Below are 72,089 nucleotides of genomic sequence, written 5' to 3'. Positions count from 1 at the left end.
TAAGGAATCTTCATGACCCTCCTGTCCTTCGCTGAGCCAGTGCTTCCAAAGCCGTAGTAAGTAAAGCAATCAAATACATCGTTTTCCTAATCTTGTTTAAATATCAAATCCCCCTTTTTAAAAAGTGTTGAGCTACTTTTTCTGAAAATGTTTCTTTAAAAAAACATGCTCCTAATTTTGAATCAGACAAGTTCTGTGATATGTAATGTGTCCAATTCCCTGGCACCTCATAGAATTAAGTCAAAAAACCACGTTCCCGAAGCTTCTGGCGTAGTGAAGTTCAAAGAATATACTCCCCATCATTCAGTAAGTAGAATTTTTTTTTTCTCTAAATTCTGCCTTTTTTACCTGAAAAGTTGCCTTGAAATCATGGCTGTTTCAGAATATTTGGACTGTGTCTGATCAATGGATGCTGCCAAGGGCAAATTCTAATTCTTTACAATAATGGTAAAGATTATCTTCATTTTATACTTGAAGAAATGGATTATCAGAAAGGCTCTTTAGCCAGTTTTTAGTTAAATGAAATCTACAAACAAGAGTAGTCCCTGCTCTCTGGGTGATACTGTTGTTATTTACATGCAAATCTCTAACCATTCTTCTAATGCTTCTTCCTGATTTTCCATTGGGGAGTATTAATCAATTTGCTTTTTATACTCTAGGAGACAAAGATCTAGTTCTATTTCAACTCCTGCTACCCACCACATCCAACCTCTGCTAAATTTCCAATATTGTAATACCATATTTTTAATTAGATTAATTAGTGTTTTCGTTAGTGCTATCACAATTGAGCCCATGTGTTTGGATAATTTTTCTCACCCTTCATACCATATTCCCCCATAGGTTTAATTATTGTCTTGTTTTTTTCTTTGTGCATGTGTGTGTGTGTGTGTGTGTGTGTGTGTATACATATATATATATATATATATATATATATATATATATATATATAATTCAGCCACAGAGTCTTTTCCAGTTACAAATACTTTCCCATTAATTCCTGAAACACATTGCTATTTGAACAATTTTACCTTCTTAAGGAAATCTCTCCTGAAGCATTCTGACCTGCTCAATTAGGTAAATTTCTTTAAGTCTCCTGTACAGCTTTTGTTTTTGGATCTCCTTTATCAGCATCCAGCAGGATTCTTTTTGCCACATTCCCTGTTTCATGGAACACATGCTTTCATCTTTCTTGGTTGACTCTTTTGTTTGTTTTAATGTAACACATTTTCTAGGAGTTTCTGAGAAAGAAAATGTGGCAGTAAACTTTTTGATATCTTGATATCTTGCAATAAATTAATATTTTCCTCATAATTAATAGTGATAGTTTGGCCTAATGTAGAGATTACTTTCCTTCTGAATTTCAGTGATGTTTGCTTTTTTTTTCCTAGTTCACAATGTTGCTATTAAGATGTCTGATGCCATTCTGACTTTCAATCTCTTGCTTGAGACAAAGGATTAAAGGTTTTAGAATATTCTCGTCTTCCACAGTATTCTAAAATTCCAAGATTATCTGCCTAAGCATGAGCCCATTTTAGTCCATTTTGCAGTGCCCTTTCGATCTGGAAATTCATATTTTATGGAAATTTTCTTAACTTCTATCTTTATTTATTCCTCTCCATTTTCCTCTGTCTTTCTAGCATTTTCCTTATTGGGATGCTAGAATTCTTGGGATGATTTTTTGATAGTCTCATATTCCCTCCTTTGTTATCTCTTTGCATTTTTTCTCTACTCTCTTGTACATTTTCTTATCATCTATGACTTTCATTTGTGTCCATTTATTAGATTTCACTTATCTTACAAGATTTTAAATTATTATATAATAATTTTAATTTTCAAGATTTTAAAAGTTTTTTGGGGGGCGCCTGGGTGGCGCAGTCGGTTAAAGCGTCCGACTTCAGCCAGGTCACGATCTCGCGGTCCGTGAGTTCAAGCCCCGCATCGGGCTCTGGGCTGATGGCTCAGAGCCTGGAGCCTGTTTCCGATTCTGTGTCTCCCTCTCTCTCTGACCCTCCCCCGTTCATGCTCTGTCTCTCTCTGTCCCAAAAATAAATAAACATTGAAAAAATAAATAAATAAAAATTTTTTGGTTCTCTACATTTTTTTAGGTTTTTTTTCTTTGTATCCTGGATAAAGGATCTTAGGTCTTTCAAATTATTAATGATAGTGTATTTTAAATGTTTCTTCTTTCTCCATTCCTGTTGTAGTATTTTCTAATATATGTGTTTTTTGGTCTGTTTTCTAGTGGGCCAATTACAAAGATGACTGAGGCTCCGTGCAAATATATAGAGTAAGTCTAACTGAGGCTCTGTGCAAATATATGGAGTAAGTCCAACCATGGTCTTCACTGTTCAGTGATACGGTTTAATATTTACCTGAAGTCAAGGGGTCCCTGGGTGGTTCCATCCATTGTCCAACTGTTGATTTCTGCTTGGGTCATGATCTCACAGTTCGTGGATCGAGCCTTGCCTGGAGTTCTACACTGACAGCCTGGAACCTGCTGGGGAGTTTCTCTCCCCCTTCTCTCTGCCCCTCCCCTGCTTACGCGCCTGGCTCTCTCTCTCTCTCTCTCTCTCTCTCTCAAGAATAAATGAACATTTTTAAAAAGTTGATTTTAATGGAGGAAAGCGTGCCTTTTCCTGACATCTTTGCACTGCTATGCTTTTAAAATCCCTCTGAAATCCTTCTTTTTTATTTATTTATATTTATTTTTTAGAAAGAGACAGAGCACCAGCAGAGGAGAGGAGCAGAGGGAGAGAGACAGAGAGAGTGAAAGAGAAAATCTTAAGCAGCCTCCGTGCTCAGCACAGACCCTGGTGCAGGGCTCGATGCCATGACCCCCTGGGATCATGACCTGAGCTAGAATCAAGAGTCGAGGCTCAACCGACTGAGTCACATAGGCACTCCTAAAATCCTTCTGTTTCCGTGTTTCAGGAAGCATCAGAGATTAATGCTTATATTTGATCTGCCCCTTTGAGAAAAAACCCTAGTTAACTGTATTAGTTTTTTGTCACTGTTATAATAAATTACCACAAATTTAGCAACATAAATAATACAAATTTATTACTTTACAGACTGTAGCCAGAAGTCAGACATGGGTCTCACTGGGCTAAGATTAGTATGTCCCTAGGGCGGTGTTTGCTTTTAATAGCTCTAGAAGAGAATTCATTTCCTTCATCTGTTCAGTTTCCAGAGGCCACCCACAATCTTGGGGGGTTCCCCCTCCTTCCATCATTACAATCAGAAAAGCTGAATCTCTTTGTGCCTTTCTTTTATAGACACATCTTGTTCTGACTTATCTGCCTTGCTCTTCTAATTTTAAATACCATTGTGATGACATTGGGCCCACCTACATAATGCAAAATAAGCTTCTCATCTCGTGGCCCTTAATTTAATCTTATGTGTCCATCCCTTTTGCCAAATAAGTTAACATATTCATGCGTTACAGAGATTAGGATGTGGACTTGAGGGGCCATTATTCTGACCAGTTCACAAACCTTTCTTATTTATCCCCTTTTATATAAAGAGAATATAATTTGAACAAAAGTATTTTCCTCCTGAAATCTAAATATATTTTCATGTAGATTTAAAAATAAGGGCAGGCATTTATTTTCATTAATGATATCCTTCCATGCGAGGAAACATATTTAAGCAGACATTATTTAATTATTCCCTTAGGAATCTATTTTTGTCATAGTCTGTAAGCAAATGTCTGACCAGGTTTTATTTTACAACTCTTCATAGAGGAGAAAATAAAACAAACATAACAAAATAAAACAAAGCAAAACAATGCTTAATGAAACTAATTGAAAGTAACATCCATAACTTCAGTGTCCTGAATCTAAACTTGTATGTCAGGTCTACTTTTTCTTGGCTGGCCAACCCCACCCTTTGGTCTTCAAACAATGTCAAGGGTGGATTTAAGTTTCAGTAGATCAACCTAAAAGCTGGTGTTGGTATTTGTTGACAGATAAATACTATTGTGCCATGTAGACCCTTAAAATGTATGTAAGCTTGTAACCTAGAAAATAATGCTAGAGATAAATCTCATTGTCTTTTAACCAAATCATCAATGAACTACAGGCAGAGACTTGGGGAGCCCATGGGAGTTGGCACTTTGATCAAGGTTTAAGTTTCAGTGGCTAACTGAATGAGAAGGGCAGAATGGAAAATGTCACTTAGATGCAGGTTTAGTTTTGTAAATGAAAGCCAGTAGTGTGCCCTCTACCCAGTATTCCATTGTGAAGTCTAATGAGATTTATGGCTTCCTTTCTCATTGAGTTCATTAATAGATGATTGGTTTTTTTTTTATTACCCCTTCATCTCCTCACCGTCTTCACTGCCAAAGTGACATCTCAATTTTATAAAACAAGCTATATTGAAGAGAAATTGTGCACAGAATGAGACAATTAATTAGATTATGGACTCATATGTTGGTAACCCTGTATAAGTGTGATTTCACTGGCTGTCAATTTCCCTATGCATAAAATTTGTATTATGATATTATGTTACATTTTATATTCATATTTCACATTATTCACATCTTTACTTTTATTAAAATATCTAGATTTGGATATGTGAATGAACTCTGTCATCCAACCATAGTTTTTTAACTACTATACAATTCATGTTTCACACCAGACATTTTCCATTCTGCATGACTTACAGAGTTGATATTCAGCTATAAAGAAGACATTAAGTGTCAAAAATTTGGTAAATTGAGATCTGTACCATGATAGGAATATATAAAAAGTAAAGATTAATTATAAACCCTAGGCTTGTTACTATCTGGATAAAGTAATTATGGATGACCAAGTTGGAGGGAAAAAATTACTTCAGGAAATATGCATTGTATTTGGTCTTGAAGAGGGCAGTTTCCCCATACATGAGAATCAAAATGTTGGTTACAGTTGAAATGGAGCACAAATTGTGAATGACCAGTATTCATATCAATAATCTGTTCTAAACCAGTAAGTTATTTTTTAGTAACTGGTTATTTGATTTATTTGGTTTCTTTCCCCAAAATTCTACTAAATCCTTCCAAGCTGTCCAACAGGTTTTTTATAATGGGGGAGCTCTTACTTTAGAATTATAGACTCCTAATTAAAATATAGTGTCCTAAATGTTTTGAAACATAACTGCACAGAATACTGGGGGATTCAAGAAGGAAGGTGACCAATTCATATCTGTGTGGGGTTGGTCAAGGTTAAAGAAGGTGAGAAGATCTTCCAAAGTATTTTGCTGTAAGGGATACTAAGAATTGTGTTTGCAGAAATTTGAAAAGATAACATAGATAATTAAAAGGAAGAGAAGCAAAAGAATCAATGTGTACAGATTCATGGGGTTTGGAAGCCATATTTTGTTTTGCAAATATAAGTACTTCAGAAAGGCTAGAATATGGGATGTGGGAAGTGAACTAATATGGAAGATGATTATAAAGGTAAGTAATGGCCCATTCCAAAAGAATATTATAATCCACAGAATATAGTTGTTTTTTTTTTTATGTTGAAGACAACCTGTAAAGTTTCTAAAAGGATAATGGGATCAGATATGTATTTTAGAAAGTTTGCTCTTCCAACATGTAATTGGGAAAAAATGAACCCCACAATTTCCGTTTCATTGGAACCAACATATTTTTCACTAAACTCTATTTATAGCTTATAGCCCTCAGAAAAAAAGAATGTATCAGGCTTACAAAATGTTATAGGAAAATATACATAAAATGAATACACAAGAGAGATGAGAAAAAAAACAAAAAAATATATTCAAACTTCAAAAATTAATATAGATGCTGTAACTGAATATATTTCACTCCTCGCAGGTAAGGGGGGAAAAAAAGGAAATCATGTTATGTGGTTTTCCTTATCTGAAAGGAGAAAACAGAATAATTCCCCAAAGAAATGATAATTTCAGATCTTTTCAGATCTCATTAGACTTTCACACAATGTCTCTTTCCTTAGCCATTGTCATCAAGCATTCCATATCACCTTAACCAGTCCCCAAAGGAAAGTATTATTTGGAGGTTTATTTCCTTTCTTTCCTTCTTTTCTTACATTTAAGAGCATTAAGTTGATTTAAATAAAGATGGAAAAATGCAAATTTTAAAGAAGCAAAGATTGAAAAACAGAACAATTTTGATATTGGACCGCTTGCTAATCAGGAGGTGATTTGTATCAGGTACATGTTTCAGGGAAATAACTCCTGTTCCTCTCTAGTATAAGATGGAATAAAAAAAATGCAATACCCAGTCTGGGCAAATAAATTGGAGTTATCTGACATAATATCATAGGTTTTCCATTATTTAAAGTTTAATAATTAATGATTCACTGGTTAAAATTCTAGAATTTAAAATGTATTCAACAAAATATCTTTTTCCAATAATTTATTGAATGGAAATAAAAACTTGATTGTTATCAGACATCTCAGTAAGAAATAAATGTTTACACATTGACCCTTTCCCTCAAACTAGGGGTTCAGCATAGTGACCGATCAATGTAGACCACTTGTGGACTAATATTCATATTTAAACCATATGTATTTTCATCCCTGAACTGTGCCAACTGTGATAAGATACAAATTCGACTTGCCCCTTTACAAGTTTAACTTATAGCTAATCTCACATCTATGGAAAGAAAAGTGAAGGCACAGCCAATCAGTGGTGTGTATCTTGGTGTCCCCCAAATCATATAGATCACTTGGAATGTCAATAGAAATGGAATTGAATTGACCACCCTAATAATATCTGTAATAATGGGCACAGTTACAGTGTATTCTCTGAATTAATTGGTTAGCTCAGACATGTACCAACCTCTTTTCAGCCTCTCCATATAACTCAAGTTTACTGTGTATCTAGTAAAAAATTAAACATGCAGACACTTTCTGGTCTTATTAACAGGTTTGCTTTCAGTTTTCTCTCAGAAAAATCCTCAGTGTAGAGGCTTTCATGGAAGAAATTTGTTTCTGGACTTACCCAAGTACGCAAAATGCTTACTGGCAGGTGACTTGGCAAAACCCAAAAAGGACACAGTACCGAAGAGGCAAGTAAGCCATAACTCCATCTCCAAACAATTTTAGAAATAGCCAAGCTGACAAATCACTAAGCCATGTGTCTGTTTTAATTAGTGTCAAAATTCATGTCTATTCAATACATAAAGAATAACTAGAGTAAAGTTTCAAAATAATAAATGACCCACTGTGTTTCGGTGTCCATATATTTATACACATTTCCAGAAAGTTGAAAATGTGAAAATTATGCCCTTTGGGAGAGAAGAAAGAGACAATTATTATTTTAGATGTGTGCACTCACATATATGTGATTTCAAAATAAATATGCAAGTGGAAAGAGGATATGAAAAATAGATAAAATTCTCTGATACTTTTCTTTAACACATTTAAGAGGACTACTTTCGAACTTATCTACAAATGAGATGCTCAGGTCATAGAATAATTTCAGTTCAGTCTAGAGGAGGAAACTAATATTGTAATGGAGGAAAGTCAGCAACTCCCAGTCTGCATCAGGCCTCTGTGTAAACACTCTGGATGGTTCAAATCATTTGCTTCATGCTGTGACTTGATTGTTAATAATTCTTTTCAGTAAACAGATGACATTTGCCAAACTGTAGAGCCATTTTCTTTTCCATAATCCTCTTCCAAATAGAAGTTAGCATCATGCCAATGAGGATATATCAGATTCTCTTCCAGAACTGTGGTACAAGGAAACATTCCTCAGGTAATAATGGGTGTGCAGTTACGATTCCAACCATCCTGTAGAAGGTTTTCAATAGGAGCCCACTGAACTCTTCCTTAATCTGCTTTCCTTTCCTTATCAATAATATGGTCGCTTCTGACATAAAATATGCAGTAATAGTCACTGAGTGCTTTTTTTCTTATAAAATCTAATTAAAATGAGAGATCTTTTGATCTCCCATTCTTGGGTGAGACATGTGGACCTGCTTGTCTTTGAATAATAATTAAGTTATGTCTTATAAAACCTTTCCTACTTAGAAGTAATATGGTCAAGACAGGTAAGAAATATTACTTCACTTGGGGCTGTAGGATTCATGGCAGCTTGCTTCTTCAAAGCCAAGAACGGAAAGAGACATAGGTGCTACACTTTTTATGTATTTGTTTATTTTTAAGGTTTTTAAATTTATTTTGAGAAAAAGAGGGCATGCACACAAGCAGGGAAGGAGCAGAGAGAGAGAGAGAGAGAGAGAGAGAGAGAGAGCATCCCAAGCAGGCTCAGCGCTGCCAGTGCAGAGACTGACTGGGACTCCAACACATGGACCATGAGATCATGACCTGAGCAGACACCAAGAACACTTAACCAACTGGGCGACCCAGGCACCCCTTATGTGTCATGTATGTATATTTCTAAATCCCATCACCTTTGCCACACTCATTCTGTTTAAGCCAGCCACAGGTCTTGCTGATACTCACATGTGGGGTTTACATGGAAGAGAGAGGGGTCATCTGAGGAATTGTTTTTCTGTCTGCCTTGGAGACTATGACAATTCTGAAAAGAATTTCACAGTCTGAAAAGATAAATTCCCCAAATTGCCAGAATATGTTTTCTGCTGTTGTCTCTATCTTTAAAAAATACCCAGGAAATCACCAGAATATGTCCTCTGCTGTTCTCTCCATCGTTAAAAAATATCAAAGGTCAAATGGGTAGCACTCCACACAAACCTTCAGGTAGCTCAACAATTACATTTTTATTTAGTCCTACAAATGTTTAGAGACTTATAAAATGACTTGAAGAAAAGATGTGTATCTCTCAGTCAGACCTCACAATGTTCAGTGAGAATTTTACTGGAATACATACATCTATTACATATACATATATGTATAACACACACACGCACACATACAATAAAACCTTGGTTTGTGAGCATAATTCGTTCCAGAAACATGCTTGTAATCCAAAGCACTTGTATATCAAAGCGAATTTCAAAGAACCACTGGCTCAGTTGTGATAATGTGACATTTGGCAACATGTACTACTCATATTGCAAGACATCACTCATTGATCAAGTTAAAAATTATTAGAAATGTTTGTTTGGCTGCAGAACACTCACAGAACAAGTTATTTTCAATGCAAGGTATTACTCTGTGTGTGTGTGTGTGTGTGTGTGTGTGTGTGTGTGTAGACACATATATATTCTCCTAATCACTGCTATATACATATACATATATGTTATATATACATATATATAATTTTCTCTTTATTCTTAAATTAAAATGTTCTGTTCCTAATAGCCATTATAAATATGTGCCTCTTCTGTTTACTTGTGTATTTATTTTTTTTAAATTTTATCCTTTTTCCTGCTTTTTAGATTCTCAACCACAAAACCACTGAAGTAGCCTTTTAAATACAATTAAGTTGCAAATTTAAATAAAAGGATTTAAAAAAATCAAACATAAGCGTGACCAAACTAAAAAGACAGAAAAATTAAACAGAAATATGTGACTTAAAAGGTCTTACATTGTGTTTTAACTGGACTGAGAATTTGGGCTGAATTTACAGGCAAAATGACAGAAGGAACAATTATTTCATTTTTTTTTTTGTACAGAAAAACTCATAGGAAAATGAGGTCTTATGTATTAAGATTAAAGCTATCTCCATCTATGGTAAGTGTTTTCACTCCATATATACATTAGAGACACTCAGGCACATTCATGCCAGGATACATGAAAAAATATTCACAATAGCATTGCCTATACTGTTGAAAAAACAAACAAACAAACAAAAACTACATGGCCTGCAACAGTAGAAAGGAAAAATAAATTGTAAGTCTATGATATTGAATTGTATAAAGCAATGAAAATAAAGGAACTAGACCACGGATAATAATGTGGATTAATTTTGCAAGCATAACATTGTATAAAAAAGAAAAAAAATGAAAATTAACTTCCCACATGCATTTTTGCAAAGGACAACTTGACAGATACTATAGACTGTGTCGTCAATCATATTCTGTCTGCAACCGGTTATCAGAATAACCGGGCTCCTGTAGTTTTATCCTACAGCCTGCCTCTGTAAGTCATAAAACATAAAACCTCACCAAAAAACCGCACAAGGTGAAATGTGAACATTTTAACACACTTATTTGGATAACAAGGTATAAAAGCTCAGCAAGAAATGTGACACTGTTTTTCCCATAAAAATACTCAATAAGAAGAGGACAATTTTTGCACACATTCACAGACTAAACATTATCCGGTTTCCAAAAGCAAAATGACATTTATATTCTATGTTTTGAATTTGTTTTTTTGTATCTTCTATGTAAGTTCATAGATTAACCAGATGTTTTGTATTAAAAGAGAATAATTTTTCAATAATTTCAAAAGAGAATAATTGTCTTTGATAACTTAAGCTTTTCATTTCCCTTTAAAATCATCTCTTATAGAAGTAACTCTAGCATCAGTACAAGCCTGTGCATACAAGTCCATTCTGTCACTGAATTCAAGAATTACTTTCAAACAGCAAGCGCTTTTATTTTATTTATTTATTTATTTATTTATTTATTTATTTATGTATTTATGTATTTATGTATTTATTTATGTATTTATTTATTTTAAACAGCAAGCGCTTTTAAAACTTATTTACAAACATATCTCTTTGTAGTAAGATCAAAGCACAATTAAAGTTTGAAAATGCAAATAAGAGCAATGCTTAGTTCACTAGTTTTGTAATGTTATGTATTTTACTTTTAATATTTTGAAGAAAAATTGATACGCAATATTATATTAGTTTCAGGTTACTGGATAGTGACTTGACAATTACATACACTACAAAATGCTTACCATGAAAAGTGTACTTACCGTCTGTCATCCTATAAAGTTATTGTAACATTATTGACTGTGTTTCCTATACGTGCTTTTTATCCCTGGGACTTACTTTATAACTAGAAGTTTGTATCTTCTTAAAAATTGGTTCTTAAGATATTTCTTTTGAGGAGAGAGAGAGAACACAAGTGGGGAAGGGGCAGAGAGAAGGAGACAAAGGGTCTGAAGTAGGCTCTGATAACACAGAGCCTGACGTGGGGCTCAAACTCGCGTGAGATCATGACCTGAGCTGAAGTCCGGCGCTTAAATGACTGAGCGACCCAGGTGCCCCTGTGCCTTTTTTTTTTTAAAGATTATTTTTAATGTTTTTTTTAATTTATTTTGAGAGAGAGAGAGAGAGAGAGAATGAGAACGTGAGTGGGGGAGGGGCAGAGATAGGGAAAGAGAATCCCAAGCAAGCTTCACACTGAGCTCAGAGCCAGACACAAGGCTCAATCTCACAAAACAGTGAGATCATGACCTGAGTGGAATCAAGGAGTCCGACACTTAACCAACTGAGCCACCCAGGTGCCTCTTAATCCCCTTCACCTATTTGACCCATCCCCCAAGCCCCATCCTCCTCTGGCAACCATTAGTTTATTGTGTATGTTTATGAATCTATTTCTGTTTTTGTTCTTTTCTTTGAGTTTTTTTTTAAGCAAAACAATCTATGATTGTGGCCTTAAAAGTCTTCATTTTTCTGGGTAAAAACAAGGTAACTTTTTTTTGGTATTTATATTCAAAGTGTGTTGCATAAAACTGTTGAAAAAATAAGCCATATACATATTTCAGCTGAGATCAGTTTTCGAATCTATGTGGAAAATTTAATTTGTAAAATTCAATCAAAAATTTGTGTAGAATATACTTAAGACAATATCTTCTAGAGTATATTTCAAAGTCAGTGTGATGTTTAGATAAAAGCTGGTTGCAGAATCATAGTGCATAATAATTTTGAAATTTGGGTTCTTAAATGTTTTGATGAATTTAGTATCACTAAATTGCTGGTAAAATAGTATCTAGTTCTCTAGAGAATGGCACTTTAGGCAGTGTGGCAAAACAGTAAAAGCACACAGTTAAAGATAACAGGAAAAAGAGGTACATATAAGTAACATTCTAATAATGCGGAAGGGAGAGGGGTTATTTAGGAGAAATGGAAAACATTGATATAGTAGTTACATTAAAAAGTGAAATGATTTGAAAAAAAAAGTGAAATGATTTGGGATGAATGAATTGGAGGCTGTAATTCCCTCAGAATTAAAGCCCTGAGGAGATGAAATGTTTGCCCGTATGTTTTGGACTGCATAGCTGGAATGACAAAACCAGTGAAAAGAGAATCCTTTGTTTCAAAAGATGACTTTTGGTTGGACAGTCTATATAGGGAGAAAAATTATAATAAAGTGAATAGGCAAGAAAGAAAAGGAAATGAAATTATAGATTTGATGTGTAGTGTCCTGGCAAAGGTAGAATAATACTAATAATAATACTACTAATACTAATAATAATACTAATGAACTTCTGAGAACATGAGTCTTCTCTGGCCAACCAGCCTTTGGTTGGCCAAGTTCTTTAAGGAATAGGCAGTAGGGTTTTTTTTTTTTTTTTTTTTTATGTCTTAAGAAACCAAATCCAACCAAGTATTCCCTGAATATTAGCAAATCATTATCATTCACCATAATTATTAACAGTTAGTATTAATGGAGCCTTACTATGTGGCATAGTAATAACTCTTTTACATACATTTTCTTCTTTTTAACCTTCACACAAATCCAATGGGATAAATGTAATTATTACTCTTATATTGACAATGAAGATGTTGGGGCCCCTGTCTGGCTCAGTTGGTAGAGCGTGTGACTCTTGATGTCCTGAGTTCAAGTTCCACATTGGGTGTAGAGCTTACTTTAAAAAAAAATGTATAAAATGAAGATATTGACACACAGAGGCAAGTACATGCTCAGGGAATGAAATGAATGTATTTTCTAAACAAACATATGTCACAGAAGACAAAACGCTCAAAACAAAAAAACATTTTCTCATGGATCCTATGTTGTAGGGTTGCAAATATAAACAATAAAGAAAACAAATAGGTAAAATATGTGATATGCAGAGAGTGATATATACTATCCAGAAAAATGTTCAGAAGGATTAGAAGTGCCAGAGTGGGGATACAGGGAGGCCTGAAGTAGTGGGATTTGAATAAAGATCCGAAGGAGGTTCCAGGCACTCTCTTGGTGGGTCTGTTTTCAAGGATGAACATGTGAGGTGATTTGATTTCAAGCAACAGCAAGGATAATTTAGCTAGGGAGAACGGAGAAGGGTGAGATGAAGTAAGTGATGTAATGGGAGGCGGTGGTGAGTGGAAATGTGTAAAGATGTGTAGAAGATGTTAATGTTTTTTACTCACATGGAATGAGAAGTTGTTGGGAGGATTTTGAGCAAAAGACTGACATTGATCTCATTTATGTTTTACCACAGTCACACCAGCTTGCTCTCTTGAAAAGAGATTGATAAAGGGCACGGATGACCCAGTGAGATAATTTAGGGGGTTCTGCAATAATCCACATGGGAGATGCTGACAAAAGAACCAGGGAGACAGCTGTGGATGTAGTGAGAAGTAGTTGCAGTCTGAATATTTTTGAAGATAGCTGACAGGATCTGCGGGCATGGTAGAATACAATGGCCTTTATAATTTTAACACAACATGACAAATCAAACTGTCCATACATACTTTGTAACCCTGTCTCTCCCACCAAAGCACCATCTAAATGATAACGGTCAAATAAGACACAGATAGAAAAAAAAAAGAGAAAAGAAAAAAAGTTTTCTTGCAAAGAAGTGTGTAAAAGAGGTGTTGGCTCATCAAATTAAAATATCTCAGGTATTTAAAGGAAAAAAATGCAGGTGCCTAGGTGGCTCAGTTGGTTGAGCATCCGACTCAATTTCAGCTCAGGTCATGATTCCAGGGTCGCAGAATCTATCCCCCATAGGGATCTGCATTGAACATGGGAGCCTGCTTAGGATTTTCTCTCTCCCTCTGCCCCTCCCCCCAACTCACTCTCTCTCTCTTTAAAATTAAAAAAGAAATCCACAAATATAGCAAGATTATTGACAGAAACCACTTGTTGATGAAAAGCTATTTTTCCGTGTGATTAACATATTTGCAAGGCTTGTCATAGAATTTCAGACATTAGTCCTCTAAAATCAGGAAAATTGGTGTCTCCTGGGGGAAGGTTCAGGAAAAGTTCAAGGGATCATTTATTTAGAAAACTGGAACTAAGTGGAGATGGGGTGGCTCTGTTTGGAGAAGTGGGTTTGTCTGTTATTTTGCTTTATCTGAGAGAACAATGTTTTTTTTTTTTCTCTGCCTTGAATCCTAGCGCACAGCTCTCTCTAAGTGGAGGCAGGGAAGGATATCAGTTTTCTTTGTCATAACTTATGAGTTGTATTAAGTAGACAAATAGTTCCGAACTGCACCTAGCATTTGTCTCCATCCTCAGGCTTGGCAAGACAGCTCTGCCCATGGTGTTGGGTGGTTTGTGCTTTGGCTGGGGGTTATCATCCAGCCTCTGCACAGTCAACTAAGCTGCACACTGTGTTTTTTTTTTTTTTTTTTTACCAGATGGGCATCCTTTTTGTCTAATTGCTCAGTCTGGAGGGGAAAATTTTCTCTAATGCGTCTTTACAGAAAGAGCTCCTTTACCTAATTTTCATAAAAGTGCTGTAATACTGAGATTTTGAAAGCAGTGTCATATACTGCAGTGTGACTGATCTAGGTAAAAGTATTCTTGTCTTCAAGTTCGTGCCAACATTTGATGAAAGAAAACAAGACTTTTACCTGTGATACTCTATAAAATAATTAAGAGAAACAGAAATACTAGCTTTCCTAATACATATTTTGTATTTCAGAGTTATATATAGTTAATGAATTTAACCCAAGACAGGTATGTAACGAGTGAATGTTCAGAGGACTCCTGAAGGGCAAACTCAGATAACTAAAAGACATAAGACTGGAGAAAATTTTTAGTTAATGGAGGCTACATTTTTCTTATGAAGTAGACACAAATCGGATTTTTTTAAACATTGTTTTTCAGTGTTTACTAATTTTTGAGAGAGACAGAGACAGAATGCAAGTGGGTTGGGGCAGAGAGAGAGGGAGGCACAGAATCTGAAGCAGGCTGCAGGCTCCAAGCTGTCAGCACAGAGCCTGACGCCGGGCTCCAACCCACAAGCTGTGAGATCATGACCTGAGCTGAAGTCAGAGGCTCAACCTACTGAGCCACCCAGGTGCCCTGACACAAATTGGATTTTTTAATAAAGTAATGACCATCTTTATTACTCAATTTCTGTTTAGAAGAGAAAAACTTATGGACAGAATTTTTAAAAAATGGTAAAGGATGTCATAGTTGTTAGCAGAGACCATTATTTTTAATTTATAATTATTACAATGAACTCTAGAATGGTTCAAAGAAATTCCAGAAATCTGAGCACTCAAACATTTCATATTTGATTTGAAGGAAAACTAATTGTTCTCTCCAGCTGATGACCTGAAGGTAATCATGATGGGCACACTGGATACAACTTTGAGTCTCAATATTTTTGGCTAATATTATTTTCCAAGTAGTAAATGCGATTTCACAGTATAAAATTCAGAATTCACAATCAGCTATACAGTGAATAGTGGGTCTTCTATACTTTTCTCCCTGAACTGTTTTTGTTCCCATTCCCAGAGACAAAGACTATGGCCAGTTCACTTTTTATGTATCCAGAAATATTCTGTGTATGTATACACATATTAATCACTGAATATTCTGGAGACATTTTATACATTTCTAAACCTAGAGTTTGTAGAAAATTATATGTACATATACTTTCACACATATTTGTGTTTCCATGAATATTTATGACTATATAGTATATAGTTGTATTTTTTAGTTGTATTTTTAAAGTTCATTTCCTCCCACACATGGTAGCATACTACAAACATACATTCAGTCACCCAAACCTTTCTTCTTTACATGTAACATGTCTCGGAATACACCTGTGAAATAAAGGTTGACAGTGAGTTTGCTGGGTCAAGCGTAGCATGTAAATATTATATTTTGATAAATGTCACCCTTTTGAGCTGTGTACAGTCGGCACCCACTTTATTCTCACCTTCTATGTGATCAAGTGGCCCATTGCCCATCCATCCTCACTTGTACCGTTTGTTATCAACTTTACATTTTTCAAACCGGTAGATAAAACCTAAGTGCTGTGTGGTTGTAGGTTGAATTTCTTTCATTCTGAGAGGGATTAGGCATGTGTTCACATTCTAAAGTCCTGCACGTGTCCCGTTTATAACCTTTGCCCATTCTCTTGGTGAGTTGGCTTTTTCTTATGTCTCAACTTCTACATCCTCGTGTGGCAATAAGTCTGATTGTGTGGGTGGTAAATTCCCCTACTTTTCCCAGGGTTCTTCTGTAGAGCTTCAATTTGAGCTTTTTTCTATTTTGGACAAACACACTTACATTTATTCTCCGGTATCACAGATTAGATTCTTTGGAAATCGTTTAGTGTGAGATGCCGATTAAGGAGAGCCTTGATTACCAAAATCTGTGGAAGCAGCAGAAGGAAAAGTTCAGCTGGGATGCAGGTCCCATGACAGTTCTGCTGACTCACAGAGAGCTCGGGGAATACAATTCCCCTGTGATGCCAGGCCCGGAGGTATCTTCACTGATCAAACACTGGATGTTAGTCGCCTTCCAAAGAAAATGTCATTGATACTTTGGAACAGAGGCGACCTTTGATTAGGCTGATGACTGAAGGCATGTGCCCACAACGTCCCCAAAGCAAGGGTTAACTAGTCCTTCACTAAAGGGGCAGTGGATGAGTGCATATCATAGCATCCCTAACCGATGAGGACAGAGACCTGACGAAACCTTAATACAGATTGTCTCTGTCACTAATTCTCTTGAGGTGCGTATACTTGGTTCTTGGCACCGAATGACATTTGAATCACATGCACACATTGTTTTTAGGCATTTCATGGGCTTACTTCTTTTTTCTAAATATATTAGCAATATTGTTAAGAAGGTGGAAATCTGGGGCGCCTGGGTGGCTCAGTCGGTTAAGCGTCCGACTTCGGCTCAGGTCATGATCTCACGGTGCGTAAGTTCGAGCCCCGTGTCCGGCTCTGTGCTGACAGCTCAGAGCCTGGAGCCTGTTTCAGATTCTGTGCCTCCCTCTCTCTCTGGCCCTCCCCCATTCATGCTCTGTCTCTCTCTGTCTCAAAAATAAATAAACGTTAAAAAATTAAAAAAAAAAAAAAGAAGGTGGAAATCTTCATAGTTTTTATGAGATTAAGTTGTTCCATTTCTTTGTACATAATGCAGATATAAACTACCTTGAGGACAGGCTTCATTCAGAAGATTTTGACCAGCAGTTATCTCACACCTATGGAGAGGTGTTTTTTTGTTTTGTTTTCACCTAAAAACATTTGAGTGTGCCAAAATATTAAAAGTATTTAACTACTTTGAAGAATAATGTGTAAAATTTAAAACAAATTAAAAATATAAGGCCATATTAGAAACATTTGAAAGGGAAACCAATGACACAATATTAGAGACAGATATGAACGAGAATCAGATTAAAATATATGATTATATACCCAAAATTATGAATCTGCTTATAATATTTTAGAATTATGAACTAATCAAAATAAAGACATCTGGGTTTTTTTGCTTTAATGTATTTGGGAATGTATAATTTTGTATTTTATTTTTCAGTAGTTTACCATTTTTTTAAGTTTGCCAAAATAATATATCCTATTTAGTGTATACTATATGAATATTTTTAAATGATGTAATTTTAATGATTTCAATGATGACCTTTACTAGTAAAAAGTCCAAGACTGGTTAATAACGTTAGTGTCTACAAGAATCTGAATTCAGATGCCACTTGAACCTGTGTCATATCCCAGCTAAAGGTAAGAACTTCCTAATCTTGTGAGGGCTATTCAGGCTTTCAGTTTGTTAACAATATTGTGAACATATTCAGGAAAAGAAAAACTAGACAATCCACTTTTGCACAAAATGATTCAATATCTGACTATATTTTAAAGAATTTATTTGTGTATATGTTGCAATACGGTATATTGGAATGGAGCTTAGCAAAAAATTGTCTGTAAATTGGATGAGCATAAACTAACTAAATGGAAGGAAAGACTAGCAATTTCCAAAAATGTGATTAGGATACAGAACTAGAACAAGAGTAGTACAGAAAAAGATACATGATTTGTTAGAAAATGGGGAAAATGAAACAATTTCAAGACTTTCTACACATTCTTCTTTTTCCCCCTTAGTTGATTAAATCAAAATCTATTTTCCTTGTCCATCAATATTTCACAGAGTGCAAATAAAAATGCAAGGGACTATCACACCTAAAGGGAAATAAGGTTGTAAAATTGATCAATTAAATTCTGAAAATAGGCCTTAAAAATGTGTTGCATTTGTAATTACACTGTATTACATTTTGTTACTAAGGGCAATTTAAGAACATTTTGGCATAATTAATACTTCCGTAGCTCAGAAATTTCTTGGCAGGTATCCTAATTCCACTGTGATTAAAACTGAAAACTCTAATAGAAATGGAACTCATCAACCAATTCTATTTTATGACTGAGTAGTAAACAAAATTAAACTCTGAATTTTTTCTGAGCCTTAAGTCAAGAATGCAAATAGACATAGAATGAGAAAAAGGTGTCCAAAATAAACCTGGGGTAGGTATATTAATAATAGTCAAAACACTTCACCAAAGATGATGAAAGGCATAAATCACAAGAAAATATAACACATTACAGTCAAAACAATCTAAAAACATAAACACAAGATATATAAAAAAAAATTAGTAAACTAAAAGAAAATATCAACAAATTCACAATGGGATATTTTCACACACTTCTTTCAGTAATGGATTAAAAATCAGACAAAAATTATTAAGGATATGGGAAAAAATAAAAAATCATAAAAAATTTAATAACTTCATAATATTACACTGAAAAAATAAAGCATAATATTCATGCTGCTAAGCACACCTGGGCCATTCACAATAACAGATCATAGTGAGTCATGAAGCAAGTGTCAACAAATTTCAAATTACTGGGGTACCTGAGTAGCTCAGTCAGTTAAGCATCTGACTCCAGCTCAGTTCATGATCTGGTGGTTTGTGAGTTCAAGCTCCGCATGGGTCTCTACACTGGTAGTGGAAAGCCTGCTTGGGATTCTCTCTCTCCCTCTCCATCTCTCTGTTTCTTCCCCACTCGTGCTTTCTCTCTGTCAAAATAAATAAATACACTTAAAAAATTTCAAATTACTAAAATTTAAAAATTGCTATCTGATCATAGCACGATTTGACTATTAATCAATACTACAAAGATCACTAGAAAAATCCATATATTTAAAAAGAAAACATTTTACATTTTCCATGGCTCAAAGAAATTATAATGAGGATAATATATGAATGGCATGGTAACAGAAATACTACTTATAAAAATTTGTAGATGCAGTTAAGCAAAGGGAATTTTATACCTTAAATTCATGCAAATATTAGAAAAGAAAAATAATTAAAATTAATCAGTAAAGAATATTTCTCAAGAAGTTAAAGAGCAAAATAAATTTAAAAAAAGAAGATGAATGAAATAATAGAGATGATAGCAAGAATAATGAATCATAAAGGAAATTAAAAAGAGCAATGATTAACAGATGTGAAGGTTTGACAATCCTCTGACTAGATAGATCATGAAGAAAAAGAAGTTACCAAAACATCAGGAATAAAAAAGTGAGTATCACTAATATGCTGTGGTCAATACAATGATTTAAAAAAAAAGATATTATGAACCATTCTGTGTTGATGTGTTTGAAAATGGAATTTTTGGGGCGCCTGGGTGGCGCAGTCGGTTAAGCGTCCGACTTCAGCCAGGTCACGATCTCGCGGTCCGTGAGTTCGAGCCCCGCGTCGGGCTCTGGGCTGATGGCTCAGAGCCTGGAGCCTGTTTCTGATTCTGTTGTCTCCCTCTCTCTCTGCCCCTCCCCCGTTCATGCTCTGTCTCTCTCTGTCCCAAAAATAAATAAACGTTGAAAAAAAAATTTTAAAAAAATGGAATTTTTTCCTAGAAAATATTTCAGTTACCAAACAGGCAAAGGAATGCATAGAAATTGTAATAGTTCTATAATCTTTATAGAAAATGAATCAGCAAATAAATATCTCATGACAGAAAACTCTATGGGAATGGTTTTTCTACTAAATTCTATAATCGGTCATAAAGTAAATTATTTAAACATTAAGCAGTTTCAGAGAATTGAGAATGAGTGCACTCCCCAAACTGTTCTGTGAGACTAACATAATCCTAGTATGATATTTAAAAGAACATTTTGGGAGCACCTGTGTGGCTCAGTCGGTTAAGTTTCGGACTTCAGTCCAGGTCCTGATCTCGCGGTTCCTGAGCTTGAGCCCCACCTTGGGCTCTGTGTTGACAGCTCAGAGCCTTGAGCCTGCTTCTGATTCTGTGTCTCCGTCTCTCTCTACCCCTCCCCCACTCACACTCTGTCTCTGTCTCTCTCAAAAATAAGAATAAACATTTAAAAAATTAAAAGAATATTTTCAACTTTGCCACTATTTTAATAAAATAAAATTTCCCTCTTCCCTTAGAAATGAAGGCAAAAATCTTATGTTTGTTTTTTAACTGACCTACTTTCCATTGACCCAAACTACAACCTTTACAATCTTTGTTGTAACTTACATTACACTCATAAATGTATTTCAATTCCAGACACCTCATAAAGAATTGGGAGGGGGGTCTACCAAAACCATGGTCAGTCTGAGCTGTGTTATTCTTTAAGTTTACTGCCTCTCTGTATCTTTGACTATGAGGACCCCTGATAAATAAATATATTACCTAGTGGTAAACGGTGGTTAGTCGCCTAAGACCAAATGCTTTATTTAACATATTTCACTTTTTGCCGAATATTTTTGTCAACACCAAGCTCTTAATCCAAAGCAATGACAATAATAAAGTAAACACAAGTATACGTGGGTAGACCACTTGGTGGTACTCCAAAAAGCACAGTACACACACACACACACACACACACACACACACATACACATACAAATATATATGCATATATGTATACATCTAGAGTTATGACATATATGGCAGTGAGACAAACTTAAAAGAATTCCTTTTAAGTTCTCAGAGAATATACAAAATATCCAGGCACAAGAATACCATGTATAAGAGATTCATTTCTTTTTTAAAACCCCTTAAACAAAAGGTAGTCTTTCCTAGTGGCCAAATGAGCTAAGGAGTGGATTTATACCACTGCCAGAAAATGCATTGGTAGCTAAAACCTTCCATCTCAACAAGCAACTTCACCAGGGCTCAAATATTTTAGGACTTTGGTAATTCAAAAATGAATAAAATATGATTCCTGTCTCTGAGGGGTATAAAAGCTAACTACCAGGTATATGTAATAGACTAAATTGGAAAGCTATTACCTGGAAGAATAGACATCCAAGACCCCTCTCCTCCCTACCCCCCAAAACCCCCAGAAAATTAAAATACAATGCTACCATAATGGGCCATTCTCTGTATTTTTTCGTAACTCTTTATTTCCAGTGTATTTCATTAGATCTTTATCTGATTATTTGAGGCCAAAGTCTAAATCACCATAGGTAGCAATAAATTTATTGAGAAAGTGCATTATTCTAAATGTACTAAAGGGTGAGGGGCACCTAGGTGGCTCAGTTGGTTAATTGTCTGACTCTCAGTTTTGGCTCAGGTCCTGATCTCACACTACACAAGTTCGAGCCCCGTAACCGGCTCTGCACCGACCGTGCAGAGCCTGCTTGGGATTCTCTCTCCCTCCCTTTCTCTGCCCCTCTCCCACACACATGTGAGCACACTCACTCTTTCTCTCAAAATAAATAAACTTCATAAATAAATAAATAAATAAATGTACTAAAGGCCGCTAGGATAAGCGCTACCCAATGCGTTCCAGAAATACAAATAGATTTTTTGTGGTATTTCCAAAATATACAAGCAGATCTTTCTTGGCAACTTCCAGGAATTATAATTTCCTTTCTACATCCTTTTAGGTTATTACTTTAGAGATAGATTTAGGGAAAAAGATACATAAAACTGGTATCCAATGAAAGGGTAGTTCTGGGAATTAAAATTCTTGATAGACAAATTAATAGATTCATTTGAATTCCTTCCTGTGCTAACACTGTCCTCAGTGAATCGACTCTGCCCTATCTCACCATTTTCAACTTCTCCTATTTTTTCATCCCATGTAGCAGGCAAAATATATTTCTTGAAAGGAAAAAGAAAAGTCTCAAGATAGTATCAGTAAACATAGGTTTAATAGACATGGATTTTCAAAGAGTTTAGGTACGAAATTCTAAAAAGTACAAAGCTATTGTGTATAATTCATTTATTTAAATCGTGCCCAATCTTGATTATGCATCAGTCACAAACTCATGACACCACACAAACCCTTTGTGTTTCCATGCTGAATTCAATGATAATGCTTGCACAAGGAATTTGGTTTTTAACCATTTGCTGAAGTAAAACTTACACACATAAAATTTATTCATTTTAAACATTAAATTCAATGAGGTTTAGTAAACACACAAAGTTCTGCAACAGTCACTTAATCCAATTTTAGAACATTTCCATTAATCCCCAAATTTTCCTACTTTGCAATCAATCACTACTTTTTCCTACCCTTACCTGTAGGCAATCACTAGTCTCCTTTGTGTGTCTACATTTGCCATTTTTCTGAACATTTCATATGTATAGAATCATAAAATATGTGATCTTTTGTGTCTGAATTAATTCACTTACCAAAATAATTTTGTGGGTCATCCATGTTGCAACATGATGCATTGTTAGTTTTTTCTTTTCTATTGCTGATTTATATTCCATTGCATGGATATATCACATTGTTTTGGGGTGTTTTCAGTTTTTGTCTATTATGAATAATGCTGTTATAAACATTATCACACAAATCTTTTTGTGGTCCTGTGTTTTTATTTCTTTTGGGCAGAATCCCAAAAGTGAATTTTGTATGCAAACTGTGTGTAAATTTATGGTTAACATCTTGAGAATTACCAATTTTTCAAACTGGTTTCACCATTTCCCACCAGCATGGTGGGAGGGTTCCCATTTCTCCTTATTCTTACCACAGTTACTACTGTCTGTGTCATTTTGAAGTGATATCTTATTGTGGTTTAATGTACATTTCCCTAAAATATAAACATTTTTATCATATCTGAACTGTATATGGCTTGCTTTTCATCTTCTTCATGTCCCTCAGTATATGACTTGTTTTTCATTTTCTTAATGATCTCCTTAAAAACAAATGTTTTAAATTCTTATGAAATTTAACTTACCATTTGTGTTTTTTATGGATCATGCCTTTAGTGTCATGTCTTTGAAATCTTTGACTAATCAAAGTCATGAAAATGTTCTCATATTTTTTTCTATCATTTTTATAGTTTTAGCTCTTGCATTTAAGTCTGTTATTTATTTTAAGCTAATTTTTGTGTTTGCTGTGAGATAAGGATAAAGATCTCCATACATATCTGATTGTCTCCGGACTCTCTGTTGAAAAGTCCATCTTTTCCCTATCAAACTGCTTTGGTGCCTTTGTGAAAAATCAATGTACCACAAATGTAAGGGTTTATTTTTGGATTGTCAAGTCTGTTCTATCGATTGACTTGTCTATCCTTATATGACCAGACTGTCTAGATTATTGTTGATTTAAAGTTAGCAAGTCCTCAAAGTGGATAAATAATTTAACACAAAGCAAACAGATCATAAGTCATCACAAGAACACAGATAATCTTTTTACCATTAAAAGGAATTTGAGTTTGAGACTCAAACATAAACTTAGGCTTTGTAATTTCGTGTTTGAGTCTACACTCTGGGAATATATTTGAAGAAAAAAAGTATTTTTTTTTAGCAAGGAACACAATATAGTATACTGCACAAGAGTTAAAAAGAAATACTCTCCCAAAGGAGAGGATAAATTTTAATGAATATCACAATGTTAATACAATGTGTACTCTGTTCTAAATGGAAATACAGTAATAGAACTGTATTAAATTGTGTAAACAGAAGTGAAAAAACAGCAATAGTGATTAGAGCTTTTTACCATATTACTTTGGATAGATAACAAAGATCAGATATGAATTCGGTATGATGTAATAGCTTTATTAACCTCATGTATATCTTTATAATTTTGTCCAATTTTTATGGATGTATTTGCTCTGCAAAATTATCTAAGGTCGTAATCATCACACAGCATAAATATTTTAAAATAGTAATATAGGGGCACATGGGTGGCTCAGTTGGTTAAGTGTCCGACTCTTGATTTCAGTGCAGGTCACAATTTCACGATTTGTAAGTTTAAGCCGGCGTTGGGCTCTGGGCTGACAGAACAGAGCCTACTTGAGATTCTCTCTCTGTCTCTCTCTCTCTCTCAAAATAAATAAATAAACTTTTGAAAAATAAAGAAATAATAAATATATTATTAAAAATAAAAATAAAATAGGAATATAACTTTTTGAAAATTTCTCCTCGTGTGTGTGTTTTGTGGGGAGGGGGAAACAACAATATATGCGTGATGGAAACTACAAAGAGAATACTTGGTAATCTTATTGGGTAATTGACTTACAGACCTCAGGATTTCTGGGGACAGGAGTACAGATTTCCAGTGACCGCTCAGATTTATTGAGTCAAGAAAACAAACCAACAGTCTCAAGATCCTGGAGAACCTTTCCTTAACACCAGCCCTTACATTTTTAACTGTTTCATTACTTTTTAATCTTCCATTTCCTGCACTTTGTGTGACTCCATTTCTTACCTCTCAATTTACTCTCACTTATACCTCATTTCCACTATACCTATTCTCCTTCCCTCATCTTTCTGGTAGTCTCCAGAATATTATTGTTCGAGTCTGGTTGTTTTTGAAGTAAAAGATGTTATCATAGATCGGAGTCTCAGCACCACAGAGCATCTATTGGTAAGAAGCACAAGAAATAAATAACAAATAAAGGGTGTGTTCTATCTGTTCTGTGAAGCAAAGATAGCATTGTTAGCATTTTTTCCTGCGGTGAAAAGAAAGACTAAGGGCCAGGCTGGGACCCAGAACAAGAGATTCTAGATAAAAAGACCTCTGTAGCAAAGCAGTTTACTCTCCAGCATGCCAACACACAGCACGTTCTGACATGCCCTGTGCGAAAATCCAGCAATCTGATATAAAGAGTTTCCAGAAATAGGCGGTAAGATATGAAAACAGATAGTCTTTTACTGACCAGGGTGAATATCTGTGTTGCTCTCTTAATAATGAACTACTGCTGCAAAGAGCAAGCAGAAACATTTATTTACTGCTCACAAGATGGCCATTATTTAAACAGTCGTACACAAATAGGTGTGTTAATTGTTGTTTGATTCTGGAGATTATGATGTGTTCTCCATTTTTTTTTTCCCTCTTGTAATTACCCTATGGCCTGACATTTTAGCATGGTCTTCTGCTTTGTTCTAACATTTAAATGTTACCTATGTTCCTTTTTCATTTAGGTCATGCAGGTTAATTGGTATTTTCCCTACTGAGCTATGAATGCTAGCTAGCATGCAGAAGACTCTTTGTATGAAACCATACCACATTCACTTATGAGGTTCATTAGGAGTTTGTAATGAAGTTATCAATGTAGGAAAAAGTACTTAAGATCTTTGTTTGGCAAAATTTATAAAAAAATACTGCCTAACGTCCTTATGTCAATAAAAAAGTGTAATGAGTCTTCCAAATGCAGGCTTCACAATATACCAGAAACAATTGTATCTTTAAATCAATGACTCTGTCCAAGAGGAAACATAATTGCCTTCTACTAGTAAATTTAACAATAACCAACAAAACTTTTATTTTTGGTTGTTACAATGCAAAGTATGGTGAGATCCCTCAGGGCACAATTTTGTAGTTGTCTAGGTGATTTGGATGTTTGCTTTTATAAAATAACAAAGTTTATTAAAAGTATGGTTTTATTCATTCCTCTTGCTGATTACTTGGGGATAAACCGTTGCTCTAGAAGAAAGGTTATTGACAGACATACTTTTCTACTCATCTGTAAATTTTAATAAGTCAAACAGAGTCATTAGAAGATTTAACTATAGCTACATGAGTTTACATAGAGGCACTCCCTGCCTGTATGTTTTTGTTTGTTTATTTATTTTGAGAGAGAGAGAGATAGTGAGCAAGCGAGGGGCAGAGAGAGGGCAAGCAGGCAGAGCACAGAGAATAGCGCGGGGCTAGAGCTTACAAACCACAAGATCATGACCTGAGCCGAAATCTAGACTCATTTGCTAAAGGGACTGAGCCACCCAGGTGCCCCTCCCTGGATGCATTTTTGAGTGAGAAAATGAACATTCTCCCTTCTGCATAGGTACACATGCACATGCATCTGTGTGCCTATATGTATGATAGACATATGGCTGTATTTATGTTTCTATTAGTACAATGAATACGGGAAGACATTTACTTATTTTTTTAACAAGTACGATGGGAATAAGGGCTCAAATATAGAGTGGAGAAGGAGAAGAATAGGGAGGAACCAGACAAAAAGAAAAAAATACTGTCCTAAACTGAAAATATTTTGAGATATGCTTACATTTATTCATTCACATAAATTTAAATATACATGAGAATATATGTGAAAATAAAATAAGTGTGTATTTTTATTTAAATTGCTAAGATCAATTAAAGAAAACACAAATTAATTAAACTGTGATTTTAAAACTTGGTGAGACAATTTGTATGTAAATAATTGTGAGAGCCTGTGAAATTTTTTGCAAACCTTAATGATACACATAGGATTTTACTACCCATTCTTTGAGAATCAATAAAGAATACACATTTGTAGGTGGTAGAATGAAAAAGTTGTCTTAATTTCTACCACCAGGGACTCTGTAAAGAAGGGATTTTAAAAAATTACCTTATTATTTCTAGTTTAGGGAGGCTACTTTGAAAGACCTGGGAGAAGAGGTCTGGGCCTTTGATGTCTTGTTCTATGCAAAACAAAGGACAACTGGCCTTTGAACAATGTGGGGGTTAGAGGTGCTGACCCCTATGCAATCAATATCCACATATAACTTCTGACTCTCCCAAAACTTAACTGCTAATAGCCTAGCGTTGACCAGAAGCCTTGCCAGTAATATAGTCTATTAGCACATATTTTGTATGTTATATGTATTTTATGCTGTTCTTACAATAAAGTAAGCCAGAGAAGAGAAAAGTTTATTAAGGAATCATTTACAACATTTACAGTGCTATACCGTATTTATCAACAAAAATCCATGTGTAAGTGGACCCATGCAGTTCAAACTAAAGTTGTTCAAGGGTCAACTGTACCAGCCATACTGTTATTCATAAATAATAATAAGGAATTGGGAATTTGCTACAAGCAGGGAGAATCAGAGTGTGAGAAGGTAAGTCGTCATGTAATAGGACGCATGATGCTGGGTTTTGTGGGGAAAGTTGGCAAGAGAAAAATGCCCAGAGGAGAGGAGGCCAAAGAACTTTCACAAAAAAATGGTAGATGGATGCTTTTCAGATATATGAAAACCCTTCACCGCCCAAAAGCATCACTGAAATTTGATGTGCATTAAAAAAATTTGAATGCAATGTTTTGGAAGGAAAATTTGAAAAAGTGATTCAAGTGTCCATCTGGGTCAGATTGTAAGTGGAAAACGAATGTCCACGGAAGGAGGGGCTCAAGAGAGTTTGCTTATGTGTTAAGAAGGACTTCCCACTGCTGCTAAATAACACAGGGAATCTCGATCACCTCAAAGCTTCAATCAGATAATTTTGTGTTTGCATGTTGCCTCACCTATTCTCTTGCAAATAGTCTTCCCGCAGTTTGGTGGTAGTGGTGGTGGTGGTGGTGGTGGTTGTTTGTATAGTTTCCTTGTTGGGGGCCACAGCCCACAAAACTGCCAAAGAGAACTCCATCATTATTGCAGCTAGGAGGTCCAATGTTCATGCTTCTTGACCAGGGTTTTAAAAGGACAGACCTTAAAAGGAAAGTTCCTCAATCTTCCTTGGAGCCTTCCCCTTCTGAGTGCAATCTCTCACCCAGCTGCATTAACATTGCCTGGAGCTTGTTAGAAATAAAGAATCTCAGGCCCACCCTAGACCTACTGAATCAGAATGCATGTTAACAACCCCACAGGGGGTTCCTATGTACATTAAAGTTTTAGAAACACTGCCCTAAAGTGCTGAGAGGGCAGATCCATGCTGTGCACTATGCTGAAGTGAGATAAATGTTAATCTCCACAGAGTTGTCATCTGGAGTTCTGAGATCTGTTTGTGCCTTGTGCCTCTTGTGAAAACAGCTTCTTATTTCTGGTTTAGAGTTCTCCTTAAGCCTAAAGCACAAATTCATTGCCCTTGCTGGGGAACAATTTCCCAAACAGGTACCTTGCAATTTTCTGTAGTCTTTTCCAATTCCCCCTGGCACCCGCACAGAAATCTTTTCCCTAACTTTTATTTCCTCTCAGGTTAAAAATAACCCCTTTTGCAAATAACTCAGGGTGTACTTACCAACTATACATCAGACAAGTCTAGAAATAGACCGACTCAAAAGTTTTTGACACTATAGTCAATTATAAGGTTATATACTGCAATGGTTGGGAACACAGACCACTAAAGCTACACTGCCTGTGTTTAAATCGCTGCTCCTTCACCTACTTTTTGTAAGATGTTGGGTAAGCTACAAAACATGTCTCTCTCAATTCTCTCATCTATAAAATCAAAATAATTATAGCACCTTTATGGTAATTGAGTTAACCCATGTACAATCCTTAGATATTTCTAAGGATACAGAGCATTAGATAATATTAAATATTGGGAATATTATGTATTAGAGAATATTAAGTGATAAACACTAGATAATACTCATGTTTCTCTAGCATAGGAATATGATTTAGTTACTAACAGTGACCATATTCCCCTTTTCCACTTTAACTCTCTGTGGGTACTTCATACTAATAGAATAGGAACTGGGTGGTATCTACTTACAGGAAAACCAGGTGATATGTTATTTAGCTTTTCCCCCCAGATCCATGAATGTTGAAAACAATCACATGGGTTGATCAAGCAATGAACTAGTCATTGATACACTCAATTAGGATGTGAGCGGTAGCCCAGGGCCTTCTTGCACTCAGACTCAACAAATATTTATTGAGTTCCTAATATGTGCCATGATTATGTTGCTGCCCAGGAACACAGTGATGACAATAATTGTTCTCCATCCTCAAAAAGTGTGTGGTTTAGTAGGAAGATGATAATGCCAATGAAAAATTATAAAAACACTAATAATGAATATCATTTATAAGATGAAGTGGAAAAATAGCTGAAGATTTTAGACTGATTTGTAAAACCATGTAGAGTATCACAAAACAGGCAACATTAATCTAAGACTTGAAAGAAGGGTAGGATTTTTCTGGTACCAAGTCAGATTGAGTATTTCAGAGAGAAGAACAGCAAATGCAGAGCTGGTGCTCTGATTGTGCATTGTGCTCTGGAGACTGCAAACAATTCAACATTTCTGTAGCATAGACTTTAGGGATAGAGGTGGGAAGGTGGACCAAACAACAAAGACCCTGCATGTTGTGTAATAAACATGAACATGTATCCTTCAGGTGATGAGAACCATTGAAGAATTTTGAACAAGGTCATGACATGATGGGATTTGCATGATGAGTCTCCTTGGCAGAAATGATGACTGGAAGGACTCAGGTACTAGGATCCAGCGAGATAGCTATTGGGTGTGCAGGCAAGGGATGATGAGTTCCTTAGATAAAAGGAAGCTAGTGGGGTAGAGGAAGTGGGAAGGCGATGTGTAAAAAAGAAGACTGTCTCAACTCCGTGATTGCCTGGGCGCTGTGCCCATGGATACATGAGGAAAGAACCACTTCTCACCTTCTCGATAGCTGATGTTGACCCGATGGTGGAACTGACAGAAAGGTAACTTCACTTCTCTTCTAGCCTGAATCATTCAGCAGAGTGGATGGAGTTTCCTCTAAAAGGTCACTTCAAAAATGCACAGAAATGACCTATACGGAGGTGATCGTTACCTGCCCTTTATCTATGGGAACACATTATTATGGCTTATCACGTTAACCATCACACTGAAATGTACCGTGACAGCAGGATGTTGCAAGTGGAAATCATACGGGTACATCTGGGTTTGGAAAGCAGAGTGTGAGAACCCTGCTTCAGGAAAAGCAGCCAGCTCTACTGGAGGTTGTGGCGGGAGTGGAGGGGGGCAGATAGACAAGTAACTGCGGGAAGAGACACACACACTGTGAAAAGTTAGGAATAAAATAATAGCAGAAGTGATGAGTAAATTAAAATTCATAAGAAGGAAAACTAAGGTCAAAAAGATCTAAAAATATCCATACTTTGTGGGTCCATGCTCAGTATTCAGGGAAGAGAATAATAGGCAATGTATAATAGTAATCAGAAATAACATATACTTGATAAACATTATATAAGACATTTTAGTATTACCTGATATGATTACAAAAATATATGTTTATGATATAATATATACTATATGTAATGTGATATACTATAAATAATAGTAAGCAATGAGACTCCTAGAATGTAGATATGTTAATAAGAGGTAGGTACAGTTGGCATCAGAAGCTCATTAAGCAATAGTATTTGCATGTGTACTAGTTCATCACCAAAGAGAAACACGAGGAGTTCAAGGCTGACTTCTCTCCGGTGAGTCTCCATATTTACCTATTTTTCTCTATTCTCTTGGAGCATATGAAGTTTTAAATATTCTCTTTTTATTTTTAATATGCAGTTTGTCTTTTTCCTGATTCATGACAAACTACTTCAGAAAATTACTGAAAGTTTTGAATAAATTTGACTGTACCTATAGAGTTCATTTCAGAAACATTTGGCTATATGTATAGAAAACATTTCAGGTTTTACCAACCCTGGCTTGTGAAGCTTCAGGATATTAATAACTACCTAATAAGGAATAAACTATAAGTTTTTAGATACACTGATTAGCTTTAAAAAGATTATACTGAGTAGTTGTCTAAATTGCATAAAATCCATGTGGGTAACTTTAATTAGTCACATAAACATTCTATTCATATCCTTAAAATCAATTATGGTAATCCCTGTATCTGGCATGAAATGGTTTCAGGAACTTGAGGCATTTTTCAGTTGATCCCAGCAAACATTTATGTAGCAACAACCATGTGTTAGGTAATAGGGCACAGAGATAAGACATAATCCCTATGCTCAGAGAACTCACAGTTTAGTTGGCCAATATAGATATGCAGTATGTAAGTATAATTCACTGTGTTTGGTGAAATCTCCTGTGAGGCACCAGCTTTATGATAGTCACCATAAATAATAGTTATTGATTAGCTTTTCTGTGTCAGGCACTATATGTATGAGGCATTATCTCTAGTTATCACAAAAACCTTATCGGGCAGGTTTTCTTTTGCCCTTTACAGATAAAGAAAAAGGAAGATTAAGGAGGTAATAGCTTATTAGTGTCATATGCTGGGAAAGGATGGGTCGAGTCAGGATTGCATCGCAGGGCTGGCTGACTGTGTTTACAACTTCATAATCTACACGAAACTCTATTTCATGCATCTATTTTTATAAGCACAATGATGTAAAGACAACTTATGAATTTTGAATTTATTTTTTAGGATTATCTAAATGTTTTCTGTATAATCAATTCATTAAAATAGTTCTATCCATACAAATTAAAGAATCAACTCTAGATAGTTTACCCATAAATTGTCTACCACCTTTGAGGGATCAAAAGCTGTGTTTTGATGACACTTTTATGACATTTTTTGAAGCTGGAGAGCTCATTTTGGTGTCTTTCTGTCCTTCACTGGGAGTTGATGATCTACAGTTAAGTCTGTCCCTTTTAAAATATCTTGGCTTTAAGAAAATGCCATCTCTGCAATTTGGAGCAAAGCAGGACATAAACCCTACAACCGTGTGTAGACAGCTTTAGGAGGAATAGAGAGGGACCATGGCCAGTGTCAATGGGCATCTGAATCATTTGGCACCAAAATTATATTAATCAGAATATGTTCCTGAAATCCTGGGGTGAAAATGCACAATTCCTAATTTGAAACAGTAATACACAGATCGTTTTTTTTTTTTTGTTGTTGTTGTTGTTATAATGATCATTTGTTGTCATCAGAAAGCAACTGTATCATGAAAAAATGTTGATTTTAACTCATTTTGGCTTGAATTCTCTCTTAGGTGTTTGAACAATGTAAATTTTCTCTTTCCATCTTTTTGCCTCATTCTGTGTTACTCAACCTTGGACAGAAGATTTCACTACTTGAATACCCCCTTGCCTCTATCATAACAATAGCTAGTAATTTTGCTCTGGGATTGTCAAAGTGAGAGTTTCCTGGCTAGTATCCATTCCTTGAGGTCAACTAATATTGGATAAATGGAACATTTACACACCTTTGATGGAAAGGTTTTAAGGCACAGCCTTTCTGGAGGGTAGTTTTGCATTATACTTCAAAAATCAAAGCATATTTATCTCCTGAGAAATTTTCTTTGTGGAAATACAGCTAACAAAAATTCTGGAAGAAAGCATGAGTAAATATGGAGAGATATTCATCAAATAAATATTGATATTTGCAATAGTAGTTGGAGAAAAATAATGTTTTCTAAAAATTGAATGGTTTTCATTAATATAAATGACACTATTAATAAAATTAACGATGTCATATAGAAACTAGCAGTATAAACATGATATATCTTCTAGGCCTTACAACAATATCATAAAGGATCCATGAGGCAAATATTTTTGCAGTGTAATAAAAGTTATAGTTGTTTAATTTATACTTGAAATACATGTATTTTTCAATAAACAAATGTTACCAGTACATTTCCAAGAGCATAAGTTAGATTTCATTCAGACATTTCTATTGAGATGCAGAGCATGTCTGTCACCTTAGGGATCCCTCATGTTGTCCATTCAGAGCCACGTCCACAGCCCTTTTTGCCTGCCCTGTCCCTGATCCCTGGTAATTACTAATCTGTTCTCCATTTCCATAATTTTGCCATCACAAAAATGTTACATAAATGAAAATATAGAGAATGTAAACTTTGAGGATTAGCTATTTTTACCCAGGCTTTTCTGGAAATTTAATTGCTGTTTGTCAGCAACTTGTCCATTTTAATTACTAAGTGGTATTCCATGTATGAATGTAACACAGTTTAATGTTTTTTTCCTTGAAACACTTCTGACTTGTTTCTGCTTTTGAGCTATTGTAGATCAAATTGCTATGAACATTTGTGTGAAGATTTTGTTTTAAGTGTTATTTATTTTGAGAGAGAGGGGATGGGCACAGAGAAAGAGAGAGAGAGAGAGAGAGAGAGAGAGAGAGAGAGAATCCCAAGCAGCCTCCATGCTGTCAGCACGGAGCCCAATGAGGGGCTCAAACTCGTGAACAGTGAGATCATGACCTGAGCTGAAATCAAGAGTTAGATGCTTAACCGACTGAGCCATTCGGGTGCCCCTGTGTGAACATAAGCTTTTTTTTTTTTTTTAATCTCTAGTGTAGTTCCCCAGGAGTACATTTTTCAGGTCATACGGTAGTTTCATGTTTATTTTCTTTAAGAAACTGTTAAACTGTGTTCCAGAGTCATATTATTTTACGTTCCCATCAGCAATGTGTAAGTTACCTAGGATTTCCTCCCAGAATTTGTTTTTGTCACTATTTATCCTTGCCAAAAAATTATTTTTGGTTGCTATATTTTATTTGTGTGATCCTGATATGTATCGTATCTCACTGAAGTTTTAAATTGCATTCTCCCAAAGGCTAATGATGTCAAATGTCTTTGTATGTACTTATGTGCCTTCTGCTTCCTCAGTGAAATGTCTGTTCAAGTCTCCGTCTACTACTTTCATATTGAATAATGTTTTTTTTTAATGTTTCAAGTTTTTATTTAAATTCTAGTTTGTTAACATATAGTATAATATTAACTTCAGGAGTAGACTTTGGTGATTTATCACTTATACATAGTACCCAGTGCTCATCACAAACACCCACCGTAATGGCCATCACCCGTTTAGCCCATCCCCCCACCTGCCCTCCACCAACCCTCAGTTGTTCTCTATAGCTAAGAGTCTCTGTTATGGTTTCTTTGACAATACTTTGAAAATACTTTATATGTACTAGATAGTAATCCTTTGTCAAAATATAAATTTTGCAAATATTTTCTCTCAGTTTGTATGTTGTCCTTTCATTCTCTTTACATGGACCTTGGCAGAACAAAAAAATCTTAAATTCAATAATGTCCAATTTATTGATATTTCTTTTATGGTTCCTATTTTCAGTATCAGGTCTAACAGCACTTTGCCTTGCATTAAGATCCTAAAGATTTTGTGTTAGGCTTTTATCTAGAAGTTTTATACATTTATTTACAACCCATTTTGAGTCAGTTTGGTATAGGTTTGTACAAGAAATGAGATGTAGGTTGAGATTTTTTTTTTTTGCATATGGATATTCCTTGCCCTAACTTTACTTACTAACAATGCTATAATTTTGTTTACTGTAACTATATACTTGTTGAAATGAGGTGGACTAAGTTTTACTTTTTGGGAATTCATCAAGCTTCCAGAATCTGGAGAATTCTCTCTTTTGTCACTTTGGAATATTTTTAGCCATTATTTCTTTCAGTACTTTTCTATTTTTATTGTGCTTTATTTCTTTAGTTATCATATTTTTAAGTTCTAAAATATCCACTTGTCTTTTTACTGACATCTTCTATTTCTTTGTTGAGACTTTTTATTTATTTGCTAAGATTCTACTTTTTATTTTGTTCAAAAAAGTTCGTAAGTTGTTACTGAACGTTTTTATGATGGCTGTCTTAAAATCTTTATCAGGTAATTCAAACATCTCTGTCATTTGGGTATCAGCATTGAATGTCTTTTATCATTCAGTTTGGGGTCTTCTTGCTTCTTGGAAGCCTGATTGGTTTTCGATTGAAACTTGACACTTTGGGTATTGTAGTAGGAGACTCGGGATCTTGTTTAAAACTTGCATTTTAGCTGGATTTCTCAGACATTGCTTTAGCTGGGAAATGGGGATTGCCTACTAGGAATAGAAGTCCAGATCCCAAGCTGATCTCAATTGATACCAGGTAGAAGTGATAGTTCTGGCTCACCAATAGGTCTCCACTGATCCATCTCTGGCTAAGTAAAAAGTAGAGAAATGGCTCATTACTACTCCTCATGTGCCCTCCCTACCAAACAGTGGGAGGTGCCCTCATTACCATTACGTTGAGGTGAAAGTCCTGACTTTCCTAGGATTCCTCTAACACCACTGTCAGAAGTGTGGTGTCTCATTACTGCCCGCTGGGGCTTGAAGCTCAGGTTCCCCATGTGGTTTCCACTGATGCTGAAGGTCATCATTCCCACCCAGTATGGTTGAGAGTCCCACCTCTGTACAATTCTCCTCTGACATCATCCTCCCCCAATCCCCTCTTTCTACCAGCTGGAGGATTGTGTTGCTTCCTAACAGCCTTCTCAGGACAGAAGTCTAGGTTCCCCACTCAGCTTCTATAGTCATGAATGGGGATGGGCCACATTTTTTCTTTGTTGTTTGGTTGAAGTAGAGCGGTTATTCAGTATTATCTAACACTGGTTTACAAAGATACTCTTTTTCTGGTCCTTTGGCTAGAGGAAGCAGGCTATTTGTCGGTCTTTGATTTTTTTTCCTTACTTTTTGACATTTCTTGTTGCTAGCTTTTTCATTTCCATGTCTGATACACATGAGCTAAAAAAGTAAATCCACATTGTGTCATTTTTTAGATCCCCAGGTCCCTTTCTCATACACTTTTTTCTGTCTACCTTTGAGAGTCTCCTGAAGTCTACATCACATATAACATCCATATTTTTAAATTATACTTAGTGGGAGGAATAGGCAAAATTCAGCCCATCTTCCTTGAGGCTGAAGTCCTATGAAGGTATTTTATTATAGGTTCCAAATGGAATTAGTGAGTTAAAATATTAACATCCCCTTTCATCATTAAGTATTGTTCTTTGGCTTTTATTACGGAGATTTCCCAACATCTGCAGAAGTAGAGGGAAATCTATAACATTCCCCATCACCAAGTATTTGCTTACAATGATGTTTAGTTAACACAAGAAAGCTAGAATAAGTACTTGAATTCTTCCTCATATTTATAAAGTTTTAATGTGATGCACTGGTCATCTAGTATCTTCCAGAAAGAAAAATAAGAGTTTAAGGGGTGTTTTTGTTTTTGTTTTGTTTTTTGGTATTGTTATCATATGGATTTAAATATATTTGCAGTGATTTGACCTATGCAGTTATATTTTTCTTATTGCAGTTCGAATTATCCTATCTGTGGATAATGGAAGCCAAGTTCAATTGATTCATTATTCCTTTTGACCTATTATATTGCCTATTACTACATTGCTAACTGCTTTAATCATGTGCTTTAATCACAAATTCAGGAACAGCTCTCATGGGTAGTTCTGGATTGACATCTCTTATGAAATTTCAGTCAAGATATTTGTCTGAAATGCAATCATATGAAGACTTGAATGACAATGGGGGATCCATTTTTGAGATGACCCACTCACATAATTGGCAAGTTTGTGTTGCTTGTTGGCAGAAGGCCTCAATTCCTTGCCACATGGATCTCTCCACAGGGCCATTGTAGTGCGTTTATGATATGGTATGGTGGCTTTCCCCAGAGCAAGTCATGTCAGAAAGAGCAAGACACAAGTACCTGTGTCTTTTCTGACTTAGCCTCAGGATACACACATGGTTATTTCTCAATATCCTATTGATTACATTGGTCGGCTCTCCTCACTATTGAGGGAGCTATTTAAGCACATGACTAACAAGATATGCAGGTCACTGGCAGCCTTTTTGGAGGCACGTTACCGTATATATCTTTACTAGTTTTGAAGGTATCCTTGCTTCCTACTATGCTAAGAACTTTCAGGGTCACTTTGTTTCTTTCCCCAGGCACAGAATCATTGATTTTTCCATGGTATCTTGATTTATTTTAATAGAAAAAAATATATATGGTGTAAGTTGGGTTCTAGGGATGTTCATTATATGGGATTGGTCTATGTTTTTAAAATAAAAATTTTTTATTGCTTTTAGCAAATATTGACATGAATTGTTAATGAAAGACAAATTAAAAATTTTTATGGATTAAATTTTTGGAGAATTTTGGTGAGATATCCCTTCATAATTTTATCCTTCTATTTCTTCTATGACAGTTACATTTACAATTTAGATTCTCCTTTCCTCAACTGAAACAAAATATAAATACAAACATCATCATATTTAGTTTTGAGAATAGTTTATATCATTTTCCCATTTAATTTAAAATAATCTGAAATCATAAAAATGGCAGAGGGTAATATGGGGAGAAAATAATATTTTAAAGCCCCCAGACCTAGAAAATTTAAGACAGTTAAATGTTTGCATTTACATGGACCAAAAATTTACATGTTGAAGGACCAAATCTGTAATTATTGTTACTAATATATGGTAAGATATTTCTATATAACTCACCTCCTCTTTTATGATGGTTTTTATCATTGTTGAATGATGGTTTGTTCAATTTAACTTTAATTCACACCTAAATTGATCAGAATTTTATTTCAAAGTACTGATACTTTGTTGCATAAATTATACACTATTTTTATTTTCCAGGTGCTTCTTTATAAATTTCTTAATATGGAAGCTATTTCTTCAAAAACATATTATCCATTAAAAAGCCAGAATACAAATATGATATTACTTATACAGGAAAATTATTTGAATTACTTGGCAGTAACCTAATATTTGAATGAGGGGTAATGTGGGACTTTTTTGTTTGTTTGTTTAATAACCCACTACTGCTGACCTTTTTTTTTACCTCTTGCTACAGAAGAATAACTAAGACCAGCCTGTAAACCTGGAAGATACATAATATCTTCCATATTTAGTTCATTATAGGATTTATGAAAGATTATAGCTGCTATTATAAGCTTGCCTTTTATTCAGCTTTAATAAATAAATTCTTGGGGTGCCTGGGTGGCTCAGTCGGTTGAGCATCTGACTTTGCCTCGGGTCATGATCTTGCGGTTCACGAGTTTAAACCCCACTTCAGGCTCCGTGCTGCTGACAGCTTGGGACTGCTTCAGATTCTGTGTCTCCTTTTCTCTCTGCCCCTTCCTCTGCTCGCAATCTGTCTCTCTCTCTCTCAAAAATAAACATGTTAAATAAATAAATAAATAAATAAATAAATAAATAAATAAATTCTTTATGATCTTAACTAAAATGCCTCATATTGTGCATTAACCTCCATCCCCCACCTACTCAGAGACATCATACTTGAACAGAAAGACGACTTTTGTTTGAAGATTACATTGAGACATTGGGAATTGAAATTTAACAATATCTTTTATAATAATGTCAAAAAGATAAAATATTTAAGAATTTCTGCACTAAAAACTGTAAAATATTGTGGAGATAAGTTAAGGAAGACCTAAGTGAAAGGAAACATGTATGAAGTTTGGGAATTGGAAGAAAAGATATGTTCAGATATCAAATTATTTCAAAAATGACTTATGAAACCAATGCAATCTCAATAAAAATTCCTGATTTTTTTATATTGCTGCTCAATTATAAAATTTATATGTAGAAGCACCAGAGCAGCCAAAATAATTTTTCAAGTGAAGGCATAAATTGGGAGGCACAGACTATTGGATTTTAAGACTTATTATAAATGAACATATTCAGAAAATCAATAGCTGAGAAAATTCAAGACTGTCATTTTGGAAAACAAAGAGATAAGCACCAATGAAACAAAATACAGAGTGCAGAAATAAGCTCACATATAGAAATTTATTGATTTTTAACAATAAGGCCAAAATAATTCAAAGGGAAAAAGAGTAGCCTTTTGAATAAAGGGTGCGATAATAATTAGACTTTCATATGGAAAAATAAAATTAACCTTTATCCTTATTTTACACTATATACAAAATTAACAAAGAAATAGATGTAAATGTAAGACATAAAACTATAACAATTTCAGTTGAAAGATAAGAAAAAGCGTTGTACCTTGAGTTAGGCAAAGATTTCTTAGAACAAAAAGAACATGAACTGTAAAGAAAAAAAAATGATAATTTAAACATCAAAATTAAAGATGTCTGCTCTTCAGAAGACACCATATAAAGAATAAAAATATAAGCCATGGATTGGCATAAAATACTTACAAAACACATATCTGATAAAGTAATTGTATTTAAACTATGTGAAAGCTACTCCAATCAACAATAAGAATAAAAAACAGTGAATTATATGGCTAAAGATGTGAGCAAAAGCACATATAGACAGCGAATACATTCATGAAAAGATGCCCAGTATTGTTAGTCATGAAGGAAATGCAAATTACACTCATCACGAGCTACTTCTACTTACCCGCTATAATCTTTAAATGTATAAATACTGGCAATTCCAAATCGTGGTGAGGATGCAGTGCCAATGGAACTGTCCTACTCTATTGTGGGAAGGCAGTACGGTACAACACTTTGGAAAACGGTCTGGCGGTTATCTCATAAAGTTAACTATGCACAGAACATCTGACCCCAGTTCCACTTCTATGTATTTCCCCAAGAACAATGAAAACATATGTCTACATAAAGACGTGTACATAAATAGCTATGGTAGTTTTACTCATAATTGCCCACAAAGTGGCAAGAATCCAAATGACCATGAACATGCGAATGGGTGAAGACATGTGGTGTATCTACAGAGTGGAATACTTCTCAGTAATCAAGAGGAATGAGCTACTGCTGTGTGCAACATTATAAATGAATCACTAAAGCATTATGTTAGGTGAAAGAAACCAGACTGATAAGGTTATATATTTTATAATGGTGTTTATATGACATTACGGAAAAGACAAAACTGTAAAACCAGAAATTAGATCAGTGATTTCCAGGGGCTCTGGATGGATGGAAGGGATTGATTACAAAGAGCTAGGAAATTTTGAAATGAAATATATTTTGACTACAGTATGGTTTCATTACTGTATTCATTTGTCAAAATTTGTTGAGCTTTTAACAAGGTGATTTTTTATCAAATATGAATTATATTTCACAAAATATGACTAAAATGAATTAAAATAATCATAGTTCTTATAAAATTGGGAATGGTGTTTCTAAACAGTGGATTTGATATAGCCTTGTGGCTTATTTATGATGATTGGACAATCGCCAAGGGTACTTCAGACAGCAGAGAAATTCTAAAAGTAAATAGTATATTTTCTATCCTTTAGAAATGCACCATATAACACATATCATTGTAAATGAAGACACTTGATTATTGTCAGGCTTAATATAATGTCATGAACAATCAGTGGCATAATAAATGCTTTGGAGGTGGTAGTGTTATATATATTTTTGATATTTAGATTCCTAAGTCAGTATTTGCATTTCATTATTAGGATACTTAAAATTAATTGTATAATGGTTTCTAATTTTAGACTCCCTTTTCATCTGTGCAATACAAGACATAGCTTTACAACATGTCTTAGTCTAAAATTTAAATAAAGAACAAAATGCTTATTTAAGAAATGGATAAGCATTGGTTCTGAAACTAAATTTAATTTAAAGTTACTTTTCCATTTGCGTTAATCTACAAGATACAGGCTTACTATATATTAAAACTCAGGTCATGTTGGGTAAATAAATAAGAATGACCTGTTTTTATTAGAAGGGGAAAGTAAAATGAGACTCTCCTTTGAACTGTCACTTATTAACTCTACTATGTATACTAAAATTTAAAACAAAATAAAAATATGTCTCTCTGTAAATACCTCTAGAAAGTGCTAAGGTGATGTTGAAGTGAAGAAAACATCCAAGTGTGTAATCAAAAGAAATATCAATATTTTTTTGAAATCTGCAATGCATTTTATCAAAATTAAACACATAAGGGCCATTAGGAGTTAGAAATATTTCTAAACCTTTAAACATTAAGGAGGCAATCTGTTCACTTAGGAATAACCAGGTACATGTATAAGATCACCTTTCCATTGACTCTTCTGTATGTAACAATTTACAATCAGACACTGCAGATTCTATTGATTCTCTGTAGTTTGAATAGGTTTACCATAGACATTTCCCCCTTTCTGTTTTTTTATGTTGGAAAAATTTCCCTTTTTTGGGTTTTCTAATATGAACTTGAATGATTAAGTAGTCTCAATGCTTTGTTGTTCATGACTATAATAACAAAATACTTTCTATAAAATTACTGCTTTTTGTGTCATTAACTACAGTGAGATATCAAAGTAAAATATCAAGCTATACATATAGTTTTTTTAATGTTTATTTTTGAGTGAGAGAGAGAGAGAGAGAGAGAGAGTGGGGGAGGGGTAGAGAGTGAGGGAGACACAGAATCTGAAGCAGGTTCCAGGCTCTGAGCTGTCAGCACAGAGCCTGACATGGGGCTCAAACTCATGAACTGTGAGATCATGACCTGAGTCAAAGTTGGATGCTTAACCAATGGAGCCAGGTGCCTCTTTACTTATAGTTTTAAATAAGAATAATGAACTTATCAACTAGTTTAAATGGTGAGAGAATGACTCACCAATTGTTCAGGATTGGACTTATTTTTTGAGGTAGCTGGACTGCTCTTTGATTTTTACCCGTTTTTAGCCCAGCTTGGAGTTTTCATTGGCAAAGATTGAGAGAGAGAGCATGTATATTCCTGGAACATTTATTTTCACTACTATTTCTTTAGATGAATAAGCTATATGAAGGATTAAAGGCTATCGACTCAATTCTTCCAAATGTTAAGGAGAAGGAATTTGGTGATTTAACTCAGTATAGGAAGGCAACTATCTTCCTTTAGCTTATTAGACCAAGTACATAATTTAGAATGTTTGTTTCAAGTGACAAGAAGCACAACTCAAACTAGAAAAATATGAAACATGTAATCAGACATGGTCTCAGTTTTGACTGTGGCATACTAAAATAACTACCAGTAACTTTCATTTGGAATTTTCACAACTCCTATCAGTAAAAAGAAAAGAACACCTGCCTCATTTCTAGCACCTGTCCCTGCCCTTCCCCTACCCCTACCCGGAAATTTCCTTCCCTCGCATTGCCCTTAATTGAACCATATTCCCGTCCCCCCACTGTTCAAATGGCTAGAGGAATGTGTTGCTCTAATCCAGCAGTCTTCAGTCCAGGGCCCACTTGTAGATAAAGGAGTGGGAATCTACCCCTCTAGAAACACAGAAACTACTGGCGCTCCCTCAAGGATGTCAGTGGGAGGTTACCAGGAAAAATGCAAAATAAATATCAGATAGTAAAACAGCAAACAATGAACGATTCTGATTCCTAGTCTGTGCCGGGCACTGTTGCAGTGCTTAACAGGTATTGATTTACTTAATATTCAGAAAAATCGTATTCAGCGATACATCTTTACTATATTGAGGAAATAGAGAATCTAAGAAAGTAAAAACTTGCCTGAGGTTATATGGATATTAACAGAACTCATATTCCAACCCAGGCAGTCTCGTTTCAGAGAAAACGTATAACTTTTTTTGGAAGATACAGAGTCAAAGTTATAGGAAAAGAAAAAAAATATTTATAATGTAAACCAGAGAGAAGAAGGTGGGTAGTGAGGGAATTAGGGGAGATAGTGGGAGAACTTCTGAAGGCCTAGAGAGTGTCCAAATCAGATATAAACTCAGAAAGACCCAGGAAAAAGGAAAAATCCAGAAATCAAGCACGCTGCGGCTTCACTTTTCCGAGTCAATCAGACGCTACTGTTTTGGAATAATCTCCAGGTCCTTTCATCAGGAAATTACTAAACCTTCCACTGAGATATAGACTATCTCTTATGGGGAGATGTTTGGGAAGTAGAAAGTTAGGCAAGCTTTATATCTTTAAAGGGTAGAAGCATCATTTGCAAATTTGCAGCATCCCCAGTTTATATCTGGGGATGAAGCAGCTGAAGGCCAGTAAGTTAATACCAGGATTAATCCTCCGTAGGAGATAACTAGACATACTCATTGTTGAACCAACCAAATACACTCTAATTACAAAGATTGAATTTGTTCATGTAGGGAATATGTACATATCAACTGCTAATGTCTCTGACATTTCAAGCAGTTTCAAGGCCCATCGTAATGTAATACCATCTTCTAAATCCCTAACTATACTATCACTTCGCCCCAGAATGTAAAATCTGCTCCATTTAGATTAGGTTCTTGGGGTGCCTGGATGGCTCAGTCGGTTGAGCGTCGGACTTCAGCTCAGGTCATGATCTCACGGTTTGTGGGTTCAAGCCCCTCATCAGGCTCTGTGCTGACAGCTCACAGCCTGGAGCCTGCTTTGGATTCTGTCTCCTTCTCTCTCTGCCCCTCCCCCACTTGTGCTCTATCTCTCTCTGTCTCTCAAAAATGAATAAATGTTAAAAAAAAAAAAAAGATTAGGTTTCTTATTCACCCTTCAACATACCCTCATAATAGCCACTGTGCTGACTTGTTTCTTTTTCTTGTACTGCACTGGCTTGCTCTTTCCAAATCCTATGATTTTTGAGGCCCATTTGAGATTACGCATTCTTTTACATTTACATTGTCTTCCTATGTGTCTATACCTTTTGTCCTATTATATTTATATTTCATGCTCTGACATCTATATATGTCATGGTATTGCTTGAAAGAGGTAATTTTTATATGTAATTTCTACTCCTTTCAAATAAATTTTCACAGAATAGATGCATTTCATATAGTTGTTGATGGAAACTATAAAATTTATAGGTAAAGGGACATTCCGCATGAAATGCAGTGTGTCTTTCAAAGTAATTTTATTTTGATACTTTGGAAATTAATAATAGCAATAGTAATAAAATACAGAATAAAATATAAGTGAATCTGTATATGCCTCACTAAGATTTATCAAAGTTAACTTATAATTTCGCTTCAAAGTTTTCATGAAGGTAGAACGTTATGCATGCATTTAAAATCTATTCTTTTTCTCTCCTCATTTCTGTTGCCCTTTTATTGTGTATTTAGTAAGTATCTTTGTAGGTCATGAGTGTTACAAAATTCAGATTACTTAATTCATATAATATTCTGCTTTATGGCTTTTCAAGAAATATACATAAATGAATATACATGTATATGTGTGTATGCACATATGTGTATGCATACATATATGTGTGTGTTTATCCTATATGTGCTTCAACCAAGAGAATACACACACATATATACATATATGTATACATATGAGAGCAAGGAAGATATCGAGCATATGGTCTAGGAAGCTGAGAAGTATAAAGATGAAGATGAAAAGTAGTGAGGGAAGGTGTTTTCCAAGAATTTGCTTGAATACTATGCATTTAAGATGAAAGCTGCTGCTGAAGTTAAGATCAATAATGAGGACAAACAGAAGATCCTTGACAAAAGTAATGAAATCATCAACTGGCTTGCTAAGAATCAGACTTCAGATAAGGAAGAATCTGAACATCAACAGCAAGAGCTGGGAAGGCCGCAGTCACACCCTTAGCAAGCTCCAGAGTGCAAGAGGCATGCTGGGAGGAATGCCTGGGGGGCTTCCCTGGTGGTGGAGCTCCTCCTTCTGGTGGTGCTTTTTCTGGGCCCACCATTAAAAAGCTTGATTAAGTCAGCCTTAGCCTAGACTTAGCCTTGTTCTACACCAAAAGACATTGAAGGACCCAAATTTGCAGCAAATTCCATGGCAGTTTTAAAGTTGACATGCCATAGTAAATATCTAGCCATTCTTGATTCTTGAAACTGAATATGTGCACAGGGAAAAGAAATAACACTGCACTTATTGGAAGGGAAAATACAATGTCTTAATATAAAATGTTTGCATATATTGTACACATGTAAACATACTTATAGTAGATACATACATATATATATATATATATATATATATATATACTATATATGTAAGGATACTTACGTATATGTGCGTATAACTCCAAATTTCACTTTTTTCATTCTTTCAAACAATACTTCACCTGTTTCTTTGTAGCTATCCATGTGCACATGTTGTGTTTCCAGAAGAAGAATGATCACCAAAATTGAATTGGTTATACGCATTGCAAATCCTTTCCTCAGACTGTGGATTTCCTTTTAACCTTAGAGAGAGTGCTGTTTGCCTTGTTTTTGTGGTTATTGGTGGTGTTGCTGTTTTCACTCTCTCCGCAGTGATGTCATAAAGATGCATTCACATATTTTCTTACAAACGTTGCAGGTTTTTTTTTACACAGAGGTATTTAATTTATCTGGAATTTATTTCTGAGTGTCTATGAGGTAGGCATTTAGTTTCTCATTCTCCATGCAGAGAGCCAGTTGTCTTCGCATAATCTGTAAGAACAGTGCATCCTTTATTGCCGATTCATAACACTGCTGCTAAGACCGCCTTCTAATCTATTCAGAGGTCTGTTTACGCTACATTCCCATGATTTTTGTGTCTTTTACTAGTCTCTATTTTGTGTCATAAATATATTTGGCTAGTACTACTTTGAAACCACCTAGTTTTAATTAGTCACTAAATTTGGAAATCTGATGGACAGGTACCTATTACTTGTTACTTTTCAAAATATCATGACGACTCTTGTTTTCCTTTATATGCCTTTTAGATATCTTGATAAATTTCATGAAAAATTATGTTACTATTCTTTCTGGAGATATGCTAACATGTATTAGTCAGTTTGGGGAGAATTATTACCTCTAAAATGTTGAATTTTTCATTCAACACGGTATTTCTCATTCTTTTTTTTTAATTTTATTTATTATTTTTTAAAATTTACATCCAAATTAGTTAGCATATGGTGCGACAGTGATGTCAGGAGTAGATTCCTTAGTGCCCCTTACTCATTTAGCCCATCCCCCCCTCCCACATCCCCTCCAGTACCCCTCAGTTTGTTCTCCTTATTTATGAGTCTCTTCTGTTTTGTCCCCCTCCCTGTTTTTATATTATTTTTGTTTCCCTTTCCTTATGTTCATCTGTTTTGTCTCTTAAAGTCCTCATATGAGTGAAGTCATATGATTTTTGTCTTTCTCTGACTAATTTCACTTAGCATAATACCCTGCAGTTCCATCCACGTAGTTGCAAGTGGCAAGATTTCATTCTTTTTGATTGCCAAGTAATACTCCATTGTGTGTGTGTGTGTGTGTGTGTGTGTGTGTGTGTATCTCCTCTTCTTTATCCATTCATCCATCAATGGACATTTGGGCTCTTTCTATACTTTGACTATTGTTGATAGTGCTGCGATAAACATGGGGGTGCATGTGTCCCTTTGAACCAGCACACCTGTATCCCGTGGATAAATGCCTAGTAGTGCAATTGCTGGGTCATACGGCAGTTCTGTTTTTAGTTTTTTGAGGAACCTCCATACTGTTTTCCAGAGTGGCTGCACCAGCTTGCATTCCCAGGTATTTCTCATTATTTATCAAATCTTCTTTCATGCCCTTTAATAATGTTTCTTAATTTATCTTTAAGATGTTGGAAAATATTTGATATCCTTACTTCTTGGTTTGTTTTAGCAATTTATATATTTAGCATAGAATTTTATTTTTGTCTTATTTTATTTTAGGATAGAGTTTTATAAAAATATAGTTTTAAAAGTTATATTATCTAATTTGTTCCTGGTATATGAAATTGTATAAATTTTCGCATGTAGATTTTAGAGTTGACAATATTGCTGAAACATCTAATAAATTTTCAAGATATTTTATACTTGTTTTTGGATTTTCTATGCTTAAAACTGTATCATTTATGGGACACCTGGGTGGCTTAGTTGGTTAAGTGTCCAACTCTTGACTTTGGCTCAGGTCATGATCTCACACAGTTCGTGGGTTTGAACCCCACATTGGCCTCTGTGCTGAGAGCACAGAGTCTGTCTGGTCTGCTTGGGATTCTCTGTCTCCTTCTATTTCTGCCTGTCCTGCTCTCTTTCTCTTTCTCTCTCTCTCTGTGTCTCAAAAATAAAATAAAAAACTAAAAATGTATCATTTATGAATAATCTGTGTTTTACCAATCGTTAAATCTCATTTCTTTCACTAATTACTTGAATTGACAAAAATATCTTGATTCAGTCTTTAAAAAGTATAATTCTTTGGATTAATTAAAGAGATTTTTTTTCAAATTTATTTTCATAATGTAGTTCGTAGTGCTTCTTATAACTACTGTCTACTGTTATGTTATGTTTTTCCTTTTTCTACATTACTTTTTAACCTTTTATTGAAGAAATACATATACACTAATCATAAATGTATGACTTGATAAATTTTTACATATACATATACCCAATTTTCCAAACAGTTGAATCAACTTAAACTCCTGCTGGAACTGCATGAGAGTTCTAGAAGTCCATATCCTTGATACATACTCAATATCACTAATCATTTTAATTATAACCATTTTGACGAGGTGTAATTGTCTACTGGTTTTTCCTGATGTCTAATGATGTTGCACATGTTTTCCTATGCATACTAGAGAATTTATGGGTATATTTTATTCAAGTATATTTATTGCATGCCTGTGACTTTCCTTTTCACTCTTTTATTTTTGTCATTTGATGAACAGAGGTTATTTTTTACTTTTATTTTATGGATAGTACTTTATGCATCTTCTTTAAAAAAATACATTACTGTCCCAAGGTTGTGAATTATTGCTCTGGATTTTCTTCTCTAGCAGCCTCTTGTTTTATCTCTGACATTTAGGCCTTGGATCCATCTCAAATTAATTTTTATGCATGCTTTGAGATAATGGTTAAAGTTTTATCTGTTTTTTATATGAACATTTAATTGACTGAGTACCATTTTTGGTTGAAGACTATTTTGTCTTCAATGAATTGTAATGTTTTTTTTTTGGTTATAAATCAAGTCATTGTGTATATGTAAGTCTATTTATAGACTCCATTCTATTCCAATGATTTGTTTTTCTAAACTTATGCCCAAATTACCATGTCTTAAATATCACAGTGTGGAATAAATCTAGATATTCGTAGTGTAAGTCTTTAGCATTGTTATTCTTATCTTTCTAAAATCGTCTAGGTTTCTTATTTTTCTTGTTGTAATGCTGTAATGTTTTTCTCTTTCATGAGTGCTTTCAAAGAGCCTCATTTTCCTATTTTTTGTCATTTTTATTTTTTTAGTCCTTCTCTATTGTAATTATTATTGAAGTTATCATTATTTCTCTTCTTCTTGCTTTATATATTGCATTTGTTTGCTATTGCTGCTTTAAAACTCACCACAAACCTGGTGGCTTGACCCTTCTCACATAGTCTTACATTCATATAGTCAGAAACCCAGATGAGCTTTACTGATTCTTCTGTTCTTGGTCCCACAAGGCCACAATCCAGGTGTTGGCCTCCCCGCGTCCTTATCTGAGGGAAAACCTGCTTCTAAGCTAATTCATGGCATTGATATGTCTCTTGTGGCCATAGGGCTGCGGTCTTCATTGCTTTGCTGTGTGACAACAAGACTCCTCATTCAGCTCTTTAAAACATTTTTAAAATATTTTTAACATTTATTTATTTTTGAGAGACAGAGAGAGAGCATGAGCTGGGGAGGGGTAGAGAGAGAGGGAGACACAGAATCCGAAGCAGACTCTAGGCTCTGAGCTGTCATCCCAGAGCCTGACGTGAGTCAAACTCATAGACTGAGAGACAGATCATGACCAGAGCCCAAGTTGGACGCTTAACCGACTGAGACACCCAGGCGCCCCACCTCACTCAGCTCTTTAATGCCACGTGCATTGCTGTCGTGGTGCCCCTCCATCCTCAAACCTGCAGCAACAAACCATGTCCTTCTGGTGCTTCTCTTTTTGTCTCATCTCTTCTTCCTCCAGAAAATTCTCTACTTTTAGAAATTCAGATGCAAAAGAGCACATGTTGTACAATGTCATACACAAGATGTTAGAAAACCCAAATCTATAGCTCTAAACATCAGGGAAGTGGTTTCCTGATCACAGGTGGAAGTTAGGACTGATTGGACAGGGTGAGGGGGGAGCATTTTAGGATGATAGAAATATTCTACATATTGATAATGTTAGTGGTTAAAAGGTGTATACATTTGATAAAGCTACTCAACAGTTCACTCAAAATGGCTCAATTTATATAAGGAACTTATATACTTACAATGAATAATCAACTTATACCTCAGTAAGTTTGATCTCACAAAAATATGGTTCACTGTTGTTCAGATGAGCAAAGTAGGGTCCAATCATTTGTTTCAGGATATGTTGTCATAATATACTAGAAAGAAAAGGTAGCTATTATATTTCAACTTTGTGTCATCCAGATACAAGTTAGAAAACTTTGGGCAGAAATACTGTCAACAGAAGAGATTTATTTTTTTTTTTTCAGAAAAGATTTAATGTCTTTGAAAGCCTCAGGCTGAATCCCAGCAGAGAGAAAAGACACAAGAGAATCAATCCAGAAATTTGAAGTTCTGAGAGTTACAAATGTCTATATTAGATTATATATTTGTTATGCCTTTCTATCTAAAATTAATTTTTGGACTATGCATTTGAAATATCTCTTTGTCAGTTTTAATGACTTCTATGCCAAGAAATGCATAACATTTTATTATTTTTTTTAACGTTTATTCATTTTTGAGAGACAGAGAGAGACATAGTGTGGGTGGGGGAAGGCAGAGAGAGGGAGGCACACAATCCGAAGCAGGCTCCAGGCTCTGAGCTGTCAGCAAAGAGACCAACATTGGGCTTGAACCCACAAACCATGAGATCATGACCTGAGCCAAATTCGGACACTCAACCGACTGAGCCACTCATGCCCCCTCCCCTTTTTAATTTTTTTAAATGAAGAAATGCATAACATTTTAAAACAAGAATAGTCTCTCAGAGAGTCAATTTCAAATCTGTTTGGTATATTCTGCAACACATTTTCCACTTTGTGCTGATGACAATATTAATGATTGTCATGACTAATAGCAACCCTGCCCATAATTCAAATGTTATGATTTTAAACATAATTGTTTTAGAGAAGATCCTTTGATTTGTTGCTTATAATGTTTACAGGGCCCTGAAACAGATTTTTTTTTCAATTTTTAATTTTAATTTAAAAAGTTATGATAAATTATACATACATACAGTTTACTGTTTTAACAATTTTTAAGTGTATAATTCAGTGACATTAAGTACATTCATCATTATCCATCTCCAGAACTTTTTCATATTCCCAACTGAAACTTCGTACCCATTAAACAATAACTCATGCTTCTTCCCAGCCCCTGGCCTCCACCATTCTCCTTGAATCATCTCTGAATTTAGCTGATCTGGGCGTCTTATCAAGGGGAATCATAGAGTATTTGTCCTTTTTGACTAGCTTGTTTCACTTAGTATAGTGTCTTCAAGACTCATTCAGTTTGTAGCATCTGTGAAAATTCCTTTCCCTTTCCAGGCTGAATACTATTCCATCATATGTGTGTACCACGTTTTGTTTATCCATTCATCTATCGATAGACTCTTGGGTTGATCCAATATTTTGGCTATTGTGAAAAGGAGCTCTGTGAAGATTAGTATATACATATCTGCTCAATCCCCACTTTCAGTTATTTTAAGTATATACCCAGAAGTAGAATTACTCTAGCATATGGAAATTCCGTGTTTAATTTTCTGAAGAGTGAGCATACCATTTATCACAGTAGTTGCATTGGTTTTCATTCCCAACAGCAAAATAAAAGGGTTCCAATTTCTGTACAACTCATCAACAATAGTTATTTTCTGTTTTTGTTGTTGTTTTGTTTTTTAAACCAGTGACTCTCATGGGCATGCAAAGTTATCTTATTGTGATTTTTATTTGCATTTCACTAATGATTAGTGATATTGAGCATATTTTCATGTATTTATTAACCATTTGTATATCTTCTTCGAAGAGATGTCATTCAAGCCCTTTGCCTGTGTTTAAATCAGATCTTCTTCTTCTTCTTCTTCTTCTTCTTTTTAATATCTATTCATTTTTGAGAGACAGAGAGATCACAAGCAGGGATGGGGCAGAGAGAGAGGGAGACACAGAATCTGAAGCAGGCTCCAGGCTCTGAGCTGTCAGCACAGAGCCTGACGCGGGGCTCGAACTCACGGACTGCAAGATCATGACCTCAGCTGAAATCAGACGCTTAACTGACTGAGCCACCCCAAAATCAGATTGTTTTTTGTTGCTGTTAAGCTGAAGAAGTTTTTAACATATTTTGGATATTAATCACTTATCACATATATGATATGCAATTTTTTTTTGCATTCCTTAAATTGCCCCTCCACACAGTTGATAGTGTCCTTTAATGCACAAAGCATATTTATTCTGATCAAGTATCTTTGATCTATTTTTTTTTCTTCTATTGCCTTTACTTTAGGTGTCATATCTGATCTAAAGTTTTTTTCTTTTTTAATTGAACTGAAAAACCTATATATATTTTATTAAGTATTGTGGATAACATTTGAATTTCATTTAGTACAAGTGGAAAACTTACAAGTTAAGCCTGAATCTTTTTCTCAACAGTCAGGGACAAATAACACTGTGTTGTCTGCTCTTAAACCTATCCTAAACTGAGATGTAGGCATTGAAATCAATTGGTAATGCCTGGTTAAAAGGTAATTATCGAGATAGTATAGAATGTGTGGTGTATGCATGTGTGGTGTTTAAATTATTATTATTTTTTTAATTTTTTAAATGTTTGTTTATTTTTGAGAAAGACAGATAGAACGTGAGTAGGGGAGGGGCAGAGACAGAGGGAGACACAGAATCTGAAGCAGGCTCCAGGCTCTGAGCTGTCAGCACAGAGCATGATGTGGGGATCGAACTCCCAAACCATGAGATCATGACCTGGGCCAAAGCCGGATGCTCAACTGACTGAGCCACCCAGGCGCCCCAAAGACAAATTTTTCAAAAATCTTAATAAAGAATTGACAACCCCAGGAATATGTTTGTTCATATTCATGATTATTTTTAAGTATCTTATTCTAGTTAATTAATTTTATGCAAAAGAATTCCTTAAGGCAAAGCTTGTTGACATACATGAACATTGATGGAGTTGTCAAAGCATATTTAACAAAAGGCTTTGAATATTCTCACTATAGTCTCTTCTAGAGGAGACTTGTATTTTCAGAGAATGAGAGTAGTGTTGTAATCATGTTTCTTCCCTTTGAAATATGCTATGCAGGTTTAACATATTCACCATTATGTTAATCATTTAATAAATGTATAGTGAGGCACACTTTCCTCTTAAATGCCTTCTTAATTTTTCTCATCATAATATGTTCAACTTCCCTAAAATTATTAAATGTTACTAAATCAAGATATGGAAGCAACCTAAATTTCCATTAACCGAGAAAAGGAGAAAGAAGATGTGATATACATATATACATGTATATAATGAAATATTGCCTGGCCATAAAAAAATAAAATAAAATCTTGCCATTTGCAACGACATAGATGGGCCTAGAGGGAATAATGCTAAATGAAATAAGTCAGTAAGAGAGAGACAGATACCATGTGATTTCAGTCCTGTGTGGAATTTGTGAAGTGAAACAAGTGAATAAACAAAGACAAAGAAAACAAACAAGAAAAACCAGACTCTTAAATACGGAGAACAAATTCATGGTTACCAGAAGGGAGGTGGATGGGGATGGGTGAAATAGATACAGGGGATTAAGAGTACACATATCTTGATGAGCACCGAGAAATGTATAAAGCTATTGAATCATTATAAAAAATATTATTAAATCAGCATGAAAAATAATTCAGCATATTAGGACTTCAGTATATTATTGATATGCTATGTGTATATATAATATTTAAAGAAATTCATGCACCCACTTTATTATATTAAAAAAAAAAACCATGAATTTACCCTGTTAAATTTAAATGGTAATATAGAGGGGCGCCTGGGTGGCTCAGGGAGTCAAACATCTGATTCTTCGTTTTGGCTCAGGTCATGATCTCATCATTCGTGAGTTTGAGCCCTGCATCAGGCTCTGCACTGACAGCATGGAGCCTCCCTCTATCTCTGCCCTTTCCCTGTGCTCTCTCTCTCTCTCTCTCTCTGTCTCAAAAATAAATAAATAAACAACAACAAAAAATAAATGTCAGTATAGAACTTAGTGGAGGATTCTGTGGAATAGAATGATAGCCTCAACTTTTAGACCCTTAATAACAAATGTCCTAATATGGATATATTATTTCAGCGTGACTGAAATTAGGTATTTTGGTGTAAGTATAACTCACCTTTAGGATACATATGTTCTATCTAAAAATGATAATAGTATTCTAAATGTGGCTATTTAAAATACTGGATACACAGTCTACAAATGACCAGCGTATAGTCATTGTCATTCTCTATGTGTGTATTTTCATCTCAATTGGTTATTCAATTTGTCTCATTATTATACATCTGTTAAATTAAACTTACTTATAATTAATGTCATCTCCAATCAAATCTGCACTTAAACAATATATAAAAAGCAGTTGTTTTTTTTTAAAAAAGAAAAATACTTCAAATTAAAATTTGAAGCAGTATGCAAAACATCCTGCCCTGTTGGTAGGCTGTATAAAAATTATATGAAATGAATCAGAGTGGCTTAAATGCTCTCCATACTTAACAAGTTAGACACTAGTAGAGAAGCCGTAACTAAAATCACTGTGTTAATGCTGACCTGCAACTCATATCTCTGTTTGGGACAATTCAAAACTCTGTGATCGTGTTAATGCTAAAGAGAGAATCCCAAAATACATTAGTTACATTCTTCTGAAGTTTTACACATGGTAGCGGGAATGTAGCTTTCCTGCTCATAGGTTTCTGATTTCTGGGATTTATTTTCCACTAGCGAGTTCCAGTTTACTAGTTAGGACAATGCGGATATATAGCTACATTACTTGTTATTTATCTTCTTCCTCTCTACTGACCACTCTTTCACCTGAGAAAATGGAAACGATGTTAATAAAGGGAGGAACTAGGTTAGTGCCAAATGTTTTTTTTGTTTTTTTTTTTTTTCCTGAGCTCTTATTATGTAAGAGGCATCTTGCTAAACAGTTTATCTTCATAATCTCATTTTGAGCTGAGAAAACTGGCTTAAAGAGAGCAAGTTAGAGCCATGTCTAAATTCAAGAGTTAAATAAACCTGATTTTGTTAGTCTGTCATTTTAAAAAATGTAATGAATATCCACCAATTAATATAGAAGAGTTTGTGGTTCAAGTCATGTCTTCAGAATGACCCTTCCCAACTCCGGTGTTCCTATCTTGAGCAATATTCTGACAGTCTTTCTGTTTTAGTTTCTCCTGATAATTCTTCCCATTACTATCAAAATGCTATTCTACCTCAGTTTCTTAATTCATCATCTCAGGAAATATTTACTGACTGCATCTTAAAAAAAGAAACTACCAGTTTGGTGCATTGTACCTCCTCCCTTCTTGTGCTCTTATTTCCTCAATGTTTGACAGTTATATGATTATTTGATGGGTACTGGTTGCTTACATAATTTTAAATATTATATCGCATTTTTATTTCTTGTTTCAGCTACATTTCATAGCATTTATTAACGCCCTGTTTTTTTTGTTTTTTTTTTTAATTTTTTTTTTAACGTTTATTTATTTTTGAGACAGAGAGAGACAGAGCATGAACGGGGGAGGGGCAGAGAGAGAGGGAGACACAGAATCGGAAACAGGCTCCAGGCTCTGAGCCATCAGCCCAGAGCCCGATGCGGGGCTCGAACTCACGGACCGCGAGATCGTGACCTGGCTGAAGTCGGACGCTTAACCGACTGCGCCACCCAGGCGCCCCTAACGCCCTGTTTTTGAGTATGAGAATAATAAGGCCTCCGAAATCCTTTCTCTTCTTTCCCCTTTCCACATACTATTTATATTCACTTTAATTTTTACATTGTCAAGGTAATTAAGATTATATTACATCCTTAATCACATCTAAATCTTTGCCTCTACCCTGACTCTGAAAATTGAGAAGAATTTGAAAATATTTTCATTATCATTTTGATGAGGCGAATACTGTCCATCCCTGGCTGGTATGCTGAAGTTCAATTTCATTGTAACGTAACTCTGAGTAGGACAGTTGATCCACAGATGGACCTTCAGTTCCCTGCAGCCCCCGTCCCTCACTTCAAACTGCATATACCTGCTGATAGAACCTCCATCCTCCCCAGGGTTCTTACCGACAGTTACATGCTTCTTCCTTTTTAGCATCTATGCACCAGCCTCATATTTATATCTTCAACAAGGTTTAAAAATCTTGTCCTACAGTAAGGACACTCCTTTCCATCCTCATTGCTGTTAAGGATTTATTCCTTTTGTGAAACTATATTCTCATTTCAAGAGGGCATTGTGGCTGAAAGGAGGGCAATGTATTTGCACAATCCATCATCTTTGAAAGGAACCCATGGAAATTGTAACTCTGCTCAGCTGTCTCCATGGATTAGGCTTCTTTTCTGTAAATGAATGGAGGTAATGGATTCAGCATCTCGATTCTTTTTAATTATGTCTAGATTGCACTGGATCTTTTCCAAGGTCACTCTCCTAGGAAAAGTCAACAAGATTGGGTCAGTCCTCAAGGTGTCACGGAAACAGGTAAGATATGCACCACAGTAGGTCATTCTGTCATGGGGAGTCAATAATCATTCAGTATTTCCACCTATTCCTTACCTGCTCACCCAAGATAAGGGGCCTTAATTCTTATTATCATTGTTACACCTAAGAGTGTGTTGGGTTTCCACTTATTTCCACTTTTTTACTATTACCTTGCTTAGGAAAACTAAGAATAAAAGACCCACATTATTTTATTCTTGAGATATTAATGGATCAGTAAAGGTTTATTACTCTTTTTTTAATTGATAATAAATAGAAACACAAGGTCGCTGTCCCTTACCAACCTCCCAGAAAAAAAAAAAATCACAATCAGACTCCATATATACTGTTTATCACAGTAGAGAGGGATGGTGTCACACACAGGGCACTGAGATCCATGGGGACAATGTTGGCTTAAGGAAAAAGTAATCAAAAGAGGGGAAACACCAAAGCAGGGTGGTTGACTTCTTCTGTTCTGGAAGTTAACAGAGATTAAAAAAAAAAAAAAAGAGACAAGATAGGGGCACCTAGGTGGCTCAGTTGGTGAAGCATCTGACTTCCATTCACATCATAATTTTACCGTTCCTGGGATCCAGGCCCCGCATCCTCAGGCTCTGTGCTGACAGTGTGGAGCCTGCTTGGAATTCTCTCTCCTTCTCTCTCTCTGCCTCTCCCTTGCTTGCACTTTTTCTCTCAAAAATAAGTAAATTGATTTTTAAAAAGATGATATAAACTAAAGTCAAAATAAAACAAAACAAAAATTGCAGACAGTCAGAATTCGGACTGTTTTGGTAAGTGAAGAGTTCAGGGCTGGGCAAAGGGGAAATGATGTCTTTTAGCATTTTGGAAGTATTTCTTACAACCAAATTTCAGTTTGTGTTGATTGCAGGCATGAAAAAAAATCAGTCAAGATTATATATATATATATATATATGGCCCAGCACTAGGAAATGTTCAGGACAAAAGGAAAGAAAAAATGGACTATCTCTTGCTCTTTGACCAGCACACAGATTAAGATACTTGAACCAAGGATGTGGGAAAACTCTGGGCAGAATCTAGTAAGATGAGGCCACTGTTTCCCATGGCATCTAGGTTCTGTTTCACTGTAGGAGTTTTGCTTTAAGGTATAGGACAACAGACTGCTTCCAGATCTCACTTGTTCATGCAACAGATTTTCTAATACTCTGTTCTTCCATCCACTTTGGTTTGGGGGGTTAGGCTGAGAGAAATGTGGACTGGTAATTTGCTATTCAGTTCTTAAATTAAAACCTCACTAAGCGTGACTGTAAAATTCTTCTTTCTATGTTATCTAAATGCTTCATGCTACTACTTTATTTCGATTCTTCCTTTTAGCCTCTCTGTTGCAAATTCAAGAACTAATCCTTGACCATGCAATGATTTTCAGCAGGGACCTTCATGCCACATGTATGTAGGTAGATATAAAAGTGAATTTGGCACAAGCAATCTTCTCTATCTTCTTACTTTTTTTTTCACGTAACACATTAAGGAACATCCAAAAGCATCACTAGAAAATTTACAACACTAAGGAACAACTTGCTTCTTTAATGCTGTGAGAATCTATAAAAAATAGAAAGCTGAAGCTAGAAATTCAGGATATTTTCAGTCTGATGAACACATAAGACTCGACCAGTCTTCAAGAACAGGATCAATCTAAAAATTTATTGGGGCACCTGGGTGGCTCAGTCGGTTAAGTGTCTGACTTCAGCTCAGGTCATATCTTGCAGCTTGTGAGTTCGAGCCCTGTGTTGGGCTCTGTGCTGACAGCTTGCTCAGAACCTGGAGCCTACTTCAGATTCTGTGTCTCCCCCTCTCTCTGCCCCTCCCATGCTCATGCTCTGTCTCTGTCTGTCTCTCAATAATGAATAAATGTTAAAAATTTGTTTTTTAATTTATCAAGAATCGCCATGATGTGACTGAATGTGTTATCTGCTGCCATCATTCAACCTTCTAATATCTCCTAAAAATGGACTTAGTTATGTCAAAATAGGGTTGTCAAATGTAAAGTACCAGATGTCAACCAAATTCTTTGGAGCTTGGATAGAACACAGGACAAAAGTGCATAATGTAAAACATATCTTAAAATATATATAATTTGATTGTTTCCATTTAAATCTAGCAGCATATGTTTATGAGCTAAAGTGGAAACTATAGACAGAAAGCATGTCAGAATATTTAAAACCAATAAGAAAAGGTTTTTGTTCCTATTTCTTTGGTTCTTTTTTTAAAAACCCATTGACATGCCCTGGGTAAGAACTTGCATTGTGAAATTTTGCAAAGAATTCCACTTCTAGGAGGCAACCTACATCAGGACTAATGTTTAAGAACAGCTTGAGTTTTATAGGCAGAGGTTGGCAAACTACTTTCATAAAGCTCATCCCTGCTGTTCTTGCTGATGGTACCACCCGCAATGCATTAAACCTTCTCTATGTGCCAAATGGTTGTGGTTTTAATCCACAGTCATTAATATACTGAGTCTTTTAAATCCTGGAGGCACAGAGTTTATAACTAAGGGGCACTACAGAAGAATAGCAATGTTCCAACAGGGAATCCAGATATCTTCAGGATCACCATATAATTACGCCTAATTAGTCAGCGTGTGAACAAAAATAGAAACCTTTTTCTTATCAAAGATTATTTAAAAAGAAGATTTTTCTAAATTGAGTTTTAAAAATTTTTAAATAAATATTTGTAGTATGTACTTAAATCAGCATGAAATTCCCAGATTTGCCCTATAAGAAACTGTCAGAAATTTATAAACAAACCGATAAAATTTTCCCAGTTAAAGAAAAAGTTAAACTAGGGATAAAGTGAGTCGACCAAAGGAGATAGAGCATTCACATTTCATTGTTATCCCAATGTCTCAACTTTAATCCTTCTCACCACACGAGTTTTTCTTATGAATTTATTATGTCACAAAGGACACTTTCCCTATTTACACAGCCTCAAGAAATTGTGGACCAAGAAACACCATCAGTTTAAACACATACATGCATTTGAATGCCCCATTCTAGAATTAGAAGATGCTGCATTTCAGTATGAGAAAAATACTATCACTTATCTAACACTTAAAATGCTTTTAAATGATAACGAATGGCATGTAATTCTGTGCCCTTTCATGGCTCCAAATATAAATAGACAATGTGTCTTTACTTGATTCAATATTTACAGTTTCTAGCACATAAGGCTGTTGAGAACAAAATACAATTCTTTAGTAATTCTAACCAACAAATGGCAAATTCACGATTCATTGGCCATTTAGAAGTGTTTCTAGTTCCTCTATTTTCCGAGGTATAGACAGGTTGTAATAACATGGTGTATAACGTGTACTTTTATTTACCTAGAACACAACTTCTTTTAGTCTATCGCTAATTGACTTGAATTCCTCGTCCTGGGATTTTACCCTAATCAGAGATCAAAAAACAGCTCGAGTTAGTCTGTCAACTAAGAGCTCAAGGTGCTCTTAGCTTTCACTATAATTCTCTGGTAAGGGTTGGGGGGGGGGAGGAGCAAATAATGATAGATCAAGCAAAAATACCAAAAACAAAGCATAAACTTTATACCTTTTAAAACGTTTTTAATTAAAAATAAAGATATAAACTCAGATATTGCCTATAAATCTTGAATGATTATATTCTGACAGGTATGAGGAAGCCCCATGTTACCATAGTCCGTTTTCATTGCTCAAACATCTAATTACACATATTATGAGAGGGACACACAGTCGACAAGTATTATATACACAGAGGAGGCATAGTATTACACAAATAATTTGTTTTGCTGAAATATGAGTGTCATCATCTTATATTTTCTTTTCTTTTTTCTTTTCTTAACAGTATAATTTGAAGTTGAGCTATTATTTACCCACTATTGGTTTTACAAAATTAAAGACAATTTTGATACCTAATAAGAAGATACATGATAATACAGAAACAGGTTCCATTAAGTCTAAGTGGATCTATTACTGGAACAGAGGGGGCAGTCTACATTCTAGTAGATTTCCTTTATGATATCAAGTTGTAATTATGGAACATGGGCCCTAGCTGTCATGTTTTGGTTCTGTTACTAAGTTTTTAAGAGAAATTTGACAAATCCCAGACAAAAAGAAAACTATATTTAAATTGATCATTTTTATCAAGGCGTCTCTCATTCTTTTTTGAAAGGCAAAGCAATATTTACCCCAAATTAATAAGTTAGGTCAATGTAAACACCGGGATTCTTGAGCCAGACTGCCTGGGTTCATATCCTAGCTACGGTAGATAATAGCTATGTGACCTTGGACCGACTACCTACCTGCTCTGTGCCTTGTCTCTAAAATGTGGATAAAATCGTATCCACTTGGTGGTGTACTATGTGAATTAAATTAACCAATGTATATAAAAAAGTCTTAAAGTAGTGCTTGGTGTAAGTAAGTATTATGAGTGTTCCATCTTGTGGTTAGTATTTATTTAAATAAAAATAAATAATATTTCCTATATTACTATATAAAATGATCCTCCAGTTTGTTTTCAGTGGGCTGATTATGAATCTAGCTCCAGATAACACATGTGAAAGTCTTCATTCAAATAATTAGCACTTCTTGTTATTTAATACCTATCCCGATCCAAATGTTTTGACACCTGTGTGGCCTTTGTGGTCATTTAGTTTTATACTGTGATGCTATGAAGAGAAACTTCAACCCAAATTGATATTCTAAACTGCCAAGAGGCAGAATTCTAATGTTTTTACAAGAGGAGAGAAGTCCTGCTTCTTCACATCTCAGTCCTGCTTTCCTGCATACTTCTTGAATTACTGGGGCTTCTTCTCAGTGACTACTGTGACTTTGTTACATTTGATGGTAGACTTTTGTACTACCCCTGTCTATTCTTTGACTGAAGCCTGAGTGTTCTCTGCACTGTAGCAAATGAAGAAAAGACATTTACTGTTGGAGTTGTTGGCTCATTTTTCAATCGCATACTCAGCACACGTAAGGGGCTTCCTTCCTTAAACCGCACATTATAGTTTTTACTTTTAAGAATTTTTATTTGCATATTTTATATTTTATAATATATTGTACATTTTATTTCAAAAAGATATATTTCCATGTTTGAGAAATTAGTAATATTTCTAAATATCGGTCTTTGAAAATCATGAAAGCTATTAAAAAGATTACCTTATATAAAACATGGTCACTGTCTAAGTTCATTACTCCAAAGAGGATCTTAAGGAGCATTAATAATTTTTCTTATGAGTTTAAAGATGATAATAATAAGAGCAGCAATAATATTTTTAATAACAAATAACTTCATTGTAAGTATATTCTTGATAGAGAAAAGAGTTTATGTCCTAAAAGTTATAATTTTGTGATTGAATTGAAATGATCTTCATTTGGTTCAAAATACCGTTGGATGGAATCACACGAAAATTATAAGCCTTAAGAAAATTAGATGCCCCCTCATCCTACACAGTATATCTTGATTTCTTTGGTTTTGCTCATCTTTCTTGGTTCAATGAAGAAGCAAGTGGTCATGATACACATTTGAGACTCTATTCTCTAATCTGAGACCCAAAGTTTGAGCACTATAGATTAGAGTTGAAGATTTCATCAGGAGCCAATTGCATGTGGAATACAGCAAGCTGGACCCCTGTTGACGTTTAACCCTAAAACAACAAATCCCGGTGGCATCAAAATCTCTCCTCTCTTCCCATTCTTGTTTTCCTTTGAGGATGCCTCTGCATAGGGTAAAAGGAAACTTCACTCCTCTCAAATTCAAGGTTCATTTATAGACATACGGGTAACAAACACCTTGTGACACCTTACTGCTTCGAAAATTTGTCCAACTGTTTTCTTATGGAATAATAACAAGGTAGAGTAAAAATAAATAAAGGATTTGTAATTATGGGGGCATAAAATCATGCAGAGACTTCAGTTTAGTTTAATAAAAGCTCAAATTTCATTAGCCACAGTATCAATAGTCAGACTTCACACACAGTCTTCATCTCTGTGTTTGGTCTTAATTCTTAGTATTCATTTATCATTTTTGTACATAATGGAGAAACCAAAGACAGACATTCATAACTGTGCAAGTAAGCTGTCTATAGGAACAGTTTGCCAACTCAGCACCATAATCAACAGTAGGAAAGGCAAGAAAGTTAATGCTGTAGGTAGGAGACATTTTAGGTAGGGCTCATTATAATTAGAACGCAGCAGTTCAAATGTTTTATAACCCATGGTGCATAAGCGTAAGAATGAAAATAGATGGAGATGAAAGATACTGAGTTAATTGGTTATTTATGAAAACCCCAAATCAAGGAAGGTATTTAGAGAGAAAACAGTCAATCATAAAATTGTGTTGCAGTGGGGGTGGGGTGGGGATCACAATTCATAAGTTAGTGGCTCAGTAGGTGGAATCCACATCAAAATATGTGAATCTGAATCCTTGCTCTGCCACCTAGTAGTTGGATCCTGATGGGAAAATTATTTCACACCTCTGTGTTTCATTTTTCTCATCTATACAATGGGGATGAAAATAACAATAGCACTTTCTTCCAAGGGCCCTTAGATCAAATGAACTAAGATCTATAAAGTGCTGAAATATCTGATCCTTGTGGGCAGGTACTTATTTATTGTTACTAATGGGTGAAAAAAAATGAAGAACTTGCTAATGATAAAAGGAATGAACAGGTAAGGCCAAAACAAAAATTAAGTGAAAATTAACATGATCAGAGCATAGCCTCGTTTTTGCTTCATTTAAAAATCACCTTTAAAGTAATGGATCACAACCAATAACAAAGTCACTTACGATAGATTCCAAGTTAAGATTAGTTCAATTTTTATAGTATGTGCCAATCAGAGGTATGGAAAAATATGTTACATATTTCAAGATTTTGGAAAAGTTAATAATATACCTTTCCTCTCCTGTATCCCTCAATCTGCTTCCTTATTTTGCATTCCTTGCCTCTCAGTTTATTTTTTTTAATTTTTAAAAATTTTAATGCATTTTAATCTTCTCCAAATCATCTCAACATCTCACAGTAAACAAATTATTGATTCTTGCTAATTGCTCTCAAGATACATGTTATATTATTGAATTGTTGCCTAAATACTTGGTTTTATTTTGGTTAGACACAGATGATTTCAAAAGTCAACTCTAGGTTATTATGTAGCTTATTCAAAAAGTATCAGGTAGATGGGGCCTGCTGGGTTATAGTTCTTTTTTTTTTTTTCCTGGTGGGAGCTCTATTTGCATCAACATTCATTAGTTTTCATACAGAATTACAAATTCTCTGGAACAATTTTAATATAAATTTTTTCCTGTTTTCTTTTATGATTTCACATTATGATCTGCATCATTTAAACCAAGTATAAATAAAGCAACTGTTCTGAACAAAGCAGACAAAGGAAGCGGTTGCTTAGCAACAGAAATCACAGAACAGATCCTGAACTCCTACTCAGATGGAAGCTTCCTACCTCAGCTTGATGGTGAAAGCGTTTCTGAGTATCCATTCTCTAACGTTGCATGCTCCTCACATTCGGAGCACAGGCAGCTTTTGATCCTGCTATTAAATGCAATTGAAAATTAATAAGCTTCAGTAGAGTTTGTACCATTCCTTTAAGGTTCATGAATTACTATATAGAAGATGATGAATAAGTTACATGCCTGACATGTTCATACTTTTGTTTTAGAGCTGAGTGACTATGTACCTGAGAATTATTCTGAATGCTCATGGGGTGACCATATGGGCTGAGCTGGAGATTAAAATGCATCTGAATCTGTGTGTGAACAAATCCAAAACAAGCACTGGGACACCCTAGAAACCAAGTCAGCTTGATGAGCCCATATTGGGAATGCTGTTGTATATGGCTCTGGGAATTGCATATGAGGATTTGTGAACCCATGCAAATTACAACTAATTTGGATTTTAATTCACATCACAATTCCCTGTGCTTGAGCATAGGAATCTTCAAATATAATGACAGATTTTGCCTTGTGTGTCTGTTTTTAAAGTTTGTCTCTGAAATTATTATATTAAGGAAGACCAGTATATTTTTAAATTATTTTAAAATTATATTGAGATTGTAAATTAAGCTTCTTACTTATTTTAATGTTAGGTGCATAGAATTGAATCAATCTTAGTTTCTGTTTCGTTGTATGATATCATCATTCATCCTTGCAAGACATCTTGCATCTTAAATATTAATGTAGCCAGCAATATTTTTTGAGTGCCAATTAAATGTCTGGTTATCACTCATGGGTAAGTCAAGCCCGGCCTTTCATACCAAATTCATGGGCCAATTCATGTAGATTCAGCATGAAGTGCCACTTGTAAGGGGAGCGTATGTGAGACCACAGGCAAAAGAGAGAGACAATAGAACAGGAGCCAAGGTGTTCGTGGAGACATGAAGAGATTATAAAGTGTAATGAAATATGTGGGTGAGGACCTAAACCATGGACCAAGTTAGGAAACTAGTAGCCAATTCTTAGTGGGAGCTGTCTATGTGGGTATATGGGTGAAAGAACTAGGTTCCAGTGTTGCCAGGCACTATGTTTTGAGGGTGAAGTGAGTAAATAAATAAAACATAGTCACTGCTCTCCAGAGCTCATAAATAAATGGGTAAAGGTGCGCATATAAATGAACGATTCCTATAAAGTATGGCGAACACAAGAATGGAGATGTTCCCAAGGCATGTTGCAGAATAAAAGGGGGTGGTGTGGAGGGACTCCGCAGCAGACAGCCATAGTCAGAAAAGGTTTTACTTAAATAGCATTCCCTATCCATTTCAGGAAAGATGAATCCTGCATGCAGGCAAGGGATTTCCAGATATCTCTCCATAGAGATCAATATCCACTGCACAAGCATCTACTTCCTATATACGTGACTTCCTACAGTTTCTAGTGTTCTGTCAGCTACTCTCCAGTATATAGCTTTTGTCATCTGTACAAATTAGGACTAGTTTAAGACTTGCCCTCTCAGAGCAGTTGACTTTCTCCCTCTTTAACATAAATGCTTGCATTCCACCCCCCCCCAAAAGTTCTCTTTCATTTCATAAAGTAGGTCATTTCTTTAAAGTCGTACAGTGACTGCACAAAAGTAATACAGAACCTGAACAGTTTAGAGATACTAACTATGTGTTCTTTTTGGTTCCATGATTGCTTTCCCAGTTTCAAACTTGCTGACATGAAAACATACACATATAACTAGAGAGAAAAACCTACCGGAACTGGCCAAGTGCTAATTATTTATTTCCCTTTCACCTGTCTAATTTGCTCCAGGGAAATGAATGGGATCAGCATGGGTTCATGCAAGGGTTGTGGCTCCTTTGATAGATTGTTCCAGACTCTGCCTATGCGAGTACAATTTTCTACTTACTTTATAGACTCATCCTACTTGCACTTCTGCCTTCCATGTTGTTTTCGAATGCAGAGTTCATTTGGGTTGAACATTAGGACATTTTCCTATTCATAATTGTTTCTTCTTTTCTGTCTGGCAAATAATATTAGAAGATACCAGAGGCTCTGTGAGTGGGATGAAAGTTAAAACTATGACCAATGATGCCAGGAACTATTCAGACAGTTGTGAAGCCATATTCGTCCTTGGGGGGCAGTACAGTGGGAAGAAAAAGCATAGAAAATTGAAGAATTAAAGTTGACATATTGACTCCATCATTTACTTACCATACAGATTGCTAAGTAGTTGAGAATAGAAAAGCTCAATTTCCATTGTTGAAAAATTAGAGTAATGCCTAGCCCTCAGTGTTGGTGTCGGGATTAATTGAGGTAAACAAAATTAAAGGATCTAGTGCATAGCAAGCCCTCAACAAATACTGGATCCCTCTCTTTAGTTTCCCTATTCGTATTGTCCTGATGCTATCAGTCTTGTTTCTTGATGGTTAGGGCATATTTAATTATTAACATTAATTGTGAATTTAAGCATTGTGTGTTGTGACCATTGCCCTAGCAAAAAACCACCTGCTAAAAGATTTGCATCCTGTCATTCCAAATTTTGTGTACTAGTGGACTTGACATTAAGTGAATTATATTAACTTCTCAGACTCCACTCTCATAGCTGGCAAGTGGAGGTGTTTTTTTTTTTTTAACTTTTTTTAAATTATGATAATCTTCAGCCTGTGCAATATAGTATTTAACATAGTTGTGTCTATGACAACTACATTTAACATTCAGAATCCTTCCTCCAGCAGCTATCAGAAGTAGCTATTGATACCCGAGAAGAAATGTTTCAAATACCCTGAGAACAGAGCACTGGTATCTAAGGATGTGTCCTGTCCTGAATTTTAACAGAGCTGTTTAGCTACATTTGTATTTGTTCATTTGTTAATTAATTCATTTATTCATCAGATGTTTAATGAATGCTGAGTATATTCTAAATGACTTTTTGTCAAACTTTATGTTGCAAGGCACAGACATTTGCTTTCCTATAACAATGTACTTAGTAGGATGCCTTACACATTATGATCACTCAGTTCTATTGGAAATGATTCTTGGGAAATAATTGCTGTAACCCATTTACTTTAACATTTTATGTTCCCCTATGAACAGGAGAAATGAGATGGGCTGCTGGATTTTATTAATAAAAAGGCAATAACTAGGGGCGCCTGGGTGGCGCAGTCGGTTAAGCGTCCGACTTCAGCCAGGTCACGATCTCGCGGTCCGTGAGTTCGAGCCCCGCATCGGGCTCTGGGCTGATGGCTCAGAGCCTGGAGCCTGTTTCCGATTCTGTGTCTCCCTCTCTCTCTGCCTCTCCCCCGTTCATGCTCTGTCTCTCTCTGTCCCCAAAATAAATAAATGTTAAAAAAAAAAAGGCAATAACTTTATTTTGTCTAGTTGTATGTGTTGACCTTTTATTGTTGGAAACCAATCATATATATTGCAGCATACCCATGCCATGCCACATCTTTGCCAATTCAGTAACCTATTGACATTATTTAATAAATCACAAAGTTCAATAGTTGACTCTAGAAAGCAAGATCAGATTGCTTTGGGCTCTGGACATACTCTTGTGTAAATTTTGCAGATAATATCAGTAAATGCCAAAAGGCAAGAAGATCAGTAATTGGCCATCTGAAAGCTAATATAATATAATATAATATAATATAATTTAATGTAATATAATATCTCACGTTATCAATTAAACAATACATTTCAAAATATCAATCCCATTTCAATGTTTTTGTTTTTTTTTTTATTTAAAAAAAATTTTTTTTCAACGTTTATTTATTTTTGGGACAGAGAGAGACAGAGCATGAACGGGGGAGGGGCAGAGAGAGAGGGAGACACAGAATCGGAAACAGGCTCCAGGCTCTGAGCCATCAGCCCAGAGCCCGACGCAGGGCTCGAACTCACGGACCGCGAGATCGTGACCTGGCTGAAGTCGGATGCTTAACCGACTGCGCCACCCAGGCGCCCCCCATTTCAATGTTTTTGAAAGGTTTCCTGTATATGATCCGACTCAGAGAATAAATCTCATAATGTTGATGAATTTCTTACTTAGGTTGCATGTTTTTCCAACCTACAATGAAGGCTATGTATTGGATCTTCCCAGATATTCATGTATTTAAAGTATCATTCATGTATAAAGTTTGAAGAATTAATAACAATATTTTACAGCACTTTCTAGTGATGCACATAATTCTATTTCACTCTACAGATGGTGAACCTGAAATTTAAGGAATTAAAAAAGTCTTGTTATTTACAAATGCAGGACTTTGAAACCTATGTATCTATCCACAATCATTTCATCTCTGGTTAGTTTCTATTTCCTAACATGACACTGATTTGTCTCCGCGCTGTATAGAGTAGCTGATAGTTTTGTAAACAAACACATAAAAATAAGACCTGGGTTCTGATGAGTGACAACCACCCCACTTGTCAGATATTTATGTTCTTGCTTTCAGATCCAGCCTTTGCTCTGGAGAAGTGACTTCCAAAAGGAGGTCTACAGGCTATCTACATCAGATTTACTGGGGAAGTCTGGACATTTGGATGCCATGGAAACTTCCTGAATCAAAATTCAGTGGAAGTAGAAACCCAGGAATTGATCATTTTAACAGGCTGCCCCCACCATTGTTATGTACATCAAAAGTGTGAGAGCAGCTGCTACACAATTTTGACCTTCTCCCAATATGAGAATGTAATTCCTGACACTGTTGATTATCTGAGAAACTTTCCAGTTGTGCAGAGTATCCAGGTGTTGAAAGCTCTCTGCAGCACAAACAATCCTCACCAGAACAGATGATACTTGAGAGTACAGTCCTTGCAGAGAAAAACAACACAACACAAAACAAACAAACAAAAAAACACGGAGCAGAGAATATGATGTCTCTCTAGGCTGAAACTGGGAAGCACATTCTTGGGGAAAGTGATTTCTTTCAAGGGTAATCAGCATTTGGGGTACATATAAATAAAAAGCATACATGTAAGTTTGAGGCTGATAGCACAATCCGATTTTTAAAAAGTGTTTTACTTCTCTTAAAACTCCAGTAGGTAATCGAATGAGAATTTTCCTACAGAGGTGTAGACATATGGTCAGATACGATCCTGTCCAGTACAAACAGGATAGGAGTCAAAATGTGAGCCACATATGGCATTTCAAATTTTTTAATGTAGCTAAATTATAAAAAAATAAAAACAGGGGCGCCTGAGTGGCTCAGTCGGTTAAGTGTCCAACTTCAGCTCAGGTCATGATCTCACGGTTCATGGATTTGAGCCCCACGTCAGACTCTGTGCTGACAGCTCAGGCTTGGAGCCTGCTTTGGATTCTGTGTCTCCCTCTTTGTCCCTCCCCCACTCACACTCTGTCTTTGTCTCTGTCTCTCTCTCAAAAATAAATAAACATAAAAAAAGAAAAATAAACAGGTGATGTAAATTTTAATAACATATTTTATTTAACCTAATATATAAAAATTATCTTTTTGACATACAATCAATATAGGCATTATTGAGATATTTTCAACTTTTATTCATCTCAAGTTTTCAAAATCTGATGGGTATTTTGCACTTACAATAAATCTCGCTTTAAATTAGCCATGTATCATATGTTCAATAGACACATGTGGTTAGTAGCTATCACACTAGATAGTATGGGTCCAAGAGAAGAGTTTGATTTAAATCTTGTGCCCATCACTTCCATACTTGGTGATGTCCATCAGTTTACATAAGTTAGGAGCTGTAGTTTCCTCATCTGAACAAATATAAGCAAGGAATAAGATGTAATATATACCTTACAAGACTGCTGTGTCAGTCACCCTGCAATCTGCAAGGTACGAGTTATGTGTGTATATGTATATGCTGATGTGCTGATTATTAGAATGACTGAAAACCAGAAATTTGTCTTTAAGTTTAATAAAAAGACAAGGTTATGTTAAGATTGTCCATGTAGTTAAGGATACAGAAATGCTCTTCGTTGGGTATAGAGATAATATGAACCTAATAACAGAATTATAATTTAGACTTTTTGTACTTGAAAATACTTTATTCTCACTTGGGATATAAGTGACAGAACAACAGTATCTATTGCACACCTATTCACACCATCAACTTGTGCTTTTATTATACAGAAAGATAAGGATAGCCATGAACAACCTGATTTTTAGTGACTTATAGGGTAACATAATTCCCCATCATCTTCCCAGATCTATAAATTGAAGCACTCCTCTTTTTTTAAGTTTATTTATTTTGAGAGAGAGAGAGAGAGAGCAAGAGAGGGTGAGACAGCACATACACACACATGCATGAGCAGGGTTGGCAGGGGTGGGGGGGGGCGTGGCAAAGACAAAGGGAGGGGTAGTGAGAAAGAGGGAGAGAGAATCCCAAGCAGGTTTTGAGCTGTCATTGCAGAGCCTGATGTAGGGCTCCATCCCATGAACCATGAGATCATGACTTGAACTGAAATCAAGAGTCACACACTCAATGACTGAGCCACCCAGCTGCCCTGAAATACTTCCATCCTGAATGATCACCTCACCTGGAAAAAGCCTTATCTAAAACATCTTACATTTTGGCTCCCTAGCACTAAATAAGCTCACCAAATTATTTTAGGTTCTGTAACAAGTGTGGAAAACGTTGGCATTCTAGAAGACATATCTGAGAAAAATTCCATTTCTTTGCTTTAAAAGATGAGGCTGTGTCTAAATAAAAATGTATTAGCTATGCTTCAGTGTATTCTGGGATTGTATCACTTATAGCTCAGTTGGTGGCACAGTATGGAATGACAAAGGGATAAAAGGGGAAAATCTTTTATTTACCTATTTAATGTAGAAGAATGGATTCTAATGTGATTTATTTATTTGTTTGTTTATTTATTTATTTAGAATATGTGCAGTGAGGGGTGTCTGGGTGGCTCAATCAACTGAGCAGCCGACTCTTGGTTTCTGTTCTGATCAAGATCCCAGGGTTGTGGAATCGAGCCCTGTATTGGGCTCTGTGTGGAGCCTGTTTGAGATTCTCTCTCTCCTTCTGCTTTTCTCTCCCACTCAGACACTCTCTCTCTCTCTCTCTCTCTCTCTAAAGTAAATAAAATTTATTTTAAAAAATGTTTTAAAAAGAATACGTTCAGTGAAACAAATGTTGAACAAAATGAAATATGAAAGCAGGTTGAATACCTACTTAATTATTTGTGAATGATAAGGTAATAGAAAAATAAGGAGATACTAAGAGACTTGAGTGTTCTTACTTTGCCTCCAGGAAAATAATTTAAGGCAAAAGGGATAAATGGTAACTTTTCTTACACTCAGTCTACTCAAATTCATGGCATTTTGTTGGAAAATGATTTCCCTTCTTGGTTTTTTTTTTTTAAGTTTATTTATTTATTTTGAGAGAGGGAGAGAGAGAGCAGGGTAGGGGCAGACAGAGAGAGAGGGAGAGAGAATCCCATGTAGTCTCTGCACTGACAGCGCAGAGCCTGATGTGGGGCCTGAACCCATGAACTGTGAGATCATGACCTGAGCCAAAATCAAGAGTTGGTCGCTTAACCAGCTGTGCCACCCAGGGACCCCATCACCTACTGTTTTTTTTAAGTGATGCAGGTTGCAAGTTTCTGAGTTTTTCAGAGCTAGTCCAGGAGTTTGTGTTTTCTAACCCTTCTTTTTAGAATCTGAACACAGAATGCCTAATCATTGAAATTATGTGTTCATGGCTTACCATCTTTTTGCTTGTTTATTCAGTTTGCAATGTTCCTTTGGAGCTTTGCATGTCCCAAATAGTAAAACGAATTAATTTGTCTTTCATGTTCAGCATAACTCTCTCCAGAGGTACTGTCTTTAAGTTAATGATTTAGGTTATTCTTCCTACACATATCATGGGCTGTGGCTTGGCATGATTTCATTTGCACTTCTCAGAGCATGCAACCCAGACAGCATGTACAATATTCATGGCAAGGATTAGAAGACACCTTGCAGAAAGCAAAACAAAGAGCTGAAAATAGCAAAGCTCACATCCCACTTTTTCTTCACTTCTTTTTCTCATTAGCACAGATTATTTTCCAGAAATGGCTTCTTACCAGATGATTCTCTGGCAATGGCAAGCATCTTTTTAAAGTTCACTCTCTCTGTCTCTCTTCAGCTAGTTCTAATTTGAGATGGTTGGCAATGTTGGTTATTAACACTGCCCCATTCAGATAACCTCAGTCAAGGTATCTGATCTGAGAGTCAATAGGAATATGGTGCTATGATAGGGTCTGTATAAACAAAACACGTTATCGGAATGGACTAATATTCCTAAGACGCTTAAGACAGTAAGACATTAAGATTTAGGAATTCATACAGGATATCCAAAAAGTAATGAAACAATACACATGAGTAAGAGAATATCAACCTAGCTTTAAAAGCCATGGTATTTGCAAAACTACCTTAAATTTGCATAGAGTTCAGATATCACTCTCAACAAATAGTTATGACATCCTTACTATCCTTACTATGAAGCAATGTGTTTAAACACAAGTATAAGATGTGGCCCCTAAATTCATATAGCCTGGGTCTGGTGGAGACAAATATACACGTGAAAAATTTCACTCATACGTAGGAACTATTTAATAGAATCATGTCCGTGATTCTTGAGAATCCAAGAGTTGGGGTCATTTTTTGCTGACTAGACAAAACTGGCTCTGGAGAAGGTTTAAATGGAAATGTGATACCTGATATGAATCTCGAAGAATGAGTAAATGTTTGCTAAGTGGACAAGAGGAAGAAAAGTATTCCAGGCAGAAGAGTGAGCAAAAGAGAAGATGACTCATTCAGCAATATGTGGGAAGTTAAGGCATATATGGGGGTATGTAAGGATGCTTATAGGAAATAGAAACAGGCCAGATCCTGAAAAGACTAGATTTGCTTGCTATATTTTAGAATTTTATCTCTGTGGCTTATTTAAATAAGAGATTCTTACAATTAACTTCTTTCTTTAAAAAACATGAGACTTGGAGGGGAGGCCTAGTTAGAAAGCTATTAAAATAATCTAGGTAAGAGATGAGGTGGGCACACATTAAAGAAATGGAAGTGAAAATAGAAAAGAGGATGGACTCTGGAGGTGTGTAGGT

This window comes from Prionailurus viverrinus, chromosome C1 (assembly GCF_022837055.1).
Source record: "Prionailurus viverrinus isolate Anna chromosome C1, UM_Priviv_1.0, whole genome shotgun sequence".
In the NCBI taxonomy this organism is placed as follows: Eukaryota; Metazoa; Chordata; class Mammalia; order Carnivora; family Felidae; genus Prionailurus; species Prionailurus viverrinus.
The sequence above is the reverse complement of the archived record's forward strand: the minus strand, read 5'-3'. Positions refer to the sequence as shown.